The following is a 70,393-nucleotide window of genomic DNA, read 5'->3' as shown; positions in this document are numbered from 1 at the left end:
GGAGATCCAACCAGTCCATTCTGAAGGAGATCAGCCCTGGGATTTCTTTGGAGGGAATGATGCTGAAGCTGAAACTGCAGTACTTTGGCCACCTCATGCGAAGAGTTGACTCACTGGAAAAGACTCTGATGCTGGGAGGGATTGGGGGCAGGAGGAGAAGGGGATGACAGAGGATGAGATGGCTGGATGACATCACTGACTCGATGGACATGAGTCTGAGTGAACTCCGGGAGTTGGTGATGGACAGGGAGGCCTGGAGTGCTGCGATTCATGGGGTCACAAAGAGTCAGACATGACTGAGAGACTGAACTGAACTGAACTGAACTGATGGGACCAGATGCCATGATCTTAGTTTTCTGAATGTTGAGCTTTAAGCCAACTTTTTCACTCTCCTCTTTCACTTTCATCAAGAGGCTTTTTAGTTCCTCTTTACTTTCTGCCATAAGGGTGGTGTAATCTGCATATCTCAGGTTATTGATATTTCTCCTGGCAATCTTGATTCCAGCTTGTGCTTCCTCCAGCCCAGCATTTCTCATGATGTACTCTGCATATAAGTTAAATAAGCAGGGTGACAATATACAGCCTTGACGTACTCCTTTTCCTATTTGCAACCAGTCTGTTGTTCCATGTCCAGTTCTAACTGTTGCTTCCTGACCTGCATATAGGTTTACTGTGTAAATATGTCTTATTAATACTAAGATCTGAAAGCCCGAGTTCAAATTTAGAATTCACTAATAGGCAATCCTTCAGCTCCAGCTAAATGTGGTGACTTGCGGAGAGAAGCATTTCTCCAAGTCCTCCATCCACACACCTGGACATCAGTCCTTAAACCCCTATGCTTGGTCCACAAGCCTGTAAACAGCTATGATCAGTTCTTGGGCCTAGGCGTGCATACACCTGTGGCTCAATCAACCCTGCGAGGATGGACCAGGGGAGAAGCCCAGAAGGCTCAAGGATTCCGGGGTGGACTGGAAGGAGGAACCCAATCTTATGGGCATGTCCCTTTGTTCTTATGGATTCAACTCTCCCTCCATCCCTTATTGGGAGTTATTAGAATAAAATGAGAGTCAAAGCATGGCCTACAGAGCTTTGAGCATGACCTGGGCCAAAGCCCCTTTTGCCCAAAGGGAAATACTGTTGAAGGGAAAGAACCAGATTATCTCTGTTCTCCAAATTGCCTTCTTCCCAGACTCATCCTCTTTCCCGGCAACACATACCTCCAAGATGATCCAAATCACCTTTAACACCCTAGCTTCCCTTTGCCCGAGCACATGTCACCCTTCTAATTACCCAGTCACACTGCAGGCAAAGTGCAAAGAATCTTATTTTTTGCCCTGATCTTTTCAGACTAAGTTATCAACCTGATGTCCATCACCCTGAAGACCATGTAATATTTCCTACAGACCACAACGATCCCTAAGTAGCTACAATTGTTTAGTTGCTAAGTTGGGTCTGACTCTTTTGCACCCCCTGCGGACTGTAGCCCAATAGCCTCCTCTATTCACAGGATTTCCCAGGCAAGAATAGTGGAGTGGGTTGCCATTTCCCTTTCCAGGGGATCGTCTCAACCCAGAAATCAAACCCACATCACCTGCATTGGCAGGCAGGTTCTTTACCTCTGAGCCACCAGAAATAACTACAACCCACGTGTCAAAATCAGGAAACTAACATTGCTGCGTTACTACCATATAATCATCATGCCCCATTTAAGTTCATTTACTGTCCCAGTAATGTTTTTATAGCAAAAGTTCTGACCCAGAACCACATGTTGCATTTTGCTATCGTACCTCTGTAGTTTCCTTCAGCCCAGAACGTTCTTCACTCTTATTTTTACTTTGAATTTTAAATTTAAAAAGCCAGTTATAGGGCACTTATTTTGTAGAATGTCTCTCAATCTGGGTTTGTCTAATGTTTCCAACTTATGAGTCTCAGTTCATGCATCTTTGGCAGGAATATTACAGATATGATGCTATTCTCATTATATCATGTTAGCTGGTACACGATTTCAATTTGTTCCATTACTGCTGATAGTAACTTTGATCACTTAACTGAAGTGGTATCAACCAGGCTTCTCCACAGTATTGTTTTCCCTTTGTAATTAACAGGTTATTTTGTGGGCAGGTACATATAGACTAAGTGAATATCCTGTTCATCACACTTCCTATTTATTTATGTACATCAGTGTGGACTTGTGAATTCCTATTTTATTCAATAGATTAGAATCTGCTACTATCATCATTTAGTTTTTCTTTCAAATATTCCCAGATTTGAAAATAAACAGATTTGTTTGTTTTGTTCACTGCTGAATCTTTAGCTCCTGGAGCAGTGTCTGGAACATAGTAGACCCTCAATAAAGGTTAAATGAAATGAATGACAAGCCAAGGAATAAGTCTGAATCATCACAAATCCTAGGAGCCTAGCATAGGGACTGGAGCTTAAAAACACTAAAGTTGCTTAAATATAACTGGCATTCTGTTTACAAATAGCAGATTCTCTGTAAATGTGGGATGGTTGAATGAAACAGGAAGAGTTAAATCATAGTTAACAAGTGACAAAGAAGACAGCAGTGGATACAAGGAATCAATTATAGTTCTTGAGAGAAGTGTCTTGCCCCTCCTCATATAGGGACATATTATATGGCCTTGCTACTCAAAGTGTGTGATCTTTGGACCAAGAGCATCAACATCACCTAGGAATTGTTTTGTTTTAACAGGATCACTAGGTAACTCATTTGCCCTTCAAGTTTGTGGAGCACTGTTGTACAAGAGTATTTTCTTTTTTTTTTCCTCACTGCAAGGCATGTGGAATTTCCCCAACCAGGGATCCAGGGATCAAACCCATGACCCTCTGCAGTGGAAGTTGGGAATCTTAACCACTGGACCACCAGGAAAGTCTAAGACTTTCCCTTTTAAGGTACATCTTTACCAGTCAAAGTCTGTGAAAGCCCTAAGAATTGGATGCTTTATAGCTGAGTGGAAGAGTGAAGAATATGACACATTGCTTGAGAGCAAAGACTCCCAGAATTCCCACAGGCAAGAGTGCAAAGTGACAGATTCTATCAAAAGGAAAATATTAATGGGAAGGGGGCTGTAGTATGCACCTATATTGTTTAATTATTTAACAATGATTCTAAACACACAGATCCCATGTGTATATATATATATATATATATATACACACATACATATGGAACTGGAATGGGGCAAGATGACATACTCAGTTCAGTTCAGATGCTCAGCTGTGTCCAACTCTTGGAGACCCATGGACTGCAGCACGCCAGTCCTCCCTGTCCATCACCAACTCCTGGAGCTTGTTCAAACTCATGTCCATCAAGTCAGTGATGCCATCCAGCCATCTCATCCTCTGTCGTCCCCTTCTCCTCCTGCCCCCAATCCCTGCCAGCATCAGAGTCTTTTCCAATGAGTCATTTCTTCGCATCAGGTGGCCAAAGTATTGGAGTTTCAGCTTCAGCATCTGTCCTTCCAATGAGTATTCAGGACTGATTTCCTTTAGGATGGACTGGTTGGATCTCCTTGCAGTCCAAGGGACTCTCAAGCATATTCTCCAACCACAGTTCAAAAGCATCAATTCTTCAGCGCTCAACTTTCTTTACAATCCAACTCTCACATGCATACATGACTACTGGAAATACCATAGATTTGACTAGACAGACTTTTGTTGGCAAAGTAATGTCTCTGCTTATTAATATGCTGTCTGCTGCTGTTGCTGTTGCTGCTGCTGCTGCTGCTGCTAAGTCGCTTCAGTTGTGTCCGACTCTTTGCGACCCCATGGACTGCAGCCTACCAGGCTCCTCCGTCCATGGGATTTTCCAGGCAAGAGTACTGGAGTCGGGTGCCATTGCCTTCTCCAATATGCTGTCTAGGTTGGTCATAACTCTTCTTCCAAGGAGCAAGCATCTTTTAATTTCATGGCTGCAGTCACCATCTGCAGTGAATTTTGGAGCCCCCCAAAATAAAGTCTATCACTGTTTCCACTGTTTCCCCATCTATTTGCCATGAAGTGATGGAACCAGATGCCATGATCTTAGTTTTCTGAATGTTGAGTTTTAAGCCAACTTTTTCACTCTCCTCTTTTTCACTGACCAAAATGCCAGAAGCTATAGTGATCTCTTCTAAATTAGAGTCAGGGGTAATCACAGGCAGGATTTACCACAAAATGTTTGTTTATAAATTTAGTTTGGAAATTCAGAGACTTCTGGAATTCTCTTAGCGTTATTTTTCAGAAAAGGAAAATATGCTTCTTTCCAAAAAGGAATTGGAGGATTGGGGGAGGGGGCAGGCAGAGACCACCTTTCCTGGGGTAATATCTCCATCTGCTGGCGATTCAGGATATCACTAGCAAGACAAGAACAGGGCAGGTCAGATCATTTGCTGCAACTTGCATTGAGCTCTCAACACTGTATCTTCTGCCTCTCTGCCTTCCTTTTTGTGTGTTTGTCTCCCTCTCCTGTTCTTTCTCTCCTTTCCTTCATATTCCTGATGCAGACTACTTGTATACCTATAGACATAGACGACTCATTTCTTATAAAGAAGACTCATCTAGGATAGACTTTTCCTTACACAGAGCTGAATCTTTTGTAGCTTCTCCTGTAGTTCCAGTTTCTGCTCTCCAGGGCCACACAGGACATCACCAACTCCTCTGCCCTGAAACCGAAAAAGCCTGAATACTCTGATCATGCTTTCTGCTTATCTGCCCCTCTTGTTGTTGTTGCTGTTGTTCAGTCGCCCAGTTGCGTCCGACTCTTTTGACCCCGTGGACTGCAGCAAACCAGGCCTCCCTGTCCCTCGCCATCTCTTGGAGTTTGCCCAAATTCATGTTCATTGCATCAGTGATGCCACTCTACTTCTCAGCAACTCCTTCCAGCCCCTCAGCTATTTCCCATACCAGTTTCTCTCCTCATCCTGGTCACCACTGCTGGACACACACCAATATCTCTGTATCGATCACATTGTGGGGCCCCACACAGATCAATACTTTAGCTCTGGTCTGGGTAACACAGAACAGAAAGGACCCATCACTTCCTTTGTGCTACTTACCATGCCTCTCCTAATGAAACCAATATGTGTTTTTATTCAAAGCATCTGTACTATTCAATTAACTTATTTAGGGTTAACAATAAACAAAAATTCTTGACTTCACTTCTGCTAAGTCCCATCATCCCTGCAATTTTTTAAAAACAAAGATTCAGACCTTGAATGAAGGACTGTTAAATTTAATTGTGTTAGATTCAGTCTGTTCATATATTTTTGTTGTTTAGTCGCTGAGTCGTGTCCAACTCCTTGCAACCCCATGGACTGTAGCCCACCAGGCTCCTCTGTCCATGGAATTTCCCAAGCAAGAATACTGCAGTGAGCTGCCATTTCCATCTCCAGGGGACCTTCTTGACCCAGGGATTAAGCCCACATCTGCTTGGCAGGCAATTCTTCACCATTGAGCCAGCCACCTGAGAAGTAATTTTCCCCAATAACATTTGTGAGATTTAAAAAAAAATGATCAAACCAATACATATTTGATGTCCAGTGTTGAGGAAAACACAGAAAAATATAAAGAATACAATTATAGTGACCCATGGTCCCTTGCCCACCTAAGGCAATATTGTTAGCATTGTTTTATTTTTTTCTACATTTTCTCTGTGCATATGTATATTTATACAACTGATATAATATTGTATGCAATTTTGTATTCTCCTTTTAGAAAATTTAACATTATCTTGTAAGCATTTTCTCAAATCTCTCATGATACTACATTCAGTGTTCTCACAGAGTTTATAGATACAATCCTCTAAGTGAACACTTGGGCTGTTCCCAGTTTTTCACTTTTTTTTTTTTTAAACTTTGCTTTTTTTTTTTTTTGGCTGCCCTGGATCCTCATTGCTGCGTGTGGGCTTTCTCCAGTTGCAGCGAGTGGGGGCTCCTTTTCCTTGCGGTGGGAGGGCCTCTCATTGCAGTGGCTTCTCTTGTTGCAGAGCCCAGGCTCTAGGCACAGGGGCTTCAGTAGTTGCGGCTCTTAAGCTCTAGAGCACAGATTCAGTAGCTGTGGTGCATGGGCTTAGTTACCCTTCAGCATGTGGGGTCTTCCTGCAGCAGGGATCAAACCCACGTCCCCTGCACTGGCAGGTGGATTTTTAACCACTGGACCCCCAGGGAACCTCCCCCTCACCCCGTTTTTCACTCTTATGTAGAACATTTCAGTGAATTCTAAAGCATAAAACTCCTTTTTTGGATGGATTCCTTTGGATAGAGTTTTAAGACTTGCATTAATGAATGAAAGAATATGAACATTTAAAAAAAGATTTCTTGGGTTCAAAGCCAATTTGGAGACCCAGACATTCAGCTTACTGCTTAATTCAACATTAAATTATATGATTGTTTTGCCCTATAAAAAATAAATAAAAAAGATTGTTAATACACAAATGTTTCTCTAAAGGATTTTCAGATGTTTTAAAAATCCTGTCTCTGTCGTCTGACACTATCCAAGGCAGTTTGGGAGAAATAAGAATGAAAATATGCTATACCAGAATTGAACCTATCCTAGAAATTAACTTCCTAGAAGGAACACAAAAATGGAAAAAAGCACACTCAAGGGTACTGTTAAGTCTCTAGAGTTTCTCTTTTCATTTGTCAGTTTTCTTCTCTTTCTTTCGAAGGTTTGTTACTAGGATCATGCTATTCAGGGTTGTCATTTCTTCTTGATGGATTAACTCTTTTGTCATTAGAATTGTCCTCTATCTCTTACAATAGAACTTGTCATGAAACCCACCTGGGCTGATAGTCACTCTGGCTTTCTATTGATTGGTATTTGCATGATACATCTTTTTCTGTATTTATTGTTGTTGTTCATTTGCTCAGTCGTGTCCAACTCTTTGCGACCCTATGGACTGTAGCACACAAGGCTCCCCTGTCCTTAACTATCTTCCAGAATTTGCTCAAACTCATGTCCATTGAGTTGGTGATGCTATCCAACCATTTCATGCTCTGTCGTCCCCTTCTTCTCCCACCTTCAATCTTTCCCAGCATCAGGGTCTTTTCCGAATGAGTCAGCTCTTTGAGTCAGGTAGCCAAAGTATTGGAGCTACAGCTTCAGCATCAGGCCTTTCAATGAATAGTCAGGGTTGATTTCCTTTAGGATTAACTGGTTTGATCTCCTTGCAGTCAAGGGATTCTCAAGAGTCTTCTCCAGCGCCACAGTTCGAAAGCATCAATTCTTCGGTGCTCAGTCTTCTTTATGGTCCAACTCTCACATCAATACATGACTACTAAAAAAACCATAGCTTTGACTATACAGACCATTGTTGGCAAAGTGATGTCTCTGGTTTTTAATATGCTATTTAGATTTGTCACAGCTTTCCTTCTAAGAAGCGAGTGTCTACATTTTTCACTCTTAACCTATTTGTGTCTTTATACTTAAATAGGTTTCTAATGGATAGCCTGTCCTATGTTTTCTTCTTTTATAGTTTAGTTTTTAAAATATGTTATTTGATTTATTTGATAATACATTTGTGGTAAGAAGTTGGGAAGGTATTCAACATAATATTTTTCCCAAAAGACTTCGTAGTTTCACAATCTCTTAAAAAAAAAAAACACCAAAATTATATTTCTTCCATTGATTTGAAATAACAACTTCTTCATACTTTAAAGTCTTTTATATTTAGGTCTATTCTGGACCCTCTGTTTTGAACCACTGATTGGTCTGTCATTCAGTATCAAATAGTTTTTTTTTTATCGTGGTAAAATACACATATAAAAATTTATCATTTAAACTGTTTTTAAGTGTACAGGTTCAGTGGCATTAAATACATTCATAATGTTGTGCAACCATCCCCACCATCCATCTCCTTAGTCCTTTTCATCTTGTAAAACTGACACTCTGTACCTATTAAATAATAACTCCATTCCTACCTCACCCAAGCCTCAGCAATCACCATTCTGTTTTTGTCTCAGATGAATTTGACTACTCTAAGCACTTCATATCAGAGAAGGCAATGGCACCCCACTCCACTATTCTTCCCTGGAAAATCCCATGGACAGAGGAGCCTGGAAGGCTGCAATCCATGGGGTCGCTGAGGGTCAGACATGACTGAGCGACTTCACTTTCACTTTTCACTTTCTTGCATTGGAGAAGGAAATAGCAACCCACTCCAGTGTTCTTGCCTGGAGAATCCCAGGGACGGGGGAGCCTGGTGGGCTGCTGTCTCTGGGGTCGCACAGAGTCGGACACAACTGAAGTGACTTAGCAGCAGCAGCAGCAGCAAGCACCTAATATAGGTGGAATCATACAGTATTTGTCTTCTTGTGACTGGCTTATTTCACTTAGTATAATGTTTTCGAGGTTCATCCATGTTCTAACATATGTCAGAATTACCTTCCTTTAAAGGCTGAATGATATTTCAATGTGAATATAACCTCATTTTACTTAGCCATTCATCCATTGATAGACACTTGGATTAATCACGTTTTAGCCATTATGAACAACGGTGCTATTGTTCCGTGTACAAATCTCTCTTTGAGACACCACTTCAATCATTTTAGTATATATCCAGATGTGGACTTGCTGGATCATATGGTAATTCCATTTTTAATTTTTTGAGGAACCACTGTACTGTTTTTTCCATAGCAGCTGTACCATATTATATTACTACCAACATTGCACAAGCGTTCCATTTTCTCCATATTCTTGCCAACACTTGTGTTTAATTTTATCGACAATAGCCATCCTAATGGGTGTGAAGTGGTATCTCAAAGTTTTGCTTTGCATTTTCCTAATGATCAGAGGTTTTGAGCATCTTTTCATGTGTTTATTGGCAGTTTGTATATCATCCTTGGAGGACTATCCACTTTTGATTCTTTGCTCACTCTTGAGTTATGTCTTTTGGTTTTTTGATTGTTGAGTTTTAGTTCTCTATATATTTTATATATTAATCTTTTATCAGATATATGATTTACAAATATTTTCTCCCATCCTATGGGTTGACTTTTCACTCAGTTGATTTTGTCTTTAAAATTTTCAAGTTCAGTTTGTCTATTTTTTTTTTTGCTATCTCTGACTTCGGTGTCATAGCCAAGAAATTATTGACAATTGTTACAAAGCTTTTGTCCTATGTTTTCCTCTAAGAGTTTTATAGTTTTAGATCTTATATTCAAGTATTTGATCCATTTTGAGTTAATTTTTGTATGAGATTTTATATAAGGGTCCAGTTTCATTATTTTGCTTGTGGATATCCAGTTTTCCCAGCACCAATTGTTGAAAAGACTGTTCTTTTCCCATTGAATGGTCTTGGTACCCTTTTCAAAACTCATTGTATATGCAAAGAACCATGTATATGCAAAGGTTTCTTTCTGGGCTCCCTGTTTCATCTCACTGGTCTATATGTTTATGCCGATACCACAGTTTCGATTACTGTGGCTTTCTAGTAAATTTTGAAATCAGGCAATGTGAGTCCTGTAGCTTTGTTCTTTTTCAAGATAGTTTTGTCTGTTTGGGAAATATTTCATATAAATTTTAGGATGGGCTTTCTATTTTGGCAAAACACCATTGAAATTCTTAATAGTGATTGCATTGAATCTATAGATTGCTTTGGATAGCATTGACATCCTAATAAAATTAACTTAAGTCTTCCAATCCATGAACACAGAATGTGTTTCCATGAATTCAATTTCTTTCAGTAATATTTTATAATTTTCTTTGTACAAGTCTTTCACTTTTGGTTAATCCCGAAGTATTTTATTCTTTCAGATGACACTGTAAATGGCATTTTCATAATTTCCTCTTGAGATTGTTCACTGTTGGTATATAGAAATATAACTAATTTTTGTGTGTTGACACACTTGTTCAGAATATTCTTACAATTATTTTTATTTCTACAGAACTGGTAGTCCTCATTTTCATTTCTGATTTTAGTAATTTGCATCTTCTGTTTTTTTCTTAGTCCATCTATCTGATGGATGGTCAATTTTGTTTATTTTTTCAAAAAACCAACTTTCAGTTTCATTAACTTTGTTTCTCTATTCTTTATTTTACCTATATCTGCTCTGACTGTTACTATTTTTTTTCCTTCTGCAGCTTTGAGTCTAATTTAGTTTTTCCCTAGTATTTAAATTGCAAAGTTAGTTTGTTGATTTGAGATCTTTCTTATTTTTTAATGTAAGCATTTATAGCTATAAATTTCCCCCTTAGCACTGCTTTGCTGTGTTCCATAAATTTTGGTCTGCTGTATTTTCATTTTCAATAATCTCTAAGTATTCTCTAATTTCCTCTGTAACTTGTAATTTGATCTGTTGGTGTTTTAAGGGCTTATTGTTTAATTTATACAACTTTCTGAATTTTCCACTTTCACTTCTGTTACTGCTTTTTAACTTGTACAATATCTTTTAAAATCTGTTGAGACTTAATTTGTGGCCTAAGGTGTGGTCTATCCTGGAAAATGTACCAGGTGCACTTAACAAGTATATGTATATGGTTTTTATTTGATAGAGTGTTTTGTATGTGTCTCTTAGGTCTAGTTGGTTAATTGTGTTAAGTCCTCTATTTCCTTACTTTTCTTCTGTCTGGTTGTTCTAATCATTATTGAGAATGCAATATTGAAACCTCTAACTATTATTATAGAATTCTCTATTTCTCACTTCAATTCTGTCAGTTTTTGCTTGAAAATGCCCAGAAGTCACTTCAGGTGGTGATGACTAGGGGAGTTTGAAACAATGGTGGATAAGGTGGATAATAGACATCTACCTCTTCATCTGTACCTCTAAGATCAAAAGCAGCAATCAGTGAACCCTAATATTTGGAGGACGGGGTCCTTTTTGCCCCTCCTGGCTCTATAAGCTGGTGCAGGTTTCTCCAGGAACCTGTGCACAGGTGCCTGTCATACTACTGAGAGGCAGGGGATCAGTAGCTCCTACTGAACGAAGAAGAGCTGGCTTGGCCAAAATCAACTGCAATTTGCCATCCAAGCCTTCCCCTCAAAGTCACAAACCTTCAATAGACTTCAGAGCTCCAAAATAGTTACACCAAACAGATTCTGCCAGTGTAGTTATTATCTGGGTGGAAAGACAGATTCTTGGTGCTTTCTACTCTCCCATCTTCCCAGAATCTCCATCTCCCATATTTTTAAAAAAATACATAATAAAGAATTATGAAATACACTTGTAACTGTGGGAATACCAGACCACTTTACCTGTCCCCTGAGAAACCTGTATGCAGGTCAAGAAGCAACTGTTAGAACCAGACATGGAACAACCAACTGGTTCAAAATTGGGAAAGGAGTATGTCAAGGGTGTATATTGTCACCCTGTTTATTTAACTTATATGTAAACTATACCACATGAAATGCTGGAATGGATGAATCACAAGCTGGAATCAAGATTGCTGGGAGAAATACAAATAACCTCAGATATGCTAATGATATACCACTCTAATGGCAGAAAGTAAAGAGGAACTGAAAAACCTCTTGATGAGGGTGAAAGGGGAGAGTGAGAAAGCTAGCTTAAAGCTCAACATTCAAAGAACTAAGATTATGACATCCAGTCCCACCACTTCATGGCAAATAGATGGGGAAAAACTGGAAACAGTGGCATATCTTATTTTTTGGGCTCCAAAATCACTGCAGACAGTGACTGCAGCCACAAAATTAAAAGATACTTGCTCCCTGGAAGAAAAGCTACGACAAACCTAGATAGCTTATTAAAAAGCAGAGACATCACTTTGCTGACCACGATCCGTATAGTCAAAACTATGGTTTTTCCAGTAGTCATGTACAGATGTGAAAGTGACCATAAAGGCCGAGTGCCAAAGAATTAATGCTTTCAAACTGTGGTGCTGGAGAAGACTTCTAAAAGTCCCTTGGATAGCAAAGAGATCAAACCAGTCAATGCTAAAGGAAATCAACCCTGACTATTTATTGGAAAGATTGATGCTAAAGTTCCAATCCTTTGGGCACCTGATTCGAAGAGCTGACTCACTGGAAAAGACCCTGAGGCTGGGAAAGATTGAGGGCAGGAGAAGGGGGTACAGCAGGGGAGACAGAGAAGGGGGAGACAGTGGTTGGATGGCATCATCGACTCAAGGGACACGAGTTTGAGTAAACTCCCAGAGATAGTGAAGGACAAGGAAGCCTGGTGTGCTGCAGTCCACGAGGTTTCCATGAGTTGGACAGACTAAGCGGCTAAACAACAACAATGGCTGCCTTGTTAATTTCCCCCAGATTTTTCTTGGCTATTCTTGTAGTATTAGCGTCTCTTATGAATTTAGAATCAATGTCTAGCTTCCAAAAGTATCTTAATTATACTTTTCTTAGGAAATTTATAGCTTAATTTAGGAATAATTTTGTCAATGAGTTGAAAACTCAATCTAAAATTCCTGGTTTTCATAAGTATAAAATAATAAAGCTCATTAAAAAATTAAATTGATACAGATGTATGTAAAGGCAAAAAATTAATAAGGCCTTCTTAAAGTATTTCCTTATCACCTTTCCAACTTCCTTTCATTCCTTTTCAGTACCTTGAGGTAATTTTTATGAACAGTTTGATGGTATCTTTTCATACTCAGCCATACATTTACCAGCTTTTATGTGTACATCCACACACAGGTTTTTACGTTTTGTTTTGTATGTATATGAGATTATTAATGATAAAGGAGTCAGAATACATATACAGTGTATACCCATGTATTGTAATCCTCTATAGATGCACATTCACATTTTTGTCTGCCACTAATAAAGCTGTGCTCAACAATCTTGTACATACTTTCCCACATTTGTTTATTTAAGGAGAATTTCTAGAAAGGAATTGCCAGCTAGAAGGGAATGAACATATAATTTAAAATTTGAAATACCAAGTTATCTTCAGGAAGTAGCAATGATACTCCCAACTGCAGTATAGGATGGGACTTTTTTCTCACACTCCCCTGAGAACTGAACATACACATCTTTTATATTTTTTGCCAGTCTGTAAGTTTGAAACAACATCTAGCTCATAGTATGTCTCTAAGGGTCACACATGTGAAACGACTGGCTTATTGTCAGCGTCCCCCTCCCCTTTTTCCCCCCGAAGCTGCCCAATCTGGCAGTAAAATACAAGCAAGGGCTATAAAATGTCAGAGAATCTTAAAGAATACAATTTACCATCAGACTTCATTTGAGGCCTCAAAGGAAAAAAAAGAAAACCAAAACCAACATTAACAACGCATATGGTCTGAAGGGATGGATCAGATGTAATGATAACTGGATGTTGAGTGCTGAAGTGGGATGTTCCCCTTTGAAAAATAATACACCCCCGCCCTCCCCCCTACCCCCTAAAAAGAACGGCGTTCCCCAGCCTGCCTTTGTCTCGGGAGCCACGTAGCGCTCCTGCCGAGGAAGAGCTTCTTTCTGCCCCAGGGCCCCGCGCCGTCGGAAGCGCCTGGGCCAGTGTCCGTCTGGGCCCAGGCTCTCCATCAAGCCGCCCAGAGCTAGCCCTTTTCTGACAAAATCCCACCGAAGTCCGCAATCCTTCCACGTTTGCAATTCTGTTCTCTGGAGGCTTGGTTCTGGAGACTGCAGGCTCATTTGACCTGCACAGTAAAGAATCTGCCTGCAATGCGGAAGACCCGGGTTCGATCCCTGGGTCGGGAAGATCCCCTGGAGAAGGAAATGGCAACCCACTCCAGTATTCTTGCTTGGAGAATCTCATGGACAGAGGAGCCTGCTGGGCTACAGTCCATGGGGTCGCAAAGAGTCCGACACGACTGAGCGACACACACAACACACGGAATACCGCGCTAAGTGCCAGACTACTTGGGCGCCAGCGCTTCGCGACGTCGCCACCGGGATTGCCTGTGGGACAGTGTCAGACTCAATTGCGGTCAGATGGATCCATCCCATTTTCAGTTCAACGTCTTTAGCCTGGATCTCGGCTTAGTTCAACCTAAACATCTTCTTGGAACTTTATTTTATTCCAAAATCTACGAGGTGGGATCTCAACCTCGGACCCGGTGACTGTGTGAGCCCCGCAAAGGGAATTCGCAGTCGAGGGGGCCCGGGATCACCAAAGAGGGAACCGGGCCCCGTGAGGATGGAGGAATCCTTAGGGTCCAGGCAGCAGTGGGACCCACTACCTCGCGGGCTCTGCTCACACCTGGCTCAGATATCAGGCAGTAGTGGTTGTGATTGGTGGGATTCGGCGGAAAACCTGCTGGCCTCCACCACAACGGTTCTCGATCGGCCTCGGCACACAGTCGCTTTTCTGTAGTCCAAACCTAGAGCCGCTTGGTGATAAATACCGCCTTAAAAGGCGTTTGATAACAGTTTTACGTGTTGTAAGGCAAACGGTTATTGGTCGCAGGGCTCACGGATTCGGTCGGTAGTAAACACAGCGAGGTTCTTGGGACCCTGGATTGGTCAGCTTTCCGGGGACAGAGTAAATTCCTCCGGATTCCGAGCATCGACTGGCTGCCCTTCTGACGCTGCCCCGCCCTCTCCCCTTCTGATTGGTTGCAGCACGGGCTGGGAGAGGAGGAGGAAAGCCGCGGAGTATGTGAGTCGTGTTGCGTCACTTCCGTTTGCTGTGGGCAGCCGCCGCGGTATTCTCAGAGTGCGGTGGCGAACTGGCTGAAGGAGCTGAGGGACTAGAGGCGGGGTGGGCGGAAAAGGGAGGAATCCCATCACGGAGGCGCCAGCCTGGACGTTTCCACGTCCTCCGACACTGTCGGGTGGGATCGGAGAAGGGTCACCGCCTCCTCCTTCGAGAAGGGGGGCGGAGCCCGGCTCAGGTGAGGCGACCCTGTCAACGCGAGCTATGGTGGCGCGCGCGGGCGCGCTCACGTGGAGACGGTTGAGCTCTAGGGGTGCTGGGTGGGCGGCGCGAGCGGGGTCTCGTCCTGGCGTCCAGACGCGCGCAGACGCGTACTGGTTCCCCTCCACACCCTACCCCCGCCTACCCTGTCTGTCTTTCTGAGGGAGTATTGTTAACCCTCGGAACGGAGGGGCCAGGCTAGTGGGAGGCGTGTTCTGCGCAGGCGTCCCCCGTGTCCCGACGCCAGGCTGTCTGTCCGCAGGGTGGGGCGGGGGTTCTTGCCCACTTGCATCTGCCGGCGGGCGACGTTGGTTACGGGGCTCGGGTGGGAACGGCTTGCGACCAACAGCCTGGCGAGGTGAATAGAAGATCTGCGGGATGGGGTCGGGTGGCTCCCTTGCCCCCATCCTGGGTCTTTTTGAGCGACGAGGTTTCATTTCATCAGAGCAAGGCCAAGGCGGTCTGGAATCGGGAACCGGAGGCTGACCCTGCACGGATGGAGTTAGTGTTTTGGAATGCCCCAACTTATCAGAGGACTAAAGTGTTTATAGGCATTTATTGGACGGCCTCTGCTTCCAAGCTTCGTGCTAGGAGCTGTGGGGAATGCAGTGGGAAGAACAGCCTTGCCCCCTCATCCCCTCGTTTGGAGGACATAAAGATTTATACTACTTAGATACTAACATTAGGCAGTAAATTAAAGGGGGGGGGTCGAGGGTTAGGTTGTTTCCTTCTAAAGAAAGTCCTTTGTCGTTAAGTCATTCTGCTTTCTGGCATCGTGGAGGGTACTGTGGAAGCTAATTTCTAAATAGGACCCAAATTCTTAATAATTTGGAGGAAAAAAATATAGATAAAGGCGCAGCAAAGTCTTGAATACTAAGTAGTATGCTTGGGTTCTGGTTAATTTTAACGAATGAAAGTAAGAAACCCTTCACCTTCAAGAATTGAAGCAAAAATCCAAAATATGCTCATATACCTTTCAGTTGTAGTAGGTAGAAGATATTATGTACGTTGGGATCTTTCTTTAGAGGTTGAAGAGAATGCTGTGCCTTAGACATCACTGATGATTTGTTATCCTTGTACTGGCTGTTGTGATTTAGATTAATTTAAAGAAGGTGGGTTAGGTGTCTCATTGTTTTCTGGAGAAACTGCGTTCTGTTTTTGTGGTTTCCGTGGTGAGCGTGGTAAGCTAAAAGATTAGCAGAGAGAGAAAGAGACCAGGTGGAGAGAGGAGAGAGAGAGGATTTTGGAAAAAAGCCCCTAAACCAAGGGAAGGCCTCCTTTTACTGCTTTAGTCTGGTCTGGAAATCCCAGGAAATTTGGGAAGACTGGCTTTGCCACCACTGTTGGCTTGGTGACCTGCCAGGTAAGACTTAACTGGTTAAGGGCTTGTTCTGGGCTCTTGTGTTTTGCTAAATAAAACGAACCAGGACTTTTAGAGTCCTGAAATCAACATGTTTTCTTGCTTTCCCTTTTCTTTCCTAAAATTTGTGTCAAAACATGGTTCGCAGGGGATACTGGCAAGCTGTATTCTGGCTATTTGAAGTGTCTAGCAAAATCCTGAAAGTGATCAGATTTGGAAGAAAAGCATTTTAGAGTGGGGTGTTTTGCTAAACTTAGGGGGTCAGTGCTCTCAAAAGAGGCTTTGTCTCAAGACTATCACGAGAAGTTGAAGTCATTAAAAAAATACTTGGGCACAGAATGTATGTATGGGTAAATGTTTAGTATTTAAAGTACTTAGCGTGAATTATGTTGGAGTTCTTTAGTATGGGCAAGACTTAAAAATATCTTATGTACAGTGAGAAATGACAAAATTTGCTCTAGTGCTGTACAGAATCTTGAATCTGCCTCAAATTCTCTTTGGAATGGGGAAAGAAAAGCCCAAGGTATTGATTCCATATTAGTCTAAAGGTTTTGTTTTTTTTAATGTAAGTCTATTGTAAACAGATACTTTTCCTGTCAGTTTTAAGAACAAGAGTTCCTTTTTTTTTTTTTTTTTTTTTACCGTATTTAACATTTCTCAAATATGGATGCTGTCCAGTAAAGCCAGATTTTATGAGTGTAGCAGGTGGGATGGAATGTAACTCTACAAGGCACCTTTTGTCTAAATATAAAGTGAACTGAGGCTAAAAGACCAGCTGTTTCTGAGTGAACTATTGCTCTTACAGTTGTTTTCATCATTTCCATCACTGAATAGTGGCCTTTAATCTCCAGATTCCAATTTTAGGAGGTGCCTTGCATTTGACTAATTATACATTTATTAAAAGCTTTGAGTTACCTTTCTGACAGCTCAAACAGATTAGGAATTGTGTTAAGAGTACTGACATTTTAGTGTAATATAGATAGATTACGGTTTTAGTATCTAAGATTATTTTATCTGTAGATAATTTTCCTTGTGATATTCTAACATATCTGAATGATATGTTTAAGGTTCCAGTATTTCCTCGATTCTAAACTGCATTCTGTTCACATTTTAGTATTAACGACCCAGGAGGTGGGGGTGGGGTGCCCAAGTGAGCATTCTGCCATAGTTTAATTGGCAGCACTTTCCCCCCCTAATGTTACATTAAATGGGGTTGCACTTTATAAGCACTGTCATCCTAGATTTAATGAAACATGGTACTATTAAAAGACTTTTGTATCCAATTAATTCCATGTTAATTGTAACCAATTAAGTTTCCAAATCTGCCTTTGCACTAAAAAGAAAGTTTGTTACTGAAAAGAATCCCATTGAAAGTAATATTTTTCCTTATATAGATGGAAACTAGCAAACTGATTTGTTTCTTTGACATTTTAAAGGATGATTGAGTGCTGGGTCTGCTTTTTAGAGACTATGCTTGGTGCTTGTTACTTTGTGTACTTGATAACAGTTTACAAATGCTTTATTTCCTGCTTCTTAAAAGTTTAAAATAATCAGGGTGAATCACTCCCCCTTTCTTCTGTACAAGATGTTGTTAACTTGGTGTAATTTATTTTTCAATACATCTTAATTAGTGAGTTATAATTTAAAATCCACTCAGCTGTCTTTCTTTAAAAATGCAAGACCTTCAATTTTGTAGTCCTTCCGTTTTCGTCTCTACTGCAGAGAGGATCTGCCAAAGGAGTACAGGCAGAATAAAACCCACTGTTTAGGGGTTCTGTTTTGAGAAGAATCACAGATAATACAAAAATCTAAGCACATTTAGTAACATACATTGTATTTTATTTTGAATAGAATGTTAAAAGCAGCTCAGCAGGTGAAGTATCAGTTGCTTGCTGAATACTCTTGATTTGATAAATAATTCATAATGAAGGGATATACTGCTTTGAAAGTGAACTTGGTATAATAAATGAATTAAATCCATTTTTCATCTTCTTCCTGAAAAGGCACCATCAATAATAGTGTCTCCAGTGCTTCAGAATGGCTTTCTTCTTGATAAAAGTTTAGTTTTTTTTCTTAAGAAATATGTATCTTGATCTGTCAGGGGTAAAAGGCAATAAAGGCTGTTTTTAAAAATTGCTGAAAAGGTTGTGTGTGTCAAGGGCAACTCAAATGGGTGTCAGGCAACATTTTCTAAATAACAGAAAATACATTTAGACTTCTTAAAAATGTTAAAATATAGTCTCAAATATACAAGCAGCTAAAAGAAGCCATTGATGAATGGTTTCTATAGATTTTTTCATACCTTTGTGAAGTTTGTACCATCGTCTGAGTGTTAAGTGGCTACAGATGTTTTTTTATCTGGATAATCAGTTGGCTGGCTAGTCATTGTAAATTTTAGGAAAATGTAGCACCTGAGAAAGGAACATTTCTGGGACAATACAGTGCAGGTGTAAAGTTCTGAACAGGATAAAGCACGAAGTTTGTTGTAAATTATTTTGAAGTTGAAGTGCAGTACTATCAGACTCTGTCCTGGAACTGACTGACTTGGGCATGCCCGTCTTTCAGACAGCATCCTGCTGGTGGGCCACCATCTTGGCTGACCATCTCCCTGACAGGTTTAGGCAGATCAAGATCTTCCCCTTTTAGCAGGTGATCCTGCCACGGGGAATGCATTCTATTACTCAGCCCCTCTTCTCCACAAAGCTGTGCTCTCTGATTCTTGTTTGGCACCAGCCTCTTGGAGGGCAGGGTTGGGAGGAGTGATAGGCAAGAGCAGTGGAAGGAGAAGAAAAAGCTTATCTTGCATCCTGCTGATCTTCCAAACTAGGGTCTTTTGGCGGTGACAAAGGCTTGGCAGTGTGGTCTTTGGTGCTGGCAGCGTGTAGTATTGGCAGTAAAGGAGGATTTGAGGAAGAGAAGAGCAGCCCATGCTCCCAGCTCTCTCAGAACCCTTACTCTAATTTTCACTCCTTAGCTGTTATTTTACACACCTTTCTTTTCACTCAACTTCCAGTTCTTGACCCTGACCTTGCTTTTCAGCTTCATCCCTCCAATCTCCTAATCCTTATTCCTAACCTTTGCTCACAGTCAGTTCAATTCAGTTCAGTTGCTCAGTCGTGTCCGACTCTTTGCGACCCCATGGACTGCAGCATGCCAGGCCTCCCTGTCCATCACCAACCTGGAGTTTACTCAAACTCATGTCCACTGAGTCAGTGATGCCATCCAACTATCTCATCCTCTGTTGTCTCCTTCTCCCACCTTCAATCTTTCCCAGCATCAGAGTCTTTTCAAATGAGTCATTTCTTCACATCAGGTGGCCAAAGTATTGGAGTTCATCAGTCCTTCCAATGAGTATTCAGGACTGATTTCCTTTAGGATGGACTGGTTGGATCTCCTTGCAGTTCAAGGGACTCTCAAGAGTCTTTTCCAACACTACAATTCAAAAGCATCAATTCTTCAGCGCTTAGCTTTCTTTACAGTCCAACTCTCACATCCATACATGACTACTGGAAAAACCATAGCCTTGACTAGACGGACCTTTGTTGGCAAAGTAATGTCTCGGCTTTTTAATATGCTGTCTAGGTTGGTCATAACTTTTCTTCCAAGGAGCAAGCATCTTTTCATTTCATGGCTGCAGTCACCATCTGCAGTGATTTTGGAGCCCAGAAAAATAAAGTCTGACACTGTTTCCACTGTTTCCCCATCTATTTGCCATGAAGTGATGGGACCAGATGCTGTGATCTTAGTTTTCTGAACATTGAGCTTTAAGCCAACTTTTTCACTTGCCTTTTTCACTTTCATCAAGAGGCTCTTTAGTTCTTCTTTGCCTTCTGCTGTAAGGGTGGTGTCATTTGCGTATCTGAGGTTATTGATATTTCTCCTGGCAATCTTGATTCCAGCTTGTGCTTCTCCAGTCTAGTGTTTCTCATGGTGTACTCTGCATATAAGTTAAATAAGCAGGGTGACAATATACAGCCTTGATGTACTCCTTTCCTGATTTGGAACCAGTCTGTTGTTCCATGTCCAGTTCTAACTGTTGCTTCCTGACCTGCATACAGATTTCTCAAGAGGCAGGTCAGGTGGTCTGGTATTCCCATCTCTTGAAGAATTTTCCACAGTTTGTGGTGATCCACACAGTCAAAGGCTTTGGCATAGTCAGTAAAGCAGAAATAGATGATTTTCTGGAACTCTCTTGCTTTTTCCATGATCCAGCGGATGTTGGCAATTTGATCTCTGTTTCCTTTGCCTTTTCTAAATCCAGCTTGAACATCTGGAAGTTCACGGTTCACATATTGCTGAAGCCTGGCTTGGAGAATTTTGAGCATTACTTTACTAGCGAGTCACACTAGTATTAATAATTGTGTACTGTCTCTCTGGATATTCTCTTATCAGCCACTGGGCCTGTGTCTTCCTGGTGGCTGAAGTTTTGTGGTTGGACCTAGGTTCATACCTCTTCTCCTTCACTTACTGTACTAGTCAGGTGATGTTGGCCCTAGACATGGGGATGACAGTCACTGCTTGACCATCCATCCATAGGAGAGAATATGTACCCACAGGACCTGGCTCTTAGTAGGCATTCCACCCTTTCATCCAACTAATTGAAGTATAGTGGTAAGTGTAGTGCAGTGTTACTTAAATTGCACAAATGCTTTGACTGTTTTCTACCATCATAACAGGTTAAAAGGCATACTTCATGAGTGAACTTGGAAGGTAATATTGCTGAGAAAATGCTAAGTAATTTGTTTTGTAAATTTGAGTAGCACAATATATGTATAAATTGAAGGCTACCTTTACACTAAAGTTCCATTTATTCTATTTTTTAAAGTGAGATTCCACATATATGCATTTTCCATATATGTGAAACTTAACCTATTTCAGTGCTATTTCAAACTTTTTGAATTCCTTAGAATTCCTTTATGCATTTAAAAATTGTTGATGACTCCAAAGAGTTTGTGAGTTATAGCTATGATATTTAACATATTAGAAATTAATATTGAGGGAAAATTTTAAGTGTTCATTAAAAATAAACCTATTACATGTTAACATAAATAACATTTTTATGAAAACTGTTTTCCAAAACAAATATCTAGTGAAAAGAGTGGCATTAAAAAAAAATTTTTTTTATTTTTTAGAACAGTTTTTGATGTATAGAATGTGAAGATAGTACAGAGTCCCCATAAATATAAACCCACACCCTGCTTCCCTATTATTAACATCTAACATTAGTATGGTACATTGGTTATAATTAATGAACCATTATCAATACTTTATTATTAATTAAAGTCCATTCTTCATTCAAGCTTTCTTAGTTGTTTACCTCCTGTCAATTTTCTGTTGCAAGATCTCATTGCTAAATATAATGACATTACATTTAGTCATTTTGTCACCTTAAGCTCCTGGCTGTGACAGTTTCTCATACTTTCTTTGTTTTCAGTGACTCTGATAGTTTTGAGGAGTACCAGTCAGATACTTTGTAGGATATCCCTCAGTTGGGATTTGTCTGATTTTTCCCACAGTTAGACGGAGGTTATGGGTGTCTTCGGGGAAGACCATCCTCATGACAGGAACATATGGTACATACCAAGATGGAGACTATCAACATAATTTATCACCGTTGATGTTGCCTTTGGTCACCTGGCTGAGACAGTGTTGGTCGGATTTCTCCACTGTTACGTCCCTTCGCTCCCCTCCCCTCCCCTCCCTTTCCATCCCTTACCCTGGGAGGAAGTCACACTAAGGAGTGGAGAGTTATGTTCCAGCCCCTTTAAGGGCAGAGTAGCTACATAAATTATTTGGAATTTGTCTGCACAGCAGATCTGTCTCCTCTCTCATTTGTTTAATCATTTATATCAATATTGACCTCTGGATATTTATATTTTGGGTTATAATCCAGTACTATTTATCTTTTTGTTCAATTGTTCCAACTTTGGTCTTTGAGAGCTCTTACTCCTTTTGGGTAAGAGCTTTCACCTACTTCCATTATCATGTTTGTTTGCTTGAAGTACTTCCTTACACTTTAGTACTGTGAGATGCTGCAGGCTTATTTTGTATATTTCCTGCCCCAGTCCTAGAACTATCCACTTCTTCAAGGAGCCCTGGTTTCTTTTTTTAGAGAATTGTATTTGAAACCAAGTTCTAGGTACCAAGAGTGCTTGGAATGGCAGTATTTTACATTTTTTGCAAATCTCTTTAATGTCTAATAGAAGACAGGTGGATTCTCATACTTGCTTCTAATATTCTAATTGATGTGATATATTTATTTTTATTTTTATTTTTGGCTGCACTGTGCGGTATGCAGGATCTTAGTTCCCCAGTCAGGGATCAAACCTATGCCCCCTGCCTTGGGAGTGCAGAGTCTTCACCACTGGACTATCAAGGAAGTCCCTTGTGTTATACTCTTGATTAAAGCCTGAAAGAAAAATCAAGCATCTCACAAATGTGTAGTTGGAAGGAAGAGTATTTTAGTAGCTTTTTCAGATGAACTTGGATATTCTCTTCTGATACTGTAACAAACTTGACAGATGTAATTTTCTTGAGTGTTTAGTTGCTGTAGGATGTGAAGCCATATCATATGGTTGCATTAAAATATATTAGTTTATATCTTGCACTTTGAATTTTTTTACCCATACATTATTTTGTGATATGATTACAACATTGGATGTTTGGAAAATATTGTTTCACTGAGTTATGCAGATCTTTCAAATGTTGACCCACTTATTATACAGTATTTTAAAAATCACATGACATTAACATTACCAATGGTCTTGTCAGAAGACTTTGAGTTTTGGGATGCTTTGAAGCCTATGGTGGCAAACACAAATTTTCCAAAAGGTTTGTTTTCACCTGAAAGCTCAAATTTTATCATAGGCAGCAAATACTGTAGATTGTTTTCATTGAAATGACAGGCTCATTTCATTTTCAAGAAAATGTCTGGCAGATACTCAAGTCTGAATAACCATAGTTTGTCTGTTGTTTGTTCTTCCAAGTAAAAATGGTATTTGAAGAAAACAGTTCAGCTTATGTCTCAAAAATTACACAAGTAGTTTTCCTTGAGACAACGTATTTCAGTATGCAGTACAATTGCTTCAAGTGCACTTCACATTTCATCTCATGTATTCTTAAAAAAAAAAAAAACCTGTTCAAGAATAAAAATTAGTGATAGGAGAAGGGAAAGGGAGATCAGATACCCTGTAGAGTCAGCTTCCTTGTGCTAGTGGCTTGTCCAACACAGACAGAGACTGCGTTCTGGCCAGATGGTTCCTGCTGCCCAGTTCAAGCTTAGATGGCCAGCCTTCCCATCAGTTCTGTGAGCAGACCAGTAACCTCTCAGCAACTTACCTTTATGCTGCAACCCAGAGCCCTGACATACTGTGAACAATACATAAAAAAAAAAGTGCTTTTTACAAAAGTTATCTGAAAAAATGATAATAGTCTTTAGTTCAAAATTGTGTGCCTCTCATGGTTCGCTTTTCTGATGACTCACGGTAATCATTAATATCAGTTATGAGCATTCACTCTCCAGTACCTGTCTTTCTAGCCTAACCTAGTTTGCAGCCAGAGTGAATGCATTGCTTCCCCCACCTCAAACCTTTCCCTGCCTTTACCTCTGTCTAGAATGTACTTTACATCTACAGTTTATCCAAATCCAAACCAATAATTCCTAGCTCTGGTATCAGAACCACCAAGAAGCTGAAAATACCCTTTGCCTTCTCTGAACTCCTGAGTACCATCATCTCTTGGTGGCACTTAATGCTTTTCTCTTTGAGCTAATGTTATCTGTGTATGTCTTGTTGCCCACTAAGCCCCTGTGACAGTAAAGACTGACTGTGCCCTAGAAATTCTCTGATCCACAGTGCTTAATCTTAAACAAAGTAGGAGCTTTAAAATGTTAGATGAATGAATTTGTAAATCAAATTCACAAGCACCTTCCTTGGCTTTTAAGATCTTTAGGTTTAATAGCCTCTCTAGTACATGCTGCTGGGCCCCTTTTCCCCCTTAGTGGGTCAGCTGTCCCTTTTTGCAGCTGTCAGCATGCAGCCGCCTCTGGTTCTCATTCTAGAATTTTTTGTGCCTGTCTTCAGTTAGTTAGAAAACTAGAAAAACTTGAATTTTGTTTGTTTGAAACAAAAGACTATTGTGAGGGCTTCAGGACTTCCCTGTGAGGAAATCTTTCATATATGTGTAGGCTTTGATCTTTGTTTTGGATTTCTGAGATTTCTTCTTTCTGACTTCTGGCTGATTTTAGGGATAGTTGTGATTCTCAGGAAAATGACTTGTTGGGTAATACGGTGTTATATTTCATCTATATACAAAATTCCAGTGGTTAAAATGCCTTACGTCCAATGCAGGGGGCACAGGTTTGATCCCTAGTCGGGGAAGTAAGATCCCACATGCTGCATGAGGGGCCAATAAAATATCTAAAATTACTTTACAAATACTTCATTGAGTTTATATCAGGCACTTTGGGAGAGAGAGAGGAAATATAGTCCCTGGCCTCCACAGGCGGTTTTAGTAGAAGCATTTTGACTTTGCACTGGAGTATAAGTAGGGCGCTAATAACTTATTCAGACTGAATTATAAAGTTCTAGGTCAGCTAATTCCTAGGGGTTTTCCACTGGAAAACAAGGTGGTGAAGTGGGAGCATTGAAGAGTAGGGTGAGATGGTAAGGGCTTCTGGCATTAGCTTGACATCCCCAGTCATGCTCATATTCAGTTATTTATGGACTTCCTTTTTAATAGACTTAATCTGTCCAATTTCAGCTTCCCAGGTGGTGCTAGTGGTAAAGAATCCACCTGCCAATGCAGGAGACATAAGAGACACGAGTTCGGGTTGGAGAGATCCCTGGGTTGGAAAGATACCCTGGTGGAGAGCATGGCAACCCATTCCAATATTCTTGCCTAGAGTATCCCATGGACAGAGGAGCCTGGCAGGCTACAATCCATAGGGTCACAAAGAGTCGGACATGACTGAAAAGTCTTAGCACACAAGTCCAATTTCTGAACCAGCCCTGACACAACAGAACCAGAGATACCATGAAATTAGTCATATCCAGTGGTTAAGAATCAGCCTGCTAATGCAGGGAACATAGGTTTGATCCCTGATCCACGGAGATCCCACATGCTGTGGCACAACTGAGCCCTTGCTACATGACTGCTGAGCCCACATGCAGGGCTGCATCCCTGAAGCCTGCATGCAGGCTAGAGAAGCCTGCATGCCTAGAGCTTGTGCTCTCCAACAAGAGAAGACACCACAATGAGAAATTTGCTTGCTGCAACTACAGAAAACCCACACCCAGCAACAAAGACCCAGCACAGCCAAACTGAAAGAAAGAAAGTAGGCTGATGGATGTGGTATCTGAAGCTAACCTTGGGCACCTGCGTGCCTAGCTAGTCTCACTTAGTTGGTCAGATCAGAATATGGATGAATTGTAGGATTCCAGGACTTGGAACCCCATCAAAATTCTAGCCTGCTTGACTGGGACCTTGCCTGTTTTGTACTCTTATACATTCATTTTCACTTTTGTCATCTCTACAAGTAGAGGGAAAGTTCTGTTTATATTTCTGCTAGGGTTTTATCTAGATTAGGGATACTGAATATAAGAGTTCTTAGAATGTTAAGATGCTTCTTAGTGGTGGAGCCTTGCAGGTCCTCCCTGGCAGATGGGCAGCAGATCGCTTGCTGTGTGGTAGATGATGTTTGAGTATGGGTGTACTTTTCTTTACAAACTAAGTATATTGTTGAAAAGCATGTGGGTAGGTCAGTATATAAATCAGATAGTTTAAATGTGCTATTAACTGGCTTGTTCTCCTAGAACACAAATGAAGTTTTTTTTATTAGTCTAAGTAAAGCACTATTAGGAAAGGGAATCTACTGAGAAAACAGTTAGCTCTTGATCATGTTAATGTAATAAGCAGTGGTATAAGTGTATTTTCTTAATTATATTTAGTTTGGAGGTTACTAACAATCTGTTCCTACAGATAAATATTGTAGTGTACACTTGCTTCGTGTCAAACACAGTTCAGTTTATTTGCTCACTTGTGCCCAACTCTTTGCGACCCCATGGACTGCAGCACGCCAGGCCTTCCTGTCCATCACCAACTCCTGGGGTTTACTCAAACTCATGTCCATCGAGTCGGTGATGCCATCCAACCATCTCATCCTCTGTTGTCCCCTTCTCCTCCCTCCTTCTATCTTAGAAATTGGTAAATTATTTGCGGTATCTGCTGCCATATAAACGCAGTCATGTTTTGAAATCTTTTAAAAAGATATGAAGCTTTTTTCCTTGGTTTTAAGGCTTCAGACAGGCAGCTTTTCATAGAACACTTATCTTCTTAGCATGAGCTCTTTTATAGCTTTTAGACTGGATCTCTGAGTTTGTTAGAGATGCTTCTGAGTTTTGAATAAGCATGATCTTGATTCATGACTCCTTTCCATCACATTTCATACCTCCCAAACTGACTGAAGTTTTAAAATACTCTTTTTAGATCCAAAAATGTTTCAATATAGCCATGTTATTTATATTTTTTATAAAGATTATGATTTGAGCTTTACTGTGTGACAGAGATCCAACATGAACCTGGTTAAGGTAAAAGGGGAGTTTGTTGGCTCATGAAATAGAAAGTCCTAGAATCATACCAACTACTGTCATGGCTGGATCCCAGGGTCTTGATGTCATCAGTACATTGTCTTTGGAATTGCTTCCTTCTGTGTTGGCTTCATTCTCAAATAGGCAAAAATCGACACCATCAGTGTTAGACGTACATCTCCCTCACAGCTTGCAGTCTGAGTGAAGAGAATATCTCTTTCTTTTCCTCTCTCTTTCTCATTTTTTTTGAGATAGTCCTTCCTTTTTCTCTTCTCTAACACTGGCATTGATAAGGATCTCAGTGAGGGACTTGCCCGGAGATCCAGTGGTTAACCCACTCTGAGTACAGAGAGTGTGGGTTTGATCCCTTGTTTGAGAACTAAGATCCAGAATGCCATGCGGCACAGCCCCCCCCGTCCCCCAAAAAAAGGATCCCAGTGAGTGAAAAATATGAAATGCTTAATGAATTTGTGTGTCATCCTTGCACAGGGCCCATGCTAATCTTCTCTGTATGGTTCCAGTTTTAGTATGTGTGCTGCCAAAGCAAGCACAAGAATATCTGTTTTTTTTTTTTTTAATGGTACCAGCAGAAGTCCCCAGGGCAGACTCTAATTCTGGTATGGCTTGGGTCACATATCCATCTCTGAAACAATCACTGTAGTCAAGAGAAGTGGTTACCAAATTAGCCAGGCCTCCCTGGATCTTCTGGAACTCAGAGGTTTGGGGGCATTCATCTGTTCCATGTGGACTAAGAATGGTTTAAAAGTGATTTTCCCCAAAGATTTTAATAGACAGACACCCCTCCCCCCCAGATATTAATAAAAGTGTCCTTTGGGGATTGTATTTGAATATTGATTTGTTGGGAGATGCAAAGTTTCACACTGTTTCAGTTATTTATTGCTGTGTAACAAATCAAAGACCATCCCCAAGAAAAAGAAATGCAGAAAGCAAAATGGCTGTCTGAGGAGGCCTTACAAATAGCTGTGAAAAGAAGAGAAGCCAAAAGCAAAGGAGAAAAGGAAAGATATGAACATCTGAATGCAGAGTTCCAAAGAATAGCAAGGAGGGATAAGAAAGCCTTCCTCAGCAATCAATGCAAAGAAACAGAGGTAAACAATAGAATGGGAAAGACTAGAGATCTCTTCAAGAAAATTAAAGATACCAAGGGAACATTTCATGCAAAGATGGGCTCAATAAAGGACCAAAATGGTATGGACCTAACAGAAGCAGAAGATACTAAGAAGAGGTGGCAAGAATAACACACAAGAACTGTACAAAAAAGATCTTCACGACCCAAATAATCACGATGGTGTGATCACTGACCTAGAGCCAGACATCCTGGAATGTGAAGTCAAGTGGGCCTTAGGAAGCATCACTATGAACAAAGCTAGTGGAGGTGATGGAATTCTAGTTGAGCTATTTCGGATCCTGAAAGATGATGCTGTGAAAGTGCTGCACTCAATATGCCAGCAAATTTGGAAAACTCAGCAGTGGGCACAGGACTGCAAAAGGTCAGTTTTCATTCCAATCCCAAAGAAAGGAAATGCCAAAGAATGCTCAAACTACTGCACAATTGCACTCATCTCACACTCTAGTAAAGTAATGGTCAAAATTCTCCAAACCAGGCTTCAGCAATACGTGAACCATGAACTTCCAGATGTTCAAGCTGGATTTAGAAAAGGCAGAGGAACCAGAGATCAAATTGCCAACATCCGCTGGATCACTGAAAAAGCAAGAGAGTTCCAGAAAAACATCTATTTCTGCTTTATTGACTATGCCAAAGCCTTTGACTGTGTGGATCACAATAAACTGTGGAAAATTCTGAAAGTGATGGGAATACCAGACCACCTGAGCTGCCTCTTGAGAAACCTGTATGCAGGTCAGGAAGCAACAGTTAGAACTGGTCATGGAACAACAGACTGGTTTCAAATAGGAAAAGGAGTATGTCAAGACTGTATACTGTCACCCTGCTTATTTAACTTGTATGCAGAGTACATCATGAGAAACGCTGGGTTGGATGAGGCAAAAGCTGGAATCAAGATTGCCGGGAGAAATATCAATAACCTGAGATATGCAGATGACACCACCCTTATGGCAGAAAGTGAAGAAGAACTAAAGAGCCTCTTGATGAAAAAGACTCTTGAGAGTCCCTTGGACTGCAAGGAGATCCAACCAGTCCATTCTGAAGGAGATCAGCCCTGGGATTTCTTTGGAAGGAATGATGCTAAAGCTGAAACTCCAGTACTTTGGCCACCTCATGTGAAGAGCTTACTCAGTGGAAAAGACTCTGATGCTGGGAGGGATTGGGGGCAGGAGGAGAAGGGGACGACAGAGGATGAGATAGCTGGATGGCATCACTGACTGGATGGACATGAGTTTGAGTGAACTGCAGGAGTTGGTGATGGACAGGGAGGCCTGGTGTGCTGCAATTCATGGGGTCGCGAAGAGTCGGACACGATTGAGCGACTGAACTGAACTGAACTTGATGAAAGTGAAAGAGGAGAGCGAAAAAGTTGGCTTAAAGCTCAACATTCAGAAAACTAAGATCATGGCATCCAGTCCCATCACTTCATGGCAAATAAGTGGGGAAAGAGTGGAAACAGTGGCTGACTTTACTTTTTGGGGATCCAAAATCACTGCAGATGGTGATTGCAGCCATGAAATTAAAAGACACTTGCTCCTTGGAAGGAAAGTTATGACCAACCTAGACAGCATATTAAAAAGCAGAGACATTACTTTGCCAACAAAGGTCCTTCTAGTCAAGGCTATGGTTTTTCCAGGCTATGGTCGTGTATGGATGTGAGAGTTGGACTATAAAGAAAGCTGAGCACTGAAGAATTGGTGCTTATGAACTGTGGTGTTGGTGAAGACTCGTCAGAGTCCCTTAGGACTGCAAGGAGATTCAGCCAGTCAATCCTAAAGGAAATCAGTCCTGGGTGTTCATTGGAAGGACTGATGTTGAAGCTGAAACTCCAATACTTTGGCCACCTGATACGAAGAACTGACTCATTTGAAAAGACCCTGATGCTAGGAAAAATTGAAGGCGGGAGGAGAAGGGGACAACAGAGGATGAGATGGTTGAATGGCATCACTGACTTAATGAACATGAGTTTGAGTAAGCTCCAGGAGTTGGTGATGGACAGGGAGGCCTGGCATGCTGCGGTCCATGGGGTCGCAAAGAGTTGAACTCGACTGAGCGACTGAACTGAATTCTTTTGCAACTTTTTTCTAATTGTGTGTGTTAGGGTGGGGGTAATTGTGGTCTCTTCAGGCTCTTTTTATAGTTTTAAAAATAAATTTTACTAAAGATATATATGTATGTCTCAGTAATTTGCTAAGTACATACACATAAGTCAAATAATCCAACAAGATTTGTTAAGTACTAGGCCTTGGCCCCCCTGCATCCCATTTCCTCTTCCCCAAGACTCCCACTTTCAACTCTTAGCTAATTCTTTTGATATTTATATACATGTATGAAAAGCTATGCTTGGATCTACTCAGTTTTTCAGTTTAAACATAGTCTATTGACTTCCCCTGGTTAGAGATAAGAATTTGTCTTTTTATGAGTCTGTTAATTTCTCCTTATAATTTCTCCTACTAGTTTTGCCCTGTGCATTTCAGTGCTCACTCCCCATTCCTCCATCGCCCACTATACTTAGAATTTTCATTAGATCAGCAGTTCTCAAAGTATAGTCCAAGGACCAATAGGGGCCCCTGAGAGTTTTTCAAGGAGTCTGTGAGGTTAAAACTATTTTCATAATGATACAAAAACTTACTTTTTTCACTGTCATTCTTTCATGAGTGTACACTGGTGTGTGATATTGCAAAAGCCTGATTGCAGAAGCAATATGAGCATCCAGCTGTCTTCAGTTAGTGCAAAAATGTAAAACAGTGCCTCTCTCCTCATTATTATTTAATTTACTGTTTATTTTATCTTTTAAAACTTTTTATTTGGTATTGGGGTATAGCTGATTAACAGTATTGTGATAGTTTCAGGTGAACGGTGAAGGAACTCAGCCATACACATACTTGTATCTGTTCTCCCCAAACCCCCTCTCTCATCCAGGCTGCAGTATAACATCTTTCATGAGTGTACACTTGTGTGTGATGTTGCAAAAGCCTGAATGCAAAAGCATATATGAGAATCTAGCTGTCTTCTGTTAATGCAAAAATGTAAAACAATTCCTCTCATTTTTTTTGGTGGGAGATACTATTTTTCATAAATTAATATGTAATTATATACTGTTATTTTAAAATTAATTTAGAAATACGTGTTTTTAAGTAGCCTCAGTTTTTTAAATTCCCTAGAGCTTTATTTCCTTATCATGGCCTATGGAATGGCTCAGTAAATGCTAGTTGGACTACCCTGGTGGTCCGGTGTTTGGGTCTCTGTGCTCCCAGTGGGTTTGACCCCTAACTGGGGATCTAGATCCCGAATGCTGCAACTAAGACCAAGGGCAGCAAAAAAATATAAAAAGATAATGCTGGTTAAAGATGTCTGCGCTGTCTGTGCACGTGTGCTGTGACACCAGCTCTTTTGACTTTCTGTTACTTTTCTTCTCTCGTTTTCAGGTTGATCACCTCACCCCACTGCGTGTAGAGCAGTGTGTTACAAAGTCACCTGCACATGGCACGCGTGGATAGGGGCTCAGACTGTCAGAGGAATGCTAGAGTAGCCGCTGTCCAGAGCCTTGAACACCCCAGCCTTTACATCTGGATAGGCTGTAAATCGTGAGTCCCATTTTCCGAGGTAGAATCATAGTTAGAGTGCAGATAGGAGAACTAGGTTCCCTTGGTCATAGGTACCTGAGTGGGGTCTGGATGCAGATGTGAGCAATATGGAATGATTTGAGCATTTAGAATTACTCTGGCCCATCCAGGAGACATTTGATTAGTTAAAATTAAATAAAATTAAAAGCTCATTTCCTCAGTTACAGTAGCCACATTTCAGGTGCTCTGTAGCCGCCAGTGACTAGTGGACAGCACAGCAACTATGCTGGTGATTTCCATCACTGTAGAAAGTTTTACTGGATAGTGCTAGTCTAGAAGGTGCAGTGGCGGCTACTTTTCTGAGCAGCTAATCCAGAGCAGGGTCCATGCAAAGTTCGAGTGGCTGTGGCAATAATGATTTCCATAATGTGGTTGGACGCTCTGCTTCATTCCAGTACTGCTCTCGCACCCTCCTGGAGATTTTGTGAGCTTCCTGACATCCTTTAATCATAAATCCCCTTCTCCTTAAATCAGTTGAATGAACTTATTGTATTCAGTTAAGAACTCTGAGTTATCCTGAAGTGCTTCCTGACACTCTAGATACTGGAAAGAACAGTTGAATAATTTAATTGGCCAGTTTTATGGCTAAAATTAGCTTTTATCGTAGTGGATTTGATTTCTATTGCTAATCTAAATGATCATAAATTGACTGATTACATGATATTGAGATAAAAGAATATTATCATTAAGGAGAAATTAGTTTGGAGTTATCTCTAAATGGGCAATTCAACACAGTTATTAATTTATAGAGAATGAGTGTTTCTCCAGGTTTTGATCATCTCTAATGTCACGATTTAGTTTCACAACTTCTAGAGCCCCTTAAGAAGATAGGAGCCCTGGGTCTTCCCTGGTGGTCCTGTGGTTAAGACTCTGCTTTCCAATCCAGGGGTTGCAGGTTCGATCCTTGGTTGGGGAGCTAAGATTCCACATGCCTCTTGACCAAAAAATGAAACAGAAACAATATTGTAACAAATTCAATAAAGACTTTAGAAAATGGTTCGCGTCAAAAAAAAAAAAAAAATCTTAATTTAAAGAAGAGGAGGAGGAAGTAAGGAATCCTGTATTGCCCTGACAGTAAGGCACAGCAGAACATTATAGTTCTGTCCCTAAGGTGCTTTGAGAAGAGCCTGGAGTACTCAAGTTGATTTCAAGGACTGTTTGTTGGGGCATCTAGTGTAGGGCTGACAATCTCTAGGTGATATCAAGTTATATGGACTGTTTACCTATTTTCCAACATTATTTAAATCTCTGGCTTTTTTTCCAGGGCATGTTTAGCCACCTCAATAGTCTCTTCACATAGGTTTCTGAGCCCTCGGAATTTCCTCAGAATGGTACTTTTGAGACTACAGTTTCCTTCCTACTTATGCCATTTCTATAGAAAGGGGATTGAACATTAAGTGTTTGACATTTTAGTGAATGACCTTTTGTGGAAAAGAGTGGTGGTTTCTTGTTATACTCACGGTAACTGACATTTCAAAAAATAAGGAGGCTATTTTTCCTCAGATAGTCATATTTCTGCTGCTTGTTGAAAAGAAAGGCATTGGACAGAATATCATTATTCTTTCAAACTGATATGCTGCATCCAAATACCACTTACTTGGGGAGTTAGTCTTTTATGTTCCCCTCATCTGTTAAGTCAGATTAATAAGCCGTACCTGGCAGGGTTGTTTTGAAGATTAGAGATAAAATAAGTGAAAAGTACTTAAGATGGCACTTCAGCAGTTACTACAGCATTGGTTCTGGTCTCCACATTAGGAGAGAAAGCAGTAAGCTCAGTGTCTGGTGCTGCCTGCTCTCACCTAACAGGGCCCCAGTCGACATGGTCTCAGTTAAACTCTCAGAGTGACTCTGAGGCCAGTGCAGCTTCCTAAGACAACTCCCTGTTTTATTTCTTTTGAATAAACTTGAACCAGAATGTTTCTTCCCTGTTACTGCTATAAAATAATCACCTCCTTGGAACTTGACACTTATTAGTATATGTGTTTACTTTCCAAGTCAGGGGCTGTCAACTTGTGAGCAGTGATGGCTTTTTGTCTAACTAATCTCCCCAAAGCCTTGAGCTCTCTGGTCCCTGATTGATTGAGTAGGGGTACGGGCACGTGTGCTGCGCTTACCGTTGTTGACCCTTCACTCAACAATGAATATGGCCAACTCATGGCCACTGCTTTGAGGCATTTTACCATCAGCAATTTTCAAGGTACAGCAAAGGCCTGTGGCTTAATACTCTCATGGCACTGTAGACCCTTGGTTCTGCTGGATTTAGAGTTTGTCATTTTTGTTACTTCCCAAGGATCTTAGGGTGTGTGTTCTCTGGTTACTTGTCATTTCGCTCAATCAAGAAGACTTGGCCTGCTCTGTGGTGCTGGGCCACTAGAGCAAGTGGGCAAGCCTGGTGTGCAGCTTGGCATCCATGTTGCCTTCTGCTTGCAGTAATCCTTGCAAAGTGCCATAACGGTATCTGTGAATTTGGAGATGTGCAAAGATCTCAGGGTGCGTGCCTTTAGAATGTCAAGGATCTACCATGTTTTTTAAAATTTCATTTTATATTGGGAATTCCTGGGTGATCCAGTAGTCAGGACTCCACACTTTTGCTGCCAGGGGTCAGGTTCAATCCTTGGTTGGCCAAAAAAAAAAAAGAATGCATTTTATAAAAGTTATTGTGTGTGTGTATATATTTATATTTTAGAAGGCACATAGTTCCATAAAGTTTAGAGCTAAAAATAGCAGTCTTCCATCCCGACCTTTTCCCTCCAAATTCCCCTCCTCAGAGGCAACCACTTTCACTTGTTTCAGTTTGTTTTCCCACTACCGACTTACGTATTTCCAAATACCATTCTTATATTACTGTTTCTTGAGGTAGTATTTGAGATAGTATTTCTTGACTAACAGGGAAGGTGGCAGTTTAACTTGCTTTCCTCTGCCCTGGCCCACAAGCACACTGGCCTTCTCTTATGCTTCCAGTATCTCAAATGTGGCTCTGTGTTCAGAGTCTGTAAACAGACTACACAGGGTATTGCAACTAAACAGCCATTAAGTTTTTAAATTGTCCCATTTTCAGTTTCATTTTTCACTTTCATGCATTGGAGAAGGGAATGGCAACCCACTCCAGTGTTCTTGCCTGGAGAATCCCAGGGACGGGGGAGCCTGGTGGCTGCTGTCTCTGGGGTCACACAGAGTCGGACACGACTGAAGTGACTTAGCAGCAGCATTTGAAATTCTTGTTTTATATGATGTCTTCACATTGTTACAGAACTGTTAACTTGTTAGCACCCTCAGCCGTGTCATGTGATCTGCCTGCCCCCTCTTCCCTTGCGGGGGACTCTGGTCTCAGCTTCCTGCTCCAGTCTGCTCCCCTGCCCTGCTGCCTACCTGTCACCTTGGGCTTCAGCAGCATCTTTAAAAATTCTCTTTGCCTGTTTTCCAGGATGGGTCTCAACTTTCTGTATTGTCTTCCTTTTCTTGGTTTATTCTCAGCTTCCTTAAGCACAACCTTTAATAGCTTCCGGAGAAAGGTATGTGAGACGTAAACTTTGGGGTTCCTGTTTGTCTGAATATGCCTTAGCCTACCCTCATAATTGATTGATAGTTTGACTGGGTATGGTCTAAGTTGGAAATAATTTTCTTGGAGAATTTTAATGGAACTATCACCTTTTACCTTCCAATATTGCTTTTGAAAAGTCTAATGCCAGTTTTATTCCTGATTCTTTGTTAACTCCCCCACTCCAAACTTTCCAGATCTTTATCCTAAGTGTTTTAAAACATTACTGTGATGCACCAAACGTGGGGATTTGTCCATTGTACTCATATTGCTGAGTACCTGGTAGAACTTTCTAGTTTGAATAAGTAACTTCTTCAGTTCTGGGAATTATTCTTTGCTGATTATCACTGTCCTTTCTGTCTTTTCTTTTTTTGTATTCAGACATTGGACTTCATTAATTCTTTTTTTCCCTTGTTCATTCATTTTTATTTCTCCTTTGCCTTGTCTGCCACATTTCTCCAGCCATATAATCTTCCAGCCCTTCTAGTAACAACAACAACAAAATTTTTTTGCAACTTTAAATTTCCAATAATTTTGTTTCTGGAATATCTCTTAAAAAAAAAAAATTAAAAACAGGAGCTTCCCTGGTGGTCCAATGGCTAGGACTCCATATTCCCAATGCAGGGGGGCCGATTTTGATCCCTGGTCAGGAAACTAGATCCCACATGCCACAATTAAAGATCCCACAACTAAGACCCAGCACAGCTAAAGAAATGTTTTTTAAAAAATTAAAAACTTTCTCTTCTTGTTTTGTGGATATAGTATCTTAGCTCTCTGAGGATGTTAATTATAGGTGCTTTTCTTTCTTAGTTCTGTTTCTTCCAGATGTGTTTCTGTTTGTTTAGAACTTTGTTTTTCATGTTAGAAGTTCCCCCCCTCCAGTTTGTGGTGTTCCTGAGTAACTGGAAGCTGAGTTAATAGGCCTTGAGGACTGGAGGCTTCACCGTGAGGAAGTTTGATGGGGTCCCAAGTGTTCTGCTATTGGAGGGACTTCCCGGGCACATGAACCCAGCTGCTAGTCTTCTGTTGGTGGGGAGAGGGGTTAGGGGAAGCGTCTTGCCTTCTGATGCCGACTTTAACTTCATGCCCACTTGTGGATGTAGCAGCTCGTCCCAGCCTCGCGAGCACATGCTGTCCTGAGTACAGTTTCTCTGGTTCAGCCACACAAGCCCAGCAGCGGTCTGCAGGCTTCTTCCCTGCAGACGCCTTTCCACATCCCCTGGCAGAGCAGGGGCCTCTTCATGCTTTCCACCTTAGCACTTGCAGTACTCTATTGTATTTGAACATTGATTAGTCTCTACTCCCTGAGGGTAGAGATCCCATCTGTTTCGTCGATCATTTTATCTCTAGTACCAGGCACACTAGGTGCTCTGTCTGCATGTGCTTGGATTCTGGAGTTTAACCACTAGATTCTGCTTCACCCCCTCCCAGAAGACCAGAGGGTCCTTCTTTGGAGAGGATGAAACAGGGTTTTAAACTTTGTGGCTCCTTCAGCTTCTACAGAGTTTGTGGGCAGAGGGCGCAGACGCCTCTTTGGGGATATTGACCCTGTTTTCTAACCACACAGTGAGTGTGTGTCCTGAGCACGCATCGGGCACACAGACTTTGAATCAGCAGACACGTAGTTCCTGGGAAGTATACCAATTTCTTAGGAGAGAACAAATTCTTGTTTCTAATGAGTCCAGGAGATGAAAATGTCCAGATATTTAATGATTCCAAACTCAGCTTTGGAAATTTTTCTACTTAGTGATGTGATCTCTTTTTTCCTTTTAACGTTTATGAAAATTTTCCAATGTATGAAAAATAAACTTTTAAACAAATGCCAGACATCATGTCATTTCATCTGTAAATATTCTAGTGTTTTCTCTTTAAAAACTATTCCTTTGGGGAAAAAAATCAGAATGCCATTATCACACATAAGGGGTAAAAAAAAAAACCTAGTAATTCCATAGTATTATCAAAGATATATGTGATGTTTTAAGCAGTCTGTTTGGTTTTATTTTCGTCTTTTTAAAAAATATATATATTTATTTATTTGGCTGCACTGTCTTAGTTGTGGCATGTGGGATCTAGTTCCCTGACCTGAGAGTGAACCCAGGCCCCCTGTATTGGGAGCACGGACCACCTGGACCACCAAGGAAGCCCCTCGTTGGTTTTAGAGAAGCCCCAAAGTTCAAAATGTAGTCTGAAATGGTGGTTTTAGACCTTGCTCATCTCCTGTTTTTCTTTCCGCGTTTTTTTTTTTTTTTTTTTGAAGTTTAATTAATTGAGTTTTACTGTGGTATAATACGGAAAGTTATGACCAATCTAGATAGCATATTCAAAAGCAGAGACATTACTTTGCCAACAAAGGTCTGTCTAGTCAAGGCTATGGTTTTTCCAGTGGTCGTGTATGGATGTGAGAGTTGGACTATAAAGAAAGCTGAGTGCTGAAGAATTGATGCTTTTAACTGTGGTGTTGGAGGAGACTCTTGAGAGTCCCTTGGACTGCAAGGAGATCCAACCAGTCCAATCCAAAGGAGATCAGCCCTGGGTGTTCTTTGGAAGGAATGATGCTAAAGCTGAAACTCCAGTACTTTGGCCACCTCATGCGAAGAGTTGACTCATTGGAAAAGACTCTGATGCTGGAAGGGATGGGGGGCAGGAGGAGAAGGGGACGACAGAGGATGACATGGCTGGATGGCATCACCGACTCGATGGACGTGAGTTTGAGTGAACTCCGGGAGTTGGTGATGGACAAGGAGGCCTGGCGTACTGCGATTCATGGCGTTGCAGAGTCAGACATACTGAGCAACTGAACTGAGCGACTTAAAATTCCCCATTTTAGGTGTACAGATCAAGTATTTTTAGAAAATTTGATGCATAAGCATCATATTAGAACATTTCCATCATGTCCCTGAAAGTCACTTATTGCAGTCCTGCCCTGAGCCCAGCCCCAGAGAGCCATTAATCTATGCTCTGTATCTGTGCGTTTACCTTTTCTGTGCCGCAGTGTGGAACCTCCGTTTTTGTTTTTGTTTTTGTTTTTTTTGAGTAGACTTCTAGCCAGTCCTTTTGTCTTGGCATCATTTTTGCTGCACTTCCTCTGGCACCGTGGCAGCCAGTTCTGAGCCTCTGGGTGGCTGGGAACTTATATATATAAGTCAGGTTTAACCACTGCCAGTTTTAATTGTTGTTTAGTCTCTAAGTCATGTCCGACTCTTTTGTGACTCCATGGACTGTAACTTAGGGTTCAGTTTTCTGGGTGTGCTAAGTCAGCACACATTTGTTTAACTGCTCACCAGTTTCCAAAATGCCATTAATACCTCTTTCCCATTCTTTTTTTCTTGTGAGTTTTTACCTTTAAAACAACAACAAATCAAGAAACATTGGTGTCTTTTTAATGGGGTTTCGGGAGTATGTATGGGGTGGAGAGGGTAAATGCATGTGTGCAGTCTACTACCATTTGGAATTGGACATCTTCCCACTAATGTTGATTTGCACTTTTCATCGTTTAAGGTCGCCAAAAGTCTCAGTTTAGAGTTTCTTGGAGTTTGTTGTTCTCAGGAATGCAGAACTCTTGACTTCTCAGGTATAGATGCTGCGTCACCCACATATTGGTCTTTTCTAACAATGGCCCCAAGTGTTAAAAGTGGGTCATTTAAGATGAAGGGAAACCTGTAAACAGCCAGTTGCTGATCTGCGCGTGTCCATGTAGATTTCCGAGGCTGTTAGCTGAGTCAGCATTTGCTCCTTATTGGACAGGTATTTAGTCTGTGTGCCCCCATCAGAAACACCACAAGCTTTGAAAGGTCCACGCTTGGCCATTCATGCCTCTCTGGTCAGTGCCCGCTCTGTGCTCTGACTTTGACTTAAGCTGTTCTGCATGTTAATTCTTTTTTTCTTTGTATTGTAGGATCATGGATTTTCCTGGTCACTTTGAACAGATCTTCCAGCAGCTGAACTATCAGAGACTTCATGGCCAGCTCTGTGACTGTGTCATTGTAGTGGGGAACAGACATTTCAAAGCCCACCGCTCAGTACTAGCAGCATGCAGCACGCATTTCCGAGCCCTGTTCTCAGTGGCAGAGGGAGATCAGACCATGAACATGATCCAGCTGGATAGCGAAGTGGTGACAGCAGAGGCCTTCGCCGCACTGATTGACATGATGTACACCTCCACTCTCATGCTGGGGGAGAGCAATGTCATGGATGTCTTATTGGCAGCCTCTCACCTGCACCTGAACTCTGTTGTTAAGGCATGTAAACATTACCTGACGACACGGACGCTGCCCATGTCTCCCCCCAGCGAGCGTGTTCAGGAGCAGAGCGCCCGCATGCAGCGCTCCTTTATGCTGCAGCAGCTGGGACTGAGCATTGTGAGCTCCGCCCTCAGTTCCAGCCAGAGCGGTGAGGAGCAGCCAGCCCCCATGAGCTCCTCGCTGCGCGGTAACCTGGACCAGCGGACGCCCTTCCCCATGCGCCGCCTGCACAAGCGCAAGCAGTCTGCGGAGGAGCGGGCCAGACAGCGCCTCCGACCCACCCTGGACGAGTCTGCCATCTCCGACGTGACGCCAGAGAATGGGCCGGGGGTTCATTCCCGGGAGGAGTTCTTTTCTCCAGATTCTCTGAAAATCGTGGACAACCCTAAGGCGGATGGGATGGCCGACAACCCAGACGACAGCACCATCATGTTTGACCAGTCTTTCAGCGCTCAAGAAGATGCCCAGGTGCCCAGCCAGTCCGACAACAGCGCCAGCAACATGGCCCAGCTCTCCATGGCCTCCCGTGCTACTCAGGTCGAGACTAGTTTTGAGCAGGAAACCACAGCTGAGAAGAGTGCTTTTCAGTGTGAAAACCCGGAGGTGGGCCTTGGTGAGAAGGAGCACATGAGGGTGGTGGTCAAATCTGAGCCCCTGAGCTCTCCTGAGCCTCAGGACGAAGTGAGTGATGTGACCTCCCAAGCGGAAGGCAGCGAGTCGGTGGAGGTGGAGGGGGTGGTGGTCAGTGCTGAGAAGATAGACCTCAGCCCAGAGAGCAGCGACCGGAGTTTTTCAGATCCCCAGTCTAGCACTGACCGGGTAGGGGACATCCACATTTTGGAAGTCACCAATAACCTCGAACATAAATCCACCTTTAGTATTTCAAATTTTCTTAACAAGAGCAGAGGAAGTAACTTTAGTACCAATCAGAACAATGACGATAATCTCCCAAACACAACCAGTGACTGCAGGCTGGAGGGGGAGGCCCCTTATTTGTTGAGTCCAGAGGCTGGGCCTGCGAGCGGGCCCTCCTCGGCCCCTGGTGCTCATGTGGAGAACCCATTCAGCGAGCCCTCGGACTCCCACTTTGTCAGGCCCATGCAGGATGTGATGGGCCTACCGTGTGTGCAGACCTCAGGCTACCAAGGAGGAGAACAGTTTGGGATGGATTTTTCCAGGTCCGGTTTGGGATTGCACTCCTCCTTCTCCAGGGTAATGATGGGTTCCCCTCGAGGAGGAGCCAGTAACTTTCCATACTACCGCCGCATAGCTCCCAAAATGCCAGTGGTAACTTCTGTCAGGAGCTCACAGATCCCAGAGAATTCTGCCAGTTCCCAGCTAATGATGAATGCTGCCACATCCTCATTTGAAAACGGCCTCCCTTCGCAGCCCGGCCCCCCGCAGCTGACGAGGGCATCTGCTGATGTCTTGTCAAAGTGCAAGAAGGCCTTATCGGAGCACAATGTCTTGGTTGTAGAGGGGGCTCGAAAGTACGCCTGCAAAATCTGCTGCAAGACTTTCTTGACCTTGACAGATTGCAAGAAGCACATCCGTGTTCACACAGGTGAAAAACCCTATGCCTGCCTGAAGTGCGGCAAGAGGTTCAGTCAGTCCAGCCACCTGTACAAACACTCGAAGACCACCTGCCTGCGCTGGCAGAGCAGCAACCTCCCCAGCACTTTGCTCTAGCCTGACCTCGAGATAATGCCGATGCCAGTTGTAGGACTGGAACTAAAATCTCTGGTTGGTTGGTGGTTAATGCCATGGGGTTTAAGACTGCAGGCTGTGAGTGGCTCTTGCAGATTTCGAAGACTAATAAGTGGAGAGTTCATAGGTGTAGTGCTTGTGCTGCTGCATTTCTGAGTGCAGTGCACACATTCAGAGGAGGGATCCAGTCCCTGAAACCACGTTCTTCCTTAGGGTTGAGTAATGCAGTCGGAAAGCAGTCTGTAATTGATGTTAGAAGTGGCACATTGAAAAATTAAACGTTGAAGTGCAAAAACATTTTTTAGCAATTTTTGTAAAACTGAAGCATTTAATTAAATTTCCTATATACCTTCTGATGAGAATATTATATACTTGTATACAGTGATGCAAAACGCACTTACGTGTAACCAGTGGCAACTTTGTGCCTGTCTAAAAGGAACACCCTTGAGGACACGCCTGTCTGCCAGAAATGCTTTAAAGTTTATCATGAGCTGGTTCTAGGCTTCAGAAAGTACTGTATTTTTTTTGTCTGATTTGCAGTCACAGATGCTGCACTTTGATGGTGCTGACACTGGGTCCAGAGCGAGCATTCTCTGGACTAACAGGTGTGTATATACTTTTGAAAACATCATTGTTAGATAGATGTTTTAACAATTTTTCCCAGTTTTAAAGACAAAGTTGTAAAAGGAGTATGTACTTATGAATAGGGAGCGACAAGTAAGGTGTTGTTTTTGTATGTGCTGTTTTAGCGGTATTTTAACCAACTTGTATTACACACGTTACAGTTTGGAAGTCAGAAGAGCTAGTGTCGTCTTTGTTCTGATGACGTGCAGTCCTGTTTAGTGGGGTCTTCTACGGCGCGTTTACCCTTTGTTCCGTGCAGATTTCGGGGGCCGGTCCAGCCTGACACATCTCACCCAACAACAAGCCCGTTTTCTGCTTCGCTTCTTCACACTTTCATGCCACTTACAGCATCTTTCCTGGGCCTAGATTACTGTTTTCAGGTAAAAAACTAACCAAAAGTGAAGTCGACCCCCCTCCATCGTGGGCTTTATTACTGTTCTATTCTGTGGTTTTAAAGTACAGACCCTGAGCTTCTGTTGTTGCCCCAGCCCAATACTGAAGGTTTAAAATCCAGACACAGCAGTGTTCATGGGTAAATATTTTCCCATCTCTATAAGAGGATTGGGTAGCCCAGAGCATAGAAGCCACCAGGTAGCATCTGAGACAGTCTGAGGAGACCCCTGGGTGACTGACCTGGCCTTCTCTGGGCCATCCCTGTGGCCTTCCAACCCTTTGGGCAGCATCTGTTAGGCTGAGCCCTGGCTTGAGAGCTTCCAGGGGAACAGCACAGGTTAATGTGTCTCTGTAGAGCTCATGAAGTCAGTTTAATTCATACATGAACATGAGTTCATTTTTTTATACAGTTTATTTGAGACACCCCAAACCACTGTGCATAATTGAGCAAAATCCTTCAGTTCTTGTGTTTAGGAAAGTAGTCAGCATGTGTCTTCTCTTAATCTAGCATATGCAGTTACAAGTCTGTCTGTGGATAAACTCATAATGCTCACTGTCAGATTTAGCATCTCGTATGAACTGATTCCCAGGGAGGAAAACCAAAAGGGAAGCCTCTGGTCCGTCTCCTGAAAGGGGAGGGGAGAGGTGGGGAGGCGGGTGGAGGCCGCGGGATCACCTGTGAAGTTTGGTATGTGTGGAAAATTGTTAGTAGTTATGTTCTGACAAAGTGATGAGGCTCTACGTCCACCCCTCTGTGGAACCAGTGACTTGTGAGATCAACCCTGGGAGGCAGGTGGGTCAGCCTGGAGGAGGAGAGGCCCTGCCTGGCCTGGGAAGAGGAGCTGGCGGCACATAACAGTGGTCACCCTCCTCCCCTTCCACCTTGAGGAAGAGGTGCCAGGAGGTGGCCCCCGACCTGAGCTCAGGCTTCAGTGGACTTGCCTCGGGGACTGACACAGTGGCTGGAGCCCCGCCTCTCCGCTGCCCAGTGGAATCTGGAATCTCTCATCTACCTCTTAGTCAATCAGTTTCTGTGTGTGAGAAGCAAGCCTGTGGGCCAGTGTCCTTGTACATGCTGTAGCACTTAAATAATTCAGAGGTTCCCTGGAAGACCAGTCCCAGGGTTCCTACAACTGGTAGTTTCTACCTGAATTTTAACTGGTATTGGGTACCTGGATTTTGATTGGTTAGCCTTAATTATAGCTTGGCATAATCATTTCTGGTGACCAAATCATTAAGTTCTATCAGGGCACCTGGGTCAGTGGTGCTATGCTGGTCAAAATTTGAGACTTTGAAATAAAAGCTTTGTCATATTAATGCCTCTAACTATGTGTTCTTTTTCTTCACCTTGGGTTATTAAGGTTGAACAAAAGAGTGAAGTAGTATTGCTTTTTCTGCTAACTCTGCTGTTACCAGTACTCTGTTTTAAACCAGGCATCTTAGAAAATACTCTGATGCTGTCAGTAACAAGTATTGGTTGTTTTTCCCTCTGTGCTGTGGATGGGGGTGAGGCGGTGTCCTCCTAGAGGGCTTGCCAAATTATGTACTTTCTGCTGCTCCCTTACCTGCCTCCTAGGGGAGAAACCCCACTCTTCAGTCTGGCTTGGCTGCGGGGAAAAGCTGGAGCCGAGTCCCTCAGCAGGCGCAGGGCTTTGGCACTGCTGGCAGCCAGGCCTGAGGAGTGAGAAGGTGCCTAGTGAAGGGCACCCACCTGGGAGGGGGAGGGGAGGGGAGGGGCTAAAACTAAGTTAAAATGAAAATGAAAGAAACCTACCAAAAAAAAAAAACCTACCTGCCCTGATTATTCTTGACCAAAAAGTGAGTATTGTGACCTTATCTAGTTCACTTTGCCACATGTATTTAATTTGCTTGACAGTCTAGGTAGCAGGTCCCATTGCTGTGGTCACCACAGGGCTGTGACTGTCCTGTCCTCAGTGAGGGAAACTTGGAGGCCTTTTGGCTGAGGCTAAGGTGGCTTGGCATCTGGTCCCATCATTCATGGCAAATAGATGGGGAAACAGTGTCAGACTTTATTTTTTTGGGCTCCAAAATCACTGCAGATAGTTACTGCAGCCTTGAAATTAAAAGACGCTTAGTCCTTGGAAGGAACGTTATGACCAACCTAGATAGCATATTAAAAAGCAGAGATATTACTTTGCCAACAAAGGTCCGTCTAGTCAAGGCTATGGTTTTTCCAGTGGTCATGTATGGATGTGAGAATTGGACTGTGAAGAAAGCTGAGTGCCGAAGAATTGATGCTTTTGAACTGTGGTGTTGGAGAAGACTCTTGAGAGTCCCTTGGACTGCAAGGAGATCCAACCAGTCCATCCTAAAGGAGATCAGTCCTGGGTGTTCATTGGAAGGACTGATGCTGAGGCTGAAACTCCAATACTTTGGCCACCTCATGCAAAGAGTTGACTCATTGGAAAAGACCCTGATGCCGGGAGGGATTGGGGGCAGGAGGAGAAGGGGACGACAGAGGATGAGATGGCTGGATGGCATCACTGACTTGATGCATGTGAGTTTGGGTGAATTCTGGAAGTTGGTGATGGACAGGGAGGCCTGGTGTGCCGCAATTCATGGGGTTGCAAAGAGTTGGACATGACTGAGCAACTGAACTGAACGTGGCTTGGACAGGTTCTAGGAATTCAAATGCTCGGGGGTGGGGATGGGGGTTGGAAGCAGAACCTGGAGTCACTAGAGGCCCTGGCTTAGGAAACCCAAGCAGATGCTTTTGTCAGTTTCTTCTAGTTACATGCCCAGACGTCTCCGAGAATTATTTAATAAAATTACACACGTGGGGCTCAGATGCTTCCAACCACAAAAGTGCAGCACATCTGTTAGTACCAGTCTTCCCTCCACAGAATGGGTACAGATCAGACTTTCCTCTGGCCCCCAGAGTCCCCGTGTGGCTACAGCTTGAGTTCACTGGGCATCGGCTCCCCTCGCAGGCCAGCCAGCAGGTTGTCAGCTGCCAAGACAGACATGATGTTTCGGGTCCTGTGGGTGGCACTGCCAATGTGAGGCAGGATCACTGGAAAGGAGAGGAAGGACGGGAAATGAGAAGGGTGGTTCAAGAGCCTTACCTTGGGCTGTGTTTGCCAGGAAAAAGAATAAGGAGAACCTCCCTCACTTCTCGATTTGCCTTCCCTCCTGTCTCAAAGCACTCCTCTCCCCGGGGCCACCAAACCCAGACTTAAGGGTGACAAATAGGCATCCTGAGCATGAGTGTCAGGGCCAGAAGGGGTCCCGGAGCCTCTCTAGACCCACCCTTCAGAATCCAGACAGCGACATGAGGTGCCAGTTTACCAGCTCGTCCACACCATGGGCCCCCACGAAGGCCCCAGGCCTCTGATCTCCCAAAATAACAGATGAGAGGCTGGACAGCACTGTGCCCTCTGACCCCACTGCAGAGCACGTAGGTTCAACGGTCCCCAGAGAGTGCCTTCTGAAAGCAATCCCCAGGGCACTGCGCCGAGTGCCAGGCCTCGGGAATGGGACAGTTTCCCCAGCTCTGGGCAACAGCCTGGCCGTCACAGCCAGTGCTCCCTTCACACAGGCACAGGGTGGGGATGGTAGTGCCTTCAAGGGCTATGGTAACAGGAGCATTCAAGAGGGGAAGGCAGCCTACAGGCCTTCTCTGTGGTTTTCCATTCCAGAGGGTGAGCAAAGGGCAGGACTGGCCCAGACGGCCTATGGCCGTAACAGTTACGTATTAGTCTGGAGACGGAAACCAAACCACCTACCTGAATAGACAGAACGTAGTACAGAGAATTGTCAACTCAGCACGGAATTGTTAACAGTAACTGAGGAAGCTAAAGAGGAACTCTAAGTGGTTCTCACAGTGCTCCCGGGCCGAGTAGCAGCCACGTGTGAGATGTTAGACACATGTTGTCAGGCCCCACCCGAGACCTACTGGGGCGGATGCCCAGGGGGCCCGGCACCATGCATTTGGTCAGTCCCTCCAGGTGACCGATAGCATAGAAGTTGAGAACCACTGCACTAAGGTATCACGGGGGTAGCAATGCCGAACCTCCCCTGGGGCTAGGGGATGGGGGAGAGGAGGGAAGGGAAGTGAAAGTCGTTCAGTCGTGTCCGACTCTTTGGACTCCATGGACTATACAGTCCATGGAATTCTCCAGGCCAGAATCCTGGAGTGGGTACCCTTTAACTTCTCTGGGGGATCTTCCCAACCCAGGTCTCCCGCATTGCAGGAGGATTCTTTACTAGCTGAGCCAAAAGGGAAGCCCAACAATACTGGAGTGGCTAGCCTATCCCTTTCTCCAGTGAATCTTCCCCACCCAGGAATCGAACTGGGGTCTCCTGCATCGCAGGTGGATTCTTTACCCACTGAGCTAGAGAGGATGGGGTGGTTAAAACTCAGAAGACTGAGGGAGGGCCTCTGGAGCTTGCCTCCTGCCTCAGATGGCTGTGGCTTGTGGCTCAGAGGGGCACAGTGCCTAACCCGAGTGTCTGGGAGAACTGCCACTCGGCTTCATCAGCTGTGATGGGAAGAGCCACTGCCGGGACAAGTGTTTCTGGCAAAGGGCGGTTCTTACCACAGTTCTTCAGGGTCAGGAGAGGGTGGTTGGTAGGCAGTGGTTCTGGGGTCGTCACGTCCAGTCCGGCAGCTGCAATCTGACCGCTGGCCAGGGCCTGGTACAGGTCATCCTGGTCTACCACTTCTCCTCTAGGAATGACAGGGGGTGTCCTGAAGCACTATTAACAACTAAGAAGGGATTGGAGTGGCTGGGAGGGAAGGTCTCCCATAACATGCTCAGTGGACTAGAGGCACCCTGTGGACATTTTTGAGGACTCAAGACAACCTGGGTTTTGGATCTGTCTTTCCGGAAGTGTGTGAGTTTAAGCTCACTGACTCACACAGACAAACCCAGACTCAGGGCCATGAAGGCTGGCCTCTAACAGGCTGTAAAGACTGTCAAGTCCAACCGTTTGTGGTTAGAGGAACAAAGTTACCTAATTTGCTGCCATGGTGCCTTCACTTCCTGAGCAAGGTCAAGGTACTGCTGGGAACCAGACCAGGCCCTGCTCTGAGCAGCTGGGACGTGCTCTCGGGCCCTTACTGTCCTGAGTTGAGTGGTTGGTTGGTTTATGGAGGGCAGTAGACTCAGCCTGAGTCTCATTGACAGCCTGTGGGGATCACAACAGCAGGGGCAGCCCCTCTCCAGGCTCGCCCGGTGACCCAGGGTACCTGCTGATGTTGACAAACACAGCTGTTTTCTTCATCCACTGGAAGAAGTCCTTGTTGCAGAGCCCCCTGGTCGCCGGTGTTAAGGAGCAGGCCACAACGATGAAATCGGACTCGGCGGCCAGCTCGGGGGTGGACACTGGGGGTGCGCAGGGCTCTGTCAGGTGCTGTGTCCCGGGTCAAGGACAGCTAGAGGGTGGGAAACCTGACCCCTCCCTCCCTCCCTCAATGGACACTCCCAAGATGCTTCCTAAAGGCAGTGTCCCCACCCGGACAGCTCTGATAACTGCACAGTCAGTGGCCACTCACGGGATCCTGGGGTGTTACATCCTTCAGTCAGCCCCCTGCTCTAAAGGTGGGGAAACCGAGGCCAGAGAGGAGCAGAAGCTTATTCGGGGTCACACAGCGGGATCTAGGCCACACTGCTTTCACCTCTGTCAAGGCCCAATGCGCCAACAGGGTGGAGTGGCTGAAATCCAGCTTGGCTTCTGCTCACCAAGATATGCACCTGCCAGGGGACTGGATTCACCCAGAGGCAAGGCTGAGGGTCAGCGCTCACCAGTTTATTGTGGAAACTGTGAGCCAAAGTTCCCAGCACTTCCTTACATGTATCACCCTTACACGGAGGATTCGCTACACGTTACCACCATCGCTACTGCTCTGTGTACGTGGACAACAGTGAGAAGGGACCTTACAGGACAGGAGCCCCGAGTCTCTGATACTGAGGGGACTCGGTGTCGCCTGGCTGAGTCCCTGCGCTGCCCGAATAGGCCTCTGCAGGCAGGGCAGGGAAGTCAGATAAAGCCTAGGGCACATCACGGGCCTGTGGAGCTCCTTCATTCTGCCCCAAAGTGCTGCCATTATGGCAAACGGAGAACCACCAGGCCAAGCCCAAGGGGCCCCTGCGGAAATCCAGGTTTTACTTACCAAACTCTGCCTGGAATTCTGCTGCTTCCTGAGGCCTGGGCTGGCGCCCTGTGTATAGAAATCTCCGGACACCGAATGGTTTCAGACGCCGAGCAATGGCCTGGCCTGGTGGCAAGAGTCAAGAGTCAGCGCTTGTTCCCAAGCCCTCAGAGGGCGAGGGCAGGAACAGTGCCCAGGGAGCCCCTGGGGGAAGGGCTGGGGGGCAAGGTCCCTTCCTACGTTAACTAATCCTGCCACAGTGCACCCAGCCCCCACCACCCCACACTGCCCTCAGCTCAGGGGTCCATCCTTCAGGGACCACAGCTTCTGTGCGGCTGTGACTGGCCTGGGCTGTCCTCACGTGGTTCTGGCCATCTTGAGGGCCACTTTCTAACCTTCCCTGAGCACCGCATGGACCTGGCAGCCCAAGAAAGGTCTGACCATGCGGTCCCCTGCCTCCTCTGCACCCTCTGCTTCTGTTAATGCAGCCACAGACCCCAAGTGACTTTTTGATGGCACGGCCAACTCGCCCCACCTCTAACACCTTTCCACATACGCTGCTGCCAAGACGGGCTTGGGCAGCTGGGTTTTCTGACTCAGAACATGCCCCAAAGCTGCTGGGATCCTCCAAGCAACTCCCTAGCGTGGGAGGCAGGGCTGCCAGCTACCAGACAAGTTATGCCCACTTCTACCCTCACCCTCGCCTCTGCTCCAGGCAGGATGCCAGACTTCTCCACTGCTGGGGCCACTGGAAGAAAAATAGCTCTGCCCTGTCTCAGAATCACAGGTAAGCTCTGTCCACTGGACCCTCTGGTTTCTATGTTAAGGCTTCAGAAGTCAAATACCTTCTAGAAACCAGGCCTTGGGGAGCAGGGCTCCCCAACCCCTCAGCCATCACTGCTTCATCTGCTCTGTACGGAGCTATAATCATAAAGAACCCTGGCTCTTACAACTCACATCTATTACCTAGTGACTTCTTAAGGAACTCATTTTATTTTTTGGCCTATCTTTTACAATGCTGTGTCTTCTCGCTGGAGAGATCCCTACTGCACACAGGTGTGGTGACCCTTCCCAAAGAAGGACTGTCAACATCCAGACACAGGGTGCTGGAGATTCTAACCAAGACATGTGAGCCAGGAAGCCAAACGGGTAGACGGAGCCTCACCTATGCGCCCCAGGCCAACGATGCCGACGGTGCTCTGTGAAAGGCCGTGGCCACACATCCACAGGGGTTTCCATGAGGTCCAACCACCGCTGCAGGGAGGGAGGAGGGGCGGGTGAGAGGCTCTGGCTTTGGGCAAAGATGAGGGCTGCTGCACAGACCCCACACTCCCAGGCAAGGGCTGTGGTCCAAGGGACAGACCCCACCCTTCAGTTAAGGATGGAGGAGACCTCAAGTTACACCTACAGCCACTCGGCACTGCGGATAAGCAGTGGGAATGACTCTTCTTTTAAAGCAATTGGGGACACAGAATCTGAGAGCTGGAAAGCTCCTTAGAAGTTCTCCTCCCTTTCTGCAGACAGGGAGGCTGAGATCAGAAAGGGCAACTTGTGTGAGGTCACATAGCCAGGGCAGAGCAGCAGGTTGCAAACCTGGAACGTGGGATTCCAAAACCAATGTTCTCAGTGCTCCAGGGAAAACACAGGCCCACCCCTGCTGCCCTGGACCGACGGGGGAACACAGCCTATCTTGAGTCACCTCCGACGAAGGGGCCAACTCCCTGGACAGGAGGGTGGGAGGGACCCTCAGCACTGCGTCTCCTCAGTCCCATGCAGCCTCGCCCCTGCTACACCCCCACCACGAAGCCCCTCTCCTGGTCCACATTCTCTGAGCGCCTGCATCCACATGCCTCCTGGGCTTTGCTCGGGTCAGTCCCCCCCACCTTGAGTGCTTTCCCTGATTCTGGATGTACAGCCCCCATCTCGATCTGAAACTCCCAGGTCAAATTTTTTTAATTTTCAGATTTTAGAAAGGGGGTAAAGTATATATGCTGTATTCTACATAACACACTCGACAGCATCAAACACATCAGTGCATCTGCAGCGACATGGAACGACCTTCAGTCTTCAGAGCCTTCTGGATCCACATGATGGTGGACAGGGCCCTTTGAGGGTGCCCACCAGCTACTCAGCTACCTCTCCTGCAAAGCCTTCCCTGGTCCACACTGCACCCCACAAGTTCCCTTCATGCCCTGTTTGTTTCGGCTCTGCTGTGCACCTTAGTATCTTGCCTGAGTCTGTCGCCCTCACTAGCTGGGGTCACCTCTGGGCCAGGGGCAGCACTGAGTGCGCAAGTGCTGAGCAGAGCCAACGTCCCCGCTGGGCGTTCTTCACTCACTTCTTCACCTCCTCGATGGCCTCCGGCAACCGGCGACAAGTGGTAAGCAGCAGGGAGACGGCGAGCTCGGCCGTGGCGTCTGTCAGGACACCCGGAGTGTAGCCCACACGGATCCCACTATGAACCAAAGAGCTGGTGGTAACAATGGCTTCAAGCACCTTCCCAATTTATACTGCAGGGACACTGCTGTGATGCGGCTTTGCTCCTTCTGCGCTGCCTGTTGGGAAGCTCAGAGCTGTAAGTGGGCCCCCAGGAATGGCCAGCCCTCAATCCCCTCTTGACCATCTCCCATTTTGAGAAGGATATAAGATGGAAGATCAGGCTCCAATGTGTGGAGCTCCAGTAACTATGATTACTTAATCTTTCTGAATTTCCTCATCTAAAGAGGGAAATAATAACACTTGCCTTTTCTACTTGAAGGGGTTGATGTGAGGGTCAAAAAAAAAAAAGAATGAATGAGAAAGGATATTACCTGGACATTGTTACCCACTGTTTCTGACTGCTTGGACTTAACTGACCTGTGCACACGTGGGCAGATTTTATCATTGGCTACCTTACATTTTCACCAAATGGTCAAGGGATATGAAGAAAAAACAGATAGATACTCAGCTCCTCTTTTTCCCTCTCTGGTAGTCACCCTTTACTCTAGAGCCCAAGTTGCACGTACCGCTTCTTGATTTCATCCAAAGCCAAGTGGTCGACACCTACAGACATTGTGCTAATGACTTTGAGATTAGCTCCTGTTGGGCAGAAAAAGCATTATTTGTATCTTTCCTCAAAGGATTCAAGGCCTTCCCACATATATAGACGAGTCCGGAAAACGGAGGGCCCTGCTGAAGGTCATAAACCAAGCCTGAACAGAGCGGGACAAGGGCCCAGGGCCCTGGCTCTCCTCCACATCCCAGTCTTTGCCCTCTTAAGGCCTCCCTCCAGGGACTCACAGCCAACAGAGAGGGGCAAAGTGTGTGCCACATGAAGCTGTGGTCTAGGACCACGGTGAACACCCTCAGAGCTCGCTGAAATCACTAAAAACCTGCTTGTGAACCAGCAGCAGCAGGCCAAGACACCCCAGGAACCCTGCCCAGGCCTGCACAGCGCACACACCTGCAGCGTCCAGGAGCTTCTTGTCTATGCGGTCCGAGAGGAGGCAGAGCAGGCCCTGGGCCCCAGCCATTCTCTGTTCCAGGTCCTCTCTGGGGATGGGCTCATCAGAATCCCACTGCTCCACCTCACAGCTGAAGACAAAGGGAAGACCAGTCAGAAGTGGGGCAGCCCCATAGGTGCCCACAGGCCCGCAAAGCTCTCCGGCCACATCCACAGACCCTGTCAGAGTGGGAAACATCGTTTTCTGCTTGCCCTGGCCTCAAGCTGCCTGGGGCTGGCTGAGGGGAGTCAAGGTTAGGTGTGGGCGGCCTCAGAATTGTCCTGAGAGGGTGGCTGAAGGGTGAAGGCTGTCACAGAGCAGAGCTCTCCAACAAAGACTGAAAAGGGCCCAAGCTGAAAGGAGAAAGTCACGGGGACCATTCTCAGCTCAACACAAGAAGAGCTTTCTTATCCCCACAGGAGGCCTCACAGGCAGCGAGCTCCCGGGCCAGGCTGCCTATTGAGAAGGCCAGGTGGGGGGTCCTGGCAGCAGCCGGGCTTGGATCCCTTGTCCGGTTATGCATCTTCTCCTGTGAGTCAGTGAAAGGAGTAACTCTTGTTCTTGACTTTGTACATATGCTGTGCTCTGCTTAGTCGCTCAATCGTGTCTGACTCTTTGCAACCCCAGGGACTGTAGCCCACCAGGCTCTTCTGTCCATGGGGATTCTCCACACAAGAATACTGGTGTGGGTTGCCATGCCCTTCTCCAGGGGATCTTCCCGACCCAGAGATCGAACCCAGGTCTCACGCATTGCAGGTGGATTCTTTACCATCTGAGCCATGGACAAGACCAAAGCAGTTCAACAGGGAGGAGTTTCAGGGGGCGCTTCCAGAGCGGCTGTTGGGCCCCAGGCACGTTTCCCAGCAGTGCTGCTCAACCTCTGGCCCATGACATTTAATTCAGTGCAGCCAAAACGTAGGGAAAATCTACATGTGCAAGACACAGAGCTGCTGGCGCTTTCCACAACGCCCTGCCCAGGCGCCGGCCTCCTCGCAGCCGCCTTTCCTGGACAGTGGCCCAGGCTGCAGCAGTGTGAGCGCTGGTACTAGTGTTCTTGCTGTCTTTGCCTTCCCCCCTCCCCGTCAATGCCTAGCACAGGGCAAGTCTTCAGCAAAACTTTGATTGCACTGAACAAAAGAAACAAATTTCATTTTCCCCTAGCACTTGTTTCTAAGGCTAGGTCCACCTTCTCCTCGTCTGACATGGGAAGTGAAAACCTGCATACTTGCAGTGCTCAGACTGCCGCAGAGCAGATTTCTAATCCCAGCTGTGCCACCTATAGAGGTTGGTGAAGGTACTTGACCTCTCCCAGTTTCTCTGTAAAGTGGGAATCACAGCACTGATTTCACAGCGTTGAAGAATTAAGAGTTCACTTATAAGAAGCACCTGGCAAGGTGCAGAGTTCAGTTTAAGCAGCGCTACCCCTGCTAACCGTCCAAAGGGACCAGACCAGTGACTGCCAAGGCCCCTGACCCGTCCAAGCGGCCTCAGAAGTCGCTCAGACCTTGTGACATGAGCAGTCTCCCCTCTTCCCACACCCACGACTGGGGAAGGCTCCAGCCTTCACCCCACCCCCACTGCAAGTGCCACGGGAACTGCGGGTCCCAGCGGCACAGCAACGGGCCTGGAGAAAGCTTGGCCCCTGAGCACTTTCTCTAAGGTTCCCCAAACTCCAAAACCGTTCCAGCCAGGCACGGGTTCGAAAGTTCGGCGAAGGCCCAAGCGCAGGATCCCAGTTCTCTCTGGCCCCACGGACCGCCGAGTCCGCCCCACCAAAAAGAAGTGGGTGGCGGGAGGCCGCCCCACGGCCCGCCCGGAGACGCTGAGTCACCCCACGTGCAGGCTGCCCGAGGTCTAGGAGCGGTGCCCCGGGCTCCGCAACCCCTTCCCGCGACGCCACCCACGGAACGCGCGCCCGGAGGGAGGGGAATCGGCGCGCGGAGAGGTCCGGGGGCGCCGGGCTCTTACTCTGCGGCCCGGGCGAGCGCGGCGCTGCCCTCGGGGGGAATCCTGCGTGTGATGAACACCTTCATGAGTCTCACTGGCCTCATTGACCCCGCAGCCGCCGGATATTGGGCCCAGAGGGGGCGGGCCGGAAAGGGGGAGGGGCTTCGGGAGGGGCGGAGCCGGAGCAGGCGGGGCGAGGGTGTGGATTGGCTCCGGAGCGGGGACTTCTCGGGCTCCGAGTGTGCGCCTTGTGCATTTCTGTGTTTGTGTGATCAAGCTTTAATGAAACAGAGTGGCTCTGAAGCTGGTGGCAGGCTCGTGCCCTTGGCTCCCAGGGCCTACCTCTGAGTACTCACTGCCTCAGAGCCTCCGGTCGGTCTTAGGGGTTGGGATAGGTAAAGGGGCAGCCATGGAAGAGTCCTGTGTGAATGTGTGTGGGTGCCTGTAAAGGTGCCTACAGCTGTGAGTATGCTGCCTGTGCTGGGGGAGAAGGGTGTGGTCAAGGGTCATCCCCATTCCCAGGGTCTGCTGTGCCTTGACCATCTTCTCTAGGTCTGCCCATCATGGTCACAATGTTCCAGGCAGTGGTCTTTAGCCACACAGACTGGACTCTGAGCCTGGCCTATTGTGCAAACACAGGAGCCTGGACCAGGGCAGACTGAATCCCAGAATGACCTCCTTAATACTTCGTGCAATTTCCCATAAGAAGCCCACAGTTAAAGCCACTCAGTTTGCTGGACACCTGCTGACTGGCCGAAAGCAGGTCAGGCATGGGGTCAGGGCCAAGATGCTGGAGCCCTGCGGGACCATGGGGTAATGGGCAGAGACTGGGATTGCAGTCAGGTGGACAGGGTCTGACTCCCAGCTCTGTCACTTACCAGCAATGTAGTCTTGGTCCGTTCACATCCTCTTCCTAAGGCTGTTTCTTCAGCTTCAAGATGGGGTGATGAGCACTTACCTTTGAGGGTTATTGTGATTATTAAGCAGGCAACACTTGCATGGGCCCTGGGCCATGTTTGATAGTCACCAAGCACCGAGGCCATGAGAGGTGAGGAGTTCAGGCTCTGGAGCCAGATTACCTGGGTTTAAATCGCAGCTCTGTGACCCATTGAGGACGAGTCTTAACCTTCTACATGCTTCAGTTTCCTCGTCTGTAAAATAGGTGTAATAGTACTTACCTGCCTCATGGCTTGTTGAGAGGATGACTATGTACAGTACTTACAAACAGCAGATAGTTGGGCTGCACCCCTCAGGCCTACACGCCTTGTAGTTGTCCAGCTTCGAAACTGAAGAAAGAGCCTGGAGACAGAGGCGTCAGTAGTTTATTTGACAGGGGATCATACACAAAGGGTCCTGGAACCACACCTTGCCAAACAGATGCTTGCAGGACATTGCAACAGTCTTTACTACCCAAGGGAGAAGGCGACCGTTTGCAGGAGGGAATTGGCATCAGGTGGGCTCATCAGTTACCAGGGACTAATTAAGCCCTCTAATTAAGAGGATTGGATAGTCATGTGAGTGAAGCAGGGACCAGATATACAGCAGCAGATATACAGAGAAAGACTAGCCACCGTGAGCGGCCTAACCACATAAGGTAACACATGTCACGAGTGCTTAATAAATAGTAACACATTCAAGGAAACCCACACCCCAGCAACAGCAGCTGGTCAGAGATGCACACGCTGAGTAAACCAGTGAGAGGGGCCCAGACCTGCCACTCAGCTCTGCCGGCTCATCTCTACCACAGGCTATGCACACACTTGCTCCCAGGCTTGGGAGCTCTTAGAAGGCAAAGCCCTACATGTTGGTCTCTTCTCTGTGGATGTTAATCTGAATCCAATCTGCCTCCTCAAGGCCCAGATAGGAAGGAGACACAGGCCCAGAGAGGTGACATCTCCGGCCTGAGTTCGCACAGAAGTCACTAAAGGGGCCAGAGCTGGATCCTTGGGTCACCTGGGTCCCTGAACCGTGCTCTGTCCTGCCATCTCCCCCTGTAAGTAACATATCAATGTCTTACCCACAGACTGCAATCTGCAGTGCTAGGCCACCTCGAGGACAACTTCTGAAATACCTCAAACACTGAAACAAGGTGTTTTTCTTTCCTCAGGTCAGGGCTTCTGGCCCTGTGGCTCTATCATCCGTTAATCAGTGGTGATACCCGGGTCCAGCTCCTCCCTCACACCAGGACAGGCAAGGACACTGGGCAAGTCTGTCCACCAGAGGCAGGAGGGGCTGTGACATGTCAATGGGCCCCTCCTCCAAGGCAAAGTACCCACTGATGCTCAGTAAGGGTTACCCGATGGTGGCTAGGGAGCCAGGGGATGGAGCCAACTGAAGGCGCATGAGATGAAGTAATTGGGAGAGGATGGATCAGAATTGGAGAGGGATCAGGGCTTACCTGACCTGAGTTCATGGGTTGTTGTTTAGTCTCTCAGTCGTGTCCAACTGTTTTGTGACCCCGTGGATCATAATAGCTCACCAGGCTCCCCTGTCCATGGGATTTCCAGGCAAGAACACTGGGGTGGGATGCCATTTCCTTCTCCAGGGAATCTTCCCCAGCCAGGATCGAACCCATGTCTCCTGCACTGGCAGGTGGATTCTTTACACTGAGCCACCAGGGAAGCCCCTCAGGACCATGGAGGTGGTGAATTCACTCCTCAGAGTCGAGTTTCCCTGCACCCCTGTTTGTCCTCTTCACCTAGTGTACTAACTTCAGCTGTTAAACCCTCCTCCATCCTTCAGGGTTCAGGAGGTACCCTCCCCCAGGAAGACATTCTGGCAAGCAGAGCCTTCACTGACTGAGCTCATTCTGCACTGCTCTCTTTCTCCCAGGCTTCAAGGGTAAAACAAACTAACAGGCAGCTAAGATTCGTGGAGCTCTTAGTTAGTTCCAACAGCCTGAGAGATACCCGGGAAAGGTATCAGGGCCTGAGGGTACTGAGGGTATTGAGGGTCTGGGGGTCAGGGCCACAGCTCCAGCAGGGGGATGGGAATTTGGGACATGCAAAAATTCAAAATGACAGTAAGAAAGGAAGTTTTTGTAAAACTTTTATAAATTCACTTTTGCATTTGAATCTTGAATACATTTGGAACATTTTGTATTTACAGTTTGAGGGGGGTTCTCCTCCTTTGTTTTTTCAAAGGATTAGCCAGTTATTCAAGTACTATTTTTAAATGAGTATTTTTATTTAGTTTTGGAATAGAGAATACTGGGTTGACCAAAAATTTCATTTGGGTTTTTCCATAACATCTTACAGAAAAACCCAAACAAACATTTTGGCCAACCCAATAAATGCAAGATACAAATCCCCAAAGGTACACAAAGGTATAACGTGAAAACTGCCTATTCCTACCCTGTCCCCCACCACTCAGATCGTCTCCACAGAGGCAGTCACATCTTTCCAGAGGTGTTTAACACATCAGTAATATGCATATAGCTTTCAGATAAATGGTAGCAAACACCCTCTGCCTCACCCCGTTTGTTTCCAACTGAACAGCGTATCCTAGAGATTGTTGTGAATCTGGACTCACAGAGGCGCTTCATTCTTTTTATGGATGTGGACTATTTCACTGTAGGAGTGAACCTCAATGAACAGTCCTCTCCTAATGGACATTTACGATGCTTCGCATCTTTGCTGTTACAGTGCCACCAAAAAGAGCCTTTCACAAATGCCATTTTGCTGATGGGTAATTACATCTGTAAGAAAAATTCCTAGAAGCAGAAGTACTGGGGCAAACAATATGTGCGCTGTAAATTCTGATAGATACTGATAAAAGACTTTTCAGAGAAGTTGTTCAATTTACACTCCTATCAGTAACATAGGAAAGCACCTATTTCTTCAGCGTATTATTTTTAATGGTATCTTATTGTAATTTTAATTGAGCAACTTCACTTTGACTTTTCACTTTCACGCATTGGAGAAGGAAATGGCAACCCACTCCAGTGTTCTTGCCTGGAGAATCCCAGGGATGGGGAAGCCCGGTGGGCTGCCGTCTATGGGGTCGCACAGAGTCGGACACGACTGAAGCGACTCAGCAGCAGCAGCAGCAGCAAGCACTTTTCATACATTTAAGAGCCATTTCCTTTTCCATAAACTATGGATATTTTTTGCCTACTCAGGTGAGCTGGGCATCTTTGCCTTAGTGATTTGTAGGTACTATTTGTACATTAGGAAATCAGCCCTTTGTCTATAATGAGTTGCAAATATGGTCTTTCCCCCAGTTTTTTTTGTTTGTCATGTGATTTTGTTAATTATTTTTAATGAAGACATTTTTATTCTTGTGGCTTCTAGGTTTTGTCACACACTGTGTATCACAGTGTATCTATTGCTGCATAATAAATTATCTAAAAACATAGTGGCTTAAAGCAACAACAATCATTCCCTTATTATCTCTGATGGTTTTGGAGGTTGGCTGGGCTCAGTAAGAGAGTCTCGTTCAGGTTGCTTTTTCCTGAGAAGTTGGGTGGTGGCTGGGCCGCAGGCAGCTGAAGGTTTCCTCACTCAAGTGCCTGGCTGTCGCGGCTGGCCATCAGTTGGGCCCTCTGCAGGGCCCCCGGCCTGTGGCCTGCACGTTCTCACAGCCTGGAGCCTGGGCCATTCCAAGAGACAGAAGAGGGAGCTCTCAGGCACTTGAGGCCCGAGCCTCACTTCTGCCATATTCTCTGGGCCACACAGTCGCTGAGCCCAGAATCAGGTGACACAGACCCCACCTCTTGATGGGAAGAGTATGGAAGAGTTGGGGGGCTATGTTTTAAAGTTGCCTTTTCACAAAAAAATCTTTTTCACATGGAGTTTTATATATATTTATATATACACACATACTAGGCTTGGTACCTTTGCAGTTTAATTTTTTACTGAAATTTTGATCCACATTTTTTTTTCAGATAGCTAGCAAATTGTTCAACACCTTTTATGAAATAAACCATCGTTTTCTATCATATAGTAAATGTTGGTCTTCTAGGGTCTATTTCTGAATTGGATCCCCTGCTCTGTGGAACTTTCTATGTAGTCGTATGTGACTGGCCATCTGTGAGATAGTCAAGGGGTGTTGTTGCTGGAAACCACTAGGTTTGCAGTCATGTTATGCAGCCTCGTACCCAAGGCTGGGTGAGGACACCCCTGAGGGCCTAGAAGCAGAGAGTCAGGCCTGTGTGTGAGGCTCTGTGAGAACAAGGCTGGCTCACAAGATCTGCCTTGGCAGCGTACTGGCCAGGTGGCATCAGGCAAAGCGCTTCTGTCTGACCTTTGGTTTCCAAACCACAGAATGGGGACAGCCATTCCCTGTCATGGTGGTTGGTGTGTGCTGAACCCAGGGCCAGGGCCTCGGAGGTGCGCGGGAAATGCTGATAAATTGGACCAAAGTTCATCCTCACTCTTTGGCCAGCGGAAGAAAATGGGCCCTAGCCATGCCCATGTCCACTGTCTGCCTCCCTGTCCTCAGGGGCTTCACTCCCCACAGCTGTGGCACACGCCCCCTGCAGCTCCTTCCCCTGCTCCAGCCCTGGATCCCTCCTACCCTTGGTCAGGGGATGCAGAGAGCCCAGGGGTCTTGGATCAGGTCAGCCTGGCTGAGAGGTCTACTTGGCTCTTGGGCCTCTGTTCTGTGCTGCCCAGTTTCTGAGGCTGGTCCCTATTCCTGCCTTCTGGAACCTGGAACTTTAAGGGCCTGAGCCAACCAGTGACCCTCCTGAGCCCTGCCCAGCTGACCTGGGGGCATGTCTCCCTCCCTCCTCGACTGTTCCCCCCAGCCATGGTTAGAGTCCAGCCTTGGTCCTCTGGGCTGGAGTCCCATTGTAGCACCCCAGGGCTGACCTTGTAACCTAGCCCTCCCCACACCCACTCAGGCATAGAGGGACACAGCCTGGCATTATTCCAGAGACACCTGAATACCAAACAGCGCGGGGACAGCTGCAGGCTGGGAGGCAGGGAGAGTGGCTGCCTCAGAGGCCACAGTGAGGGTCTGCAAGAGGCACCACATAGAAAAGTGCCCACCGGTACTGGGTGCAGCACAGGTGTCCATGGGTGCTGATCAGATCTCTGATTCAGAATTAATGCCACTCAGCTGTTCATTCAACAAACAACTAGTAATAATATTATTCCAACATGCTATGAGAGCTAACATTTACTGAGTGCCAGCCGTGTGTCCATGGCTGTCCTTTACATGTATTATCTCATTTAATTTTCACAGCAATCCTCTGTGGTGGGTGCTGTTATTATTCACATTTTGCAGATGAGGAAACAGTTTCATAAATGTTAAGAAACTTGCCCAAGCATTCACAACTAATAAGTGGATGAGATGATGTTTAAATCTAAGTATATATGACTGTGGGTTGTGCTCTTATTCCCTCTGTTCTCCAACCAGCAGCTGAGAAGAGATAGAGAAATGGTGTTCCTAATTTTGAGAAAGGTTCAAGGTGCTGAAGGAGGCAGAGAAACTAACTTGGGAGAAACCAGAAAGTTTTTTTAGGAGCAGACTTTGAGCGGGGCCCTGAATCACGGGGAGGATTTGGAGAGGCAGCTGGGGACAGAGGGAGGCACTGCGGTCATTGGCTGGCTCTAGCAGGAGCAAAGGTCCTGATGTGGGAGGTACGGCCCCAAAGGGGAGCTGCAAGCTGCTCTGGGCAGCTGGTCCGAGTAGGGAGGGGCTGCGGCAGGCTGAGCTTTGCCCTCAAGCACGAGGACAGTGGGAATCATGGATGCAGCAGAGTCGGCTGCTTCTTTACCCAGAGTCCAGACCTTGACCACTGTCCTCTCTGCTGTGTCCTCTCTGTACCCACACCCTTGCAAGACCCCTAAACTCCTACTGGAGATGCAGAAGGCAAGTACTTGGTGACTTAAGAAAAGTCTCAACTGCTGGCCCGTCCCAAAGCCTCAGAGCACCCCATAGGGTCAGGACCACTCACTCTGTGGGTGGGTTATGGCCGGAAAGTCTCCTTCCAGCTCCCTGCGCTGACCCCTGAAGCCCTCTCCTTTTCTCAGGAGCCCAGGGTTCCCTCCCTTCTCAACAAACGGCTCATATCAGTCATGCACACTCTACTAAAAAGAACCCAGTTTCCATGAGTACCCACATCTCATTCTGGGCTCCAAACCAGCTTCATCTGAAATGGAAATTTCATTGAAATGTCTTTATTATATCATAAATCAGTCATGAACCTTTTCTAGTGAGGTTATCACTCCACATCCAGAAAAGACAAAGGCAATTCAACTGCCCAAACCAGAGGCTGTGCAAACAAGACCTTACGTGGAATATGTTAATATAAACTGGGCTCCTATGAGCTCTGACAAGATACTGCCCCTCGCTGGGCCCTGATTCTTCAAAGAGAACTAGAGCAGAGATCGGCAAAATTTTTCTGCAAAGGGCCCAATTGTAAATATTTTAGACTCTGTGGGCCATACATTACTGTTGCATTACTCAGCTGTGGCCATCATAGCCTGAAAGCCGCCACAGACAACACGTCAGCAAATGGACATGGCTGTGTGCTAATACAACTTTACGTATGAACATTGAACTTTGAAGTACTGTACATATAATTTTCTTGTGTCATAAAATTCCTAGATTTCATTTTTTTAAGCAAGACTCATTCTTGCCTGGGCATCGTACAAAAATAGGTGGCCAGATCTGGCCCCTGGCTGCAGGTCACCCCCTGACCTCTGGCTGGAGCAGAGCTTCTCACTGTAATGTGCACATGAATTACCTGGGGGTCTTGTTAAAATGCAGATTCTGATTCAGTAGATGTAGGTAATGTAGCTGCATTTCCTGTAAGGTCAAGTGATGCTTAAGAGAACAAGGGGATGGGGAATGTTCCAGCTCAGCCACTCAGAGACCCTAAGTGGTGCTTTGATTCTGCTGTTCACTGAAGAAATGCTCATTCAAAAGTCTGAACACAAGTGCGTCCCAGTGTTTTTTGTATAGCCTTCACCCCTATCCTGGCTTTTTGTTTCTGCTCTCTCACCTCCTGTCACAAGAACATAAGCACCTTGAGAGCAAGGACTTCGTTCCTCTGTTTGCCACTGTCATCCGACAGTCTTGCACATGGCAGGTGTTCAGAAATATTTGTTGAAGAAATGAATGAACGACACAGGTGGTCCTTGTTGGCCTCCCTTCTTGCGCATCTCCGCTGCGACTTTGTCATTCTATCACCACCTAGTGGACACTTTTGTGTACTGCGGGGCAGGGGAGAACAATGCTCCACACGTGTGACTGACCCAAGCAGGAGGTACCCGAAGCCACTGCAGGCGGAGATCTGTCCCTTCTGATGCCACTGTATCTGTGTCCTTGTCTGCTAGTACAGAGCTTGGAGAAGGAGAGCCTTCCTGGAGGAGGCAGCATTTGAACTGAACAACGAAAGCAATATGATTAAGAATGGTGGCAATGAGAGGGAGGAAAGGATTCCTGGGAGAAGGATTAGCATGAGGAGGGGCCTAGAGGTGGAAAGCTTGGGCGTGTGCCAAGGGGAAGAGAAGTACAAGCAGCTGAGATGGGAAGGGGAAGGTGAGCCAAATAAGACACAGGAGGAAGGGAAGAGGCCCCAGGGAAAGGAAACTTCCACTTCGTGTTTGATCCATGCCAGGCATTTCATATGCATGAGATCTTTTAATCTCTGCAGAGTCCACTGAGGCAGATTTTAGCACCCCCACTTTACATACGAGGAAACTGAGGCCTAGATGGGTGAAGTGACTTGTCCAAGGTCACACACCTGATAAAGGGCAGAAATGAATTGAGATCATCTGATCCTTTCCTCCCTGAGGGGAGTGCCTACCCCTGATTTGTGCTTGAAGTGGGTGTATGGTGATGGGGCATATGTAGGAAGCTAGGAGCTGGGGTTCCAGTCACCCAGAGGCCTGGGCAGTTAGCTTCTCCATCATCTCAAGGCCTGACAGCTCCATAACCTGGGAGCCTCCCTCTGCTCACGCTCATGGTCCTAGAGCCCTGGTCTGGGGGCACGATGCCTGGGTTCTAGTCTGGGCTCCCTTTACCTCTCTGGGCCAGAGGGTACAATGACTCTAATGACTGGTGAAAGGATCTCAGAGATCTCTTACTTGCCCATTATATAGATATGGAAACTGAGGCCAAGAGACGGACAAGAAGTCCCCTGATGATACACACCAAGCTAGGCTTAGTGTGGCTTCCATCTTGGCCTCTGCGTGGATTCGCATCTGATCGCTGGAAGCTGATATGGCCATATGGGCCTGAGCCCTGGGTAGAGAGGAAGCAAAGGGCCCATTTCAGCCCTCTTGACCAGCCCAGGCCCTTGGATAATGTGTTTGAGTTTCAGTTCCCAGTGAGGTGTGTCTAGGGGATGAGGTGAGTGTGTGGAGCTACAGGCTGGGGGAAAGGGAGGGAAGCTTAGCAGGACCTGCCCCACAGGCTTTCCAGGGACTGGACTCACCAGAGCACAGGGAGGGATGGGGGTGACCCAGTTCTCTCAGCAAACCTCGATCGCCCCTAGACTTTCAGCCCTGCTGTAGCTCTGCTCCCAGCAAAGGAATCCTCCTGCCCCTTTCTCAGTCCCTCGGCCTGCTCTTCTGGGGAGCAGAGGACCCCAGCCTGGGGTATAGGGAAGTCACTTCCATCCACACTGAGCTCAGCTCTATGTCAGATTTGAAACAAGGTAAACTTCACCACCACACAGGCCTGGCAGTGGCGCTGTTAGGATTCCTCAAGAAAACGGAGGCTCAGAGAGGCAGAAGGACTCGCCCAAGGTCGTAAGTTGCCCTCAAACCCAAGACAGAGTGACACCACAGCATTTGACCACAACATCCACAACTCCTCTGACCCAAGCCACCAGCCAGCCCCTCCATGTGCTAACTTGACTCTGCCCAACAGACTCCACTTCTCCCTCTGACCTGCATCATTCGCCTTCCCTGCCCATTGTCCCCACAAACCAGGAGGAACACCAGGGCAAGGACAGGGTAGGATCCAAGCCTTTTGTAAGACTTCAGGACCCAGCCAGCGGGGACACTCAATAAACATCTTCCCCATGAGTGAGGGAACCCCTGCAAGGGTGGACACCATCCCCATTTTTCAAACTGAGGGTCAATCGGGGTGGTGACCCGCTTGGGCCACCAGCAGACTCCAAGCAGAGCACTGACCAACCTGGGCCTCTTGCTGCCCAGACTCAGGTTCCCTCCATTGGACAATCTGGCTTGAAGCCCCCCAGCAGCTGTACCAAGTCCTGTGTGTGTGTGTGTGAGTCACTCAGTCATGTCTGACTCTTTGCAACCCCATGGACCGTAGCCCACCAGGCTCCTCTGTCTATAGCATTCTCCAGGCAAGAATACTGGAGTGGGTTGCCATTCCCTTCTCCAGGGGATCTTTCCAACCCAGGGATCGAACCCAGGTCTCCTGCATTGCAGGCGGATTCTTTATCATCTGAACCACCAGGGAAGCCTGCAAAGTCCTACATGTGGACCCAAAAGCGGGCACCATCCCTCAGATGCTGCAAGCCCCCTGACTTGCAAACACCTGTACGTGCTTGGGTGGAGATGAGCAGGGGAATGACCACAGATTTGCAGGGCTCCCTGTGGCAGGAGCAGGTTATTTCTGCTGGGGATTTCTACCAGAGCCGTTTCTGTAATCTTTCTCAGGGCATGGCTGGGGTTTAGTAATGAGCTGTAACAGCCCGAATACTTGGTTCTGTGAGCTGAGAACTGTTCATTCTTACATGAGGAGGGCTCCTCTTTCCTTGATGACTGAATTCAGTTGTGGCAAGGGGTGGGGGAGGGTTGGGAGGCAGGGATCCAGGACCAGAAGAGCAGCAGTGCTCACACAGGGCTGGAGCCGGGCACCACCTTTATACAGATGGAGCCGTGGAGGCCCAGGGCAGCTGCACGGTTGGTGGCAGCAAAACTTGGGTGTGGCAGGGCTGAGCATGGGGTTCCCCAGAAGCAAGCTCTTGGCTGAGGATTCCAATGCAAGTGATTTATCCAGAAAGTATTCCCAGAATGAGCCTGGAAAGGACTGGGATCCAGGAGGGGTGGAGGTGGGGAGGAGGGAGAAGACCAGTTCAGTTCAATTCAGTCACTCAGTCGCGTCAGACTCTTTGTGACCCCATGGATTGCAGCATGCCAAGCTTCCCTGTCCATCATACGTGGTGCCATTTCTGGTCTCCCCCAGCAGAAGGTAACTTCAGTCTGATCCCAGCGGGCCCTGGAGTGTAAGTTACATGTCAGGGTTCTCAAAAGCCCAGGCAAGGGAGCTGGGCTTCCATGTTCCCTGCAACCATCAGTTTGCACCATCCAAGGAGACCTGAGTACAGCTTCCTGGAGGAGGAGGTGTGGCCTTGCCCTGTGATGTGGAACAGGATGTGTAGGTTCTGGCCCAGGCAGGTCACTGTCACCTACTGACCCTCAGTATTCCCATTTGAAAAATGGGGGTGGTGTCCACCCTTGCAGGGGTTCCCTCACTGAGAAGATGTTTATTGAGTGTCCCCCCAGCTGGGTCTTGAGGTCTCACAAAAAGCTTGGATCCTACCCTGTCCTTGCCCAGGTGTTCCTCCTGCTGAGGAAAAGGGCTTGAGGGGGATGCCAGAGAGGAGCTCAGGCATACTGCCGGAAGGCCAGGGTGGCCATGGTTAGGACAAGCCAAGGAAGAGTGTTAACTATATCCCTGGTGGCTTAGACAGTAAAGAATCTACCTGCAATGTGGGAGACCTGGGTTCCGTCCCTGGGTTGGGACGAATCCCTGGGGAAGGGAATGGCTACCCACTCCAGTATTCTTGCCTGGAGAAGCCCATGGACAGAGGAGCCTGGTGGGCTACAGTCCACGGGGTTGCAAAGAGTCAAACACGACTAAGCGACTAAAGCCAAGAAAGAGTGTGGAGCTGGAGGGACGGCGCATCTCCCTGCCGGCTGCAGGTGAAGTACACTCAGCTATTTCAGCAGAAGTCCCATGAACCACCTCCGGAAATCCCTCTCTCATTTGCCACTGTTTGTGGCCAAAACCCTGAACTGTGACGAGGAGGGACAAATAGCTTAGGGGAGAGGTAGAACTGTCTTATTCAGCCAAAAATGTTCAGAAATGAGTCACTGGCCTTGATCTAGGCCCCAAGAGGCTCTGCCAACAAGAGCTCCAGGCCCCAGGTGAGGTGGACATCAGGCCTGGGCCCAGAGGGCAGAGAAATGTTGATGAGGGGCAGCCCAGGGAGGGCGGTGTGTTATTAGTGGGAACTCCCATCTCTTTACATGACCCCACTTCCCTTTTCTCCATCCCCCTCAAGCCAGTCTCCTGGAGTTGCCAGCTGCTGCTGCTGCTGCTAAGTTGCTTCAGTCATATCCAATTCTGTGCGACCCCAGAGACAGCAGACCATGAGGCCCACCCCGCCCCCCCCCCCCACGTCCCTGGGATTCTCCAGGCAAAAACACTGGAGTGGGCTGCCATTTCCTTCTCCAATGCAGGAAAGTGAAAAGTGAAAGTGAAGTCACTCAGTCGTGTCCGACTCTTTGCGACCCCATGGACTGCAGCCTACCAGGCTCCTCCATCCATGGGATTTTCCAGGCAAGAGTACTGGAGTAGGGTACCATTGCCTTCTCCGGGAGTTGCCAGAGGTTCCCTCTAAAAAGCAAATCTGGTCCTGTCTCCTCCCTGCCTGCCACCTTCCCTGGCTTCCCACTGCCCTTAGGAGAAAGCCCAAAGCCCAATGTTCTCCCAGGAATCTTCCCGTGAGAACGATGCATAGCCTGCAGGGACTGACAGCAGCAAACTTCAGGCAGAGATCGGGAGTTTCAGCATCTTCCTGGAGCCCACAGGCCAGGGCAGCGCTGGCAGCAGCCTGGCTCTCCAGGAAGAAGGAAGAGTTGCCCCGGGACCCGCTCCCCAGGCCTCCCTTCTCGACTTTGCCTCAGTAATTAATTTATGGAAAGCATCTAAATTGGGAGTCAACACAGTCCTGCAAATCTCATCTAATCCCTGCCTCCAATGGAGGGAGCAGCACCTTGGGGGTGGAGCTTTTCTTACAGTGATTACATTTGGTTTTTTTCTGGGAAAAAGCATGAAAATGAAGCATTTAAGGTCTAATTTCCCCAATAACTTTTGGAAGGAGGAGGCTTCCAGGTGGTTTTCGGCGAGGTCTCAGGGAGCCTTTCAGTCCTGCAGCCCCAGGAGGGCTTTGGGGGAGAGGGGATAGACTCTAGTTCATCAAAAGTTCCTCTTGGCTCCACCTTTAAGCACAGCCAGAATCCGCCTTCTTCTCTTCCTCTGCTGCCTCCACCCCACCTAAGCCATGGTCACCTCTGCAGTGGTCCCCTGGCCATCTCCCTATTTCCACCTCACCCTGCTCCAGTCTCTGCTCACAGGCAACCAGGGCCAAGCCATGGCTCCTCAGAAGCTCTCCAAGGGCTCCCTGCTACCCTTGCGGGGAACTCAGGAATACTGTCAGTCCCATTAAGGGCCACACGATGCCCTCCATCCTCATTCTCTCCCTTCTCCTGCCTCCCTGGAATCCCTTGATGATGCACACTCTGCCTGCCAGCACTCCTGCAGGCTGTTTCCCTGCATGGAATGTTCTTCCTACTGATCTTATTCAAAAATTGTCTCTTTGCAGCTTCCCTGATCACACCCATGCCCCATTCATTCTCTATTCTCCTCACTCTTTACCGCTCACCACCAACCCAAAATAGCCTTATTTTTTTCCTTATTGTCTAGCTTCCCTCTATTCTTCACCAGAATGTCAGCTCTAAGAGCAAGGGATTTGTTTTAATAATAAAGATTTTGTATTTAGAATTAGCCAGCTGGACTCAATGATCCCAATTCTGTTGGCAATGTCCGAAGCATCAGTCAGGAGCCAGTAGAACATTCACCTTCTTCTCTCCATCAGGCCTGATCGGGGTGTTGGCCTCGGCCACGTCAGTGTCACAGAGCTTCTTCCCAGCCTGTTTAATCTGATGCTTATTGGCCTTGACCTCCACGGTGAACACAGTGTGCTGTTGTCTGTTTTCTTCATGGCTGACCCTGTGGTCGGGGGAAACTTGGTGATGGCGGTGTGGTCAAACTTGTTTCTCCTGGCGGCTCCTCTGAGAATATTTGGGCTGCCTCCTGAGCCACAGTGTTTTGGGCCAGCGGAAGGTGGGTGACTTCCGGATCTTCTTCCTGTGGCTGTGGACACCTTTCAACACCGCTTTCTCAGTCTTCAAGGGCTTTCCTTTGCCTTTGGCTTTGGGAGGGGCAGGGGCTTCCTCTTCACCTTCAGCACCAATTTCCTGAAAAGGAGCAAGGGATTGTTTTGCTCACTGACATATCTCCAGTACGGACCGCAGTGCCTGGCACATGATACTCAATAAATACTAACCAAATGGATGAATGAACTGCATTGTGACACAGCGGGTGGCAGAGATCCTGAAATGTTGGGGGGGCTGTCCTCTCTGGGTGGGTGGAATCAGTCTGAGCTTACCTCCTACAGGCAGTCTTCCGTCCAGGTTCTAAATGGAAGTCCTGGCTGCAGGGGGCAGCTCTGATCACTCAGTAGGACTGATTTTTCCTTTGGTGCAAACACCACCTCTTCCAGGGAGCCCTCTGAGAACCCTTCCCAACCCTCAGGGAAAGTTTGTCCTACCTCCTCCTGGCCTGACACTTTCTCTCTTGTGGTCTCTTTGGGGTGTTGGTGTCAGGCTGAGGTCCCTGGCGGGCACCTGAGTCATATCCAGAGAACACCTGGAGGGCCCGCTTCAGTTCACGCTTTACAGGGCCTCTCATGAGGCCAAAGTCACACCTTCTCCTCACTCAGGCCTCACAACAACCCTCTGAGGCAGACATTCTCATCCCCATTTTACAGAGGAGGAAACTGCGGTTAGAGGCCACAGACATGACTTACCCAAGTCCCACAGCTGTGTCACAAGGTGGAGTGTAGCCGGGCTCCCTGGCCCCAAGGCCAGCTCCACGACCTTCAGCATGGTGCTCAAAAAGTGTCTGGGGAATGACAAGCCTGAGTTCTGGGGCTCCTGAGCGAGTGATGAAGATGCTGTAAACACAGCATGCGCCAACCCACTGCTGGTCTGGTCTGTGTGGCCCGTCCTTGCTCAGCTGAGCATTGAGATGGAGACTCTCCTGGTGTTCTGTGCAGGTAAAGAAAAGACAGTGATTCTCTCTTCCAGGGCCCCATAGCGGGCAGGGGCATATAAAGAGGTTGTACCATGCCCAGTGCCTATCCCTGGTCCTTAGCCTCACCCTGGTGGCAAAGACAAGGCCCAGAAGAGTTGAGCAATGAGCCAAAAATTAGGGACAGAATTGGGAGCAATGACCCTTGACATCAGTTCTATCTTGCTGTCTGAGTCTACCTGCTATGTCTGTAATGGCCATATCCCTAGGACCCAGACCTCGGTTTCCTCTTTTGTAAAGGGGGAACACTGTACCTATTTAATAGTATCAAAGATTAAATGAGGTAACACAGGCAAGAGCCTGGCACAGTGCCCAGCAGAAAGTAAATTCTTAGTAATCGGAGCATATAGTTATCAGCTGGTTCCAAGAGAGGAGCCTATGCTGCGTTGTCTCCTCCTTCCCTGCCTTACAGGTGGCTCTTACAGGCTTGCAGCTGCAAACTTGGTAGTAGTTAGAAGACCCATTTCTTTAGGGGAAAGAATAACAATTAAAATACTAGTGCCCCGTGGTGGAAATGGTGTGACAAAACGAGCACAGCGTGGCTGTGTCTTGTGAGTATCTTAAATCTGCAAGGTAAGTATTTTATGAATGTTACATATTAATAAAGTCTCATTTTGTCTGAATTCTCCCACCTTTTAAAATGTATGTCAAGAAACAAGCAACTTCGAAGCTGTGCAGTTAAGTGAGCTGCCAACTGGATTTACAATATTGCCACGTAGGGCATTTTTTAAAACAGGTAAACAAATATAAACATCTTCTCTCACCTTTTGTCAGGATTAGTCTTGAATTCGGTGAATTTTGAATTACGCCCCAGCAGGACTAGACCCCTCCTGGAGTAAGGTGCAGTGGTCCTACATACCACAAGGGCCAACCATTTGGAAGTAGCACTTTGATAGAACCCATCAAAAATGCAAGCCATTCTTGAGCCCTGGAGCTCAACATAAGAGCCATTTACATAGGCTGACCACTTACTGACTCTGGAATTTATCCTAGTGAAGTAATTCCAAAAGAGCAAAGCAAAATGCAAGCACACGAAGATGTTAATTGCAGTGCTGCTGACAGTTGAGGAAAATGGTAAACAATCTACAACAAGAGGGGAGTGATTCTGTAAATTATGCTGGGGCCCTGGATGGTTCTTTGACCAATAAAAGTTATCATTTTGAAGATCATGTGGGACTTCCCTGGTGGTCCAGTGGTTAAGACTCTGCGCTTCCACTGCAAGGGGCACAGGTTCGATCCCTGGTTGGGGAACTAAGATCCCCCATGCCTCTCTGTGTGGCCAGAAAGTTGAAAAGAAGAAGATTGTTTAACAACATAGATGATGTTTACATTCAAGTGTTTCATATCGAAGGAGAAAATGCAAAGCTGCCTTGGGACTCTGGTCTCTGATACTGTCAGGACAATTTTCCTTCCTTGCTGTCTGGTCCTCCCAACAGCCCTCTGAGGTAGACAGAACAGGTCATTAGTTATTCTCTCATAATCCAGGCGAGGAAAGAGAGACCACAGGGACTCAGATTCTGACCTGGGGCAGCTCCTGACACAGAACCCAGCGCTGCCTCAGAGGAGTGCGCCCCTGCCTGGGGGGCCCAGCAGCAAGCCCCCAGCTCCCGAGTGAGGACAGCGTCAGTCAAACCCCAGTTCCCTCCCGTTTCATCCAGGAGGGGTGTCCCCAGGCAACTGTTTCTTCCTCCTCGGGCTGGGATTTCCCCTCTTGGGCAGTTTGGAAGAACCCCAGTGCCAGGCCCCATCTTGCT

General features: G+C 46.0%; 2 protein-coding genes and 1 non-coding gene across 8 annotated transcripts; 1 reads left to right on the top strand and 2 right to left on the bottom strand.

Annotated features, from left to right (window-relative positions):
• The first annotated feature begins 14,560 nt into the window (after positions 1-14,560).
• ZBTB5 (zinc finger and BTB domain containing 5) lies at positions 14,561-43,328 on the top strand. Of its 6 annotated transcripts, none has more exons than XM_019966219.2 (3): positions 14,561-14,760; positions 31,302-31,460; positions 38,933-43,328. In XM_019966219.2, exons 2-3 carry the CDS (start codon positions 31,357-31,359, stop codon positions 40,965-40,967), a joined length of 2,139 nt encoding a protein of 712 aa, XP_019821778.2. In that variant the 5' UTR covers positions 14,561-14,760; positions 31,302-31,356; the 3' UTR covers positions 40,968-43,328. The 6 variants fall into 6 exon arrangements, with proteins under 6 accessions (XP_019821778.2, XP_019821779.2, XP_070650872.1 ...); XM_070794768.1 differs by lacking the exon at positions 14,561-14,760 and adding an exon at positions 15,148-16,146; XM_019966220.2 differs by lacking the exon at positions 31,302-31,460.
• Positions 27,174-27,280, bottom strand: LOC139184741 (U6 spliceosomal RNA). The gene has a single exon (XR_011568295.1). It is a non-coding gene; the product is annotated as a U6 spliceosomal RNA (small nuclear RNA).
• Positions 43,329-44,768: 1,440 nt separating the features above from the next.
• Positions 44,769-53,724, bottom strand: GRHPR (glyoxylate and hydroxypyruvate reductase). Its single transcript, XM_019966217.2, has 9 exons — positions 53,568-53,724; positions 51,560-51,690; positions 51,123-51,195; positions 50,456-50,572; positions 49,283-49,371; positions 48,139-48,243; positions 47,215-47,350; positions 46,562-46,692; positions 44,769-45,036 (listed from the first exon to the last, which is right to left on the bottom strand). The coding sequence occupies exons 1-9, from the start codon at positions 53,648-53,650 to the stop codon at positions 44,915-44,917; spliced, it is 987 nt and encodes a 328-aa protein (XP_019821776.2). The 5' UTR covers positions 53,651-53,724; the 3' UTR covers positions 44,769-44,914.
• Positions 53,725-70,393: the final 16,669 nt, after the last annotated feature.

Source organism: Bos indicus, chromosome 8 (assembly GCF_029378745.1).
Source record: "Bos indicus isolate NIAB-ARS_2022 breed Sahiwal x Tharparkar chromosome 8, NIAB-ARS_B.indTharparkar_mat_pri_1.0, whole genome shotgun sequence".
Taxonomy (NCBI): Eukaryota; Metazoa; Chordata; class Mammalia; order Artiodactyla; family Bovidae; genus Bos; species Bos indicus.
Note: the sequence above shows the minus strand (reverse complement) of the source record. Positions and strands in the feature narration are given on the sequence as shown.

Coding starts and splice junctions, on each gene's coding strand:
- ZBTB5 (XM_019966219.2), top strand. CDS start 31,357: ATGGCACGCGTGGATAGGGGCTCAGACTGTCAGAGGAATGCTAGAGTA. Junction 31,461..38,932: donor ATCTGGATAGGCTGTAAATC/GTGAGTCCCATT, acceptor TTTGTATTGTAG/GATCATGGATTTTCCTGGTC.
- GRHPR (XM_019966217.2), bottom strand. CDS start 53,650: ATGAGGCCAGTGAGACTCATGAAGGTGTTCATCACACGCAGGATTCCC. Junction 51,691..53,567: donor GCGCTCGCCCGGGCCGCAGA/GTAAGAGCCCGG, acceptor CTTTGTCTTCAG/CTGTGAGGTGGAGCAGTGGG. Junction 50,573..51,122: donor TTGGATGAAATCAAGAAGCG/GTACGTGCAACT, acceptor TTTGGTTCATAG/TGGGATCCGTGTGGGCTACA.